Here is a 72,089-nt window from a genome sequence, read left to right as displayed (position 1 = left end):
CTGTTGTCATGAACAAATGAAGAAACATCTAGAAGCATGTTCTAGTGCCTAAATTTCGTCCAACCCAATAGAGAAAAAGAGAGTTTATTTTGTGCATAAATGTATGAAGATACTTGCCAAAAGAAAAAGAGGAAACAAATTTCCTATACAAGGAAACCATGTGGGCGGCCAACAATAGGAAAGAGAGAAGCAAAATAAAAGAGGAAACAAATCCAAGGCTTCTAGAAGGCAAGCCTTGGCCATGTGACTCATGAGGAGAAAGAGGCAATATTTGCTCATGAATATGTGATATTCTATAGAAGAGGAAACTACCTTATTGAAGGTAATCCCTCCCCTATAAATATAGGCCTCATTCTCATTGTTTTCTCATTCCACATAAGTTAGAGATTGAGAGCTTCTCTCTCTAGACATTGTGGTGGCCGATCCTCTCTCTCTCTCTAGTTATTTTCGGTTTTTGTTTTGGCACCTAGGTCCTCATTTGACATAGTGTTTTTAGCTCTTCGACTTTGAGACTTGTTCTTGACACGACGTGTTTAAAAGTGCCCATTCACTAATTCCTTTTCTCTCGAGTGATTCTTGTGATAGAAACTGTCGTGGTTGCTCGTGTTGCCGAGGAAAGAAAAGAGACGTGCTGCGAGGGGAGACGAACGTTTCAACCTTCCGAAGGCTCATCAACGTTCAAGTTTCTAAAAAGGTTAGTAAATTTATTATGCTCATAATAGTTTTTATTTACGTGTACTTGCTCTTTGTCTAGCTTAGTAAAATCGTTTTACTTGTCAAAAAGAAAATCTTTAAATTCCGCCGCTTACCCGAAGCATTAAAGTTTTTCTTAAACCCTAGATCAATTCCAACAAGAATTGTGTCTATTCATTGGATATCCAAAGGAAACCAAAGGTTTCACATTCTATAGTCCCGAGGACGACAAGACTTTCGTTAGCACGAATGCTCGTTTCCTTGAGGAGGACTTCATGAAAGATGTAAAACCTAGAAGCAAAATTGTGCTTGTAGAAAAGTTGGGTGAGGAAGCTTCTACCTCATCTGTAAGAACTGTTCTTACCCCAACTGAAACACAACCTAAGTCATCATAACCTCGTCAAGTAGTACTTAGATGTAGTGGCAGGGCTACTCAAAAGCCTGACAGGTACATGTCTTATGGAGACACTCTCGTTGCCATCTCTGACATGGATGATCCTGTTTCCTATAGCCAAGCGATGGCTTGTTCTGAATCAAACGTTTGGCTTGATGCCATGAAAGTTGAAATGCACTCGATGTATATCAACAAAGTCTGGAAACTTGGAGACCTTCCTGAATGGATTAAACCCGTATGGTGTAAGTGGATATACAAGAAGAAAAGGGGTCCGGATGGGAACGTTGAGACGTTCAAAGCACGACTTGTGGCTAAGGGTTATACCCAACAAGAAGGGATTGACTATGAAGAAACCTTCTCGTCAGCCGTGATGCTTAAATCCATCCGCATAGTTCTATCCATAGTTGCAGCTCTCGACTATGAGATCTGGCAAATGGACGTCAAGACTGCCTTCCTGAATGGCAATCTTGACGAGCGCATTTATATGGCTCAACCAGACGGTTTCATTAAAAAGGTCAAGAGACCAAGGTTTGTGAGTTGCTTAAGTCCATTTATGGATTAAAGCAAGCATCTAGGTCATGGAATATTAGATTTGATGAAACTGTGAAGAGCTTCGGCTTTGAGCAATCAATAGATGAGCCGTGTGTTTACAAGTTAATACACGAAGGTAAAGTTGTGTTTCTGGTACTATATGTCAATGATATATTACTCATAGGTAATGATGTGGGTAAGTTATTTGAGGTTAAGGTCAGGCTGGCAAAGCAATTCGATATGAAGGACCTAGGAGAAGCCGCGTACATTCTGGGGATCCAAATCTTTCGAGATCAGAAAAACCGGACTTTGTCGCTCTCTCAAGCATCTTATATTGATAAGATGATGGATCGCTACTCGATGTAAGACTCCAAGAAGGGCCAAACACCCTTTAGGCATAGAGTCTCACTCTCTAAGGACCACTCTCACAAGACTGCACAAGAGATTGAAGACATGAGGAAAATTCTTTACGCCTCAGCCATAACAAGTCTCATGTATGATATGCTTTGTGTTGGAAATTGAATAAAATTAAATAGGTGTTTTAATTAGCTCAATTTAATTTGTTCACTAAAAGACAAAATAATGTGTTGTTGATTGAGAAAGTGAGTTTGTGTGTGGGAAAGAGTCCCACATGGAACAAAATACTAAGGTGAATGAGAAAGTGACGATCTGGACTGGATGAAGTGACGAAGTCATTTCAGCTCGACTGAGCGAGGTCGACTGGACGAAGTGACGAAGTCATTTCTGCTCGACTGGGCGAGGTCGACCTCCAGGTGAGCTCGAATCCCAGGCGAGCTCGACCTCCAGGTGAGCTCGACCTCCAGGCGAGATCAACCTCCAGGCGAAATGGCACGATCCGCGGGCTTCTCGCGACGATTCTCGCCAACGGTCGCGCCTCCTCATTTAGTAGTTATTTTGGTTGCCGTTCGAACTAACGGTCACATCGCTTCGAAACGAACGATCGTTTGGCCAACGGTCGTGTCGTTTGCGACTATAACCGTAGTTCGACCGAAACAGTGCGTCTGTTCGTCGAACCTTTTCGCGAACATGTACGATTGCTTATATAATCCGACTTCGGATTCAGTAATCAACACAGGTTTTCGAACCAACTTTCTCTCTTCCCGAAACACTTATCCAGAAACACAGTTCTTGCTTATTTTCGGATTTTCACTCTGTCTTGGTGCAGTCCGAACTAGGCTTGTCGTATCCTGCGGTATTCTTGTACAGAAACCTTAAGACATTTTGGGGTACTCGAAATACTATAAGGAAAGCGTTCATATGCATGATTCAAGCCTCGAAGTCTTCAATTTCGAAGAATTATCTAACAATCTTATAGTATCTTGTGCTATGGCTACCGAGGCATCTGTTTCAAGTCTGAAAGTGATGAGCCAGGACTTCGTCAAGTTAGATCGCTTCGACGGCACTAACTTTACTCGCTGGCAAGACAAGATGCATTTCTTCCTCACCGCCATGAAGATCTTCTACGTGCTCGACCCGACGTTGGTGCCCATCCCAGAGCCGTCGGACGAAGATGATGACGAACTCAAGGCGGACCGGAAGAAGGGTCAAGAGGACGAGCTGCTGTGTCGGGGTCACATTCTGAACACATTGTCAGACCGACTCTACGATCTCTACACCGATAATCCATCGGCGGTCGAGATATGGAAGGCTCTCGAGTACAAGTTCAAGGCCGAAGAAGAAGGTACCAAAAAGTTCCTTGTCTCGAGTTACTTTGATTTCAAGATGTTTGATGACAAGCCTATACTTGCTCAAGTTCATGAATTCCAAGTTATCATCAACAAATTGAGGACTGTGAAGATAGATATTCCGGAGTCTTTCCAAGTTGGTGCAATTATTGCGAAGTTGCCCAATTCGTGGAAAGGCTATCGGAAGAAACTTCTTCACAACACCGAGGACTTCTCTCTGGAGCAAATCCAGAAACATCTTCGAATCGAGGAGGAATCGAAGATGAGAGAGAAGACGACGGATGCCGGTACTTCCAAGGCCAATGCGGTGAGCGCTAAAGGCAAGAGGAAGTGGAATGACAAGGAAGGAATTTCGGGTTCCAAAAAGGACTCGAAGAAATTCAAGCATTCCGGTTGAGCTGGGTCCAGCAACAAGCCCGTGTCCAAGGGGTCCAAAGGGGGCCGCTATGTGTGTGGCAAACCCGGTCACTATGCTCGAGATTGTCGACACCGCAAGACGAATGTGAAAGAGGTCGACGCCACTATGACCAATACTAACATAGTCGCTACGTTGAGCGAACTCATGGCGGTCAAAGGCAAGGTTCAAGGGTGGTGGTACGACACTTGTGCTACCGTTCACGTCGCCTATGATAGGGCTGCCTTCAAAACCTATTCTGAAGTCAACGATGGACAAGCGGTTCAGATGGGAAACGAGCATCGCTCTCAAGTTGTCGGCATTGGGAACGTGGATCTCAAATTCACCTCCGGGAAGACGGTCACTTTGACAAATGTTCTCCATGTTCCGGATATGTGTAGGAACCTAGTTAGTGGCGATCTCCTAGGCAAACCGGGGATCAAATCTGTGTATGAGTCGGGCAAGCTTATCTTGACCCGTAATGGTGTATTTGTTGGCAAAGGCTATTCCAGTGAAGGGATGGTCAAACTTTGTATTATTGACAATGTTATTAATGAAATTTCTCCTTCTGCTTATATGGTTGATTCTGTTTCTTTATGGCATAGTAGATTAGCACATATTGGTTTTAGCACTATGAAAAGATTAATTAAATGTGGTTTAATTTCGTGCAAATCCGATAAATTAGATAAATGTGAAATATGTGTGAAATCTAAAATGATAAAGAAACCGTTTTATAGTGTAGAGAGAAATTCTAAGTTGTTAGATCTTATACACTCTGATATATGTGAATTTAATGGCATGTTAACCCGTGGGGGAAATAGGTACTTTATTACCTTTATTGATGATTGCTCTAGATTTACATATGTGTATTTATTGAAACATAAAGATGATGCTTTCAATGCTTTTAAGGTGTATAAGGCTGAAGTAGAAAATCAATTAGGAGTTAATATTAAAGTCCTTAGAAGTGATAGGGGCGGTGAATATTTTCCTAGTGATTTTAATACTTTTTGTGAAGAAAATGGTATTGTTCATGAATGTTCCGCACCTAGAACACCACAACAAAATTGTTTAGCCGAACGTAAAAATAGGACACTTCAAGAGATGATAAATGCCATGTTAATGCATTCTGAATTACATTTTAGTTTGTGGGGTGAAGCTTTACTTTCCGCATGTCATATTTTAAACCGTATTCCTTTAAAGAAAACCCAAATATCTCCGTACGAGGTATGGAAAGGGCGAAAGCCTAATATTGGGTATTTCAAAGTGTGGGGGTGTCTAGCCTACTACAAAAACATGGATCCTAAAAGGACCAAGTTGGGTCCTCGAGGGATACGAAGTGCTTTTATTGGTTATGCTACGAATAGCAAGGCATATAGACTTCTAAACTTAGAGTCTAATGTCATAGTAGAATCTCGAGATGTGGAATTCTTTGAGAATCTTAACTCGAAAGGAAAAGAATCTCAAAATTCCACTAATGAAGAACCTCGACTAGGCGAGCTCGATCTCCAGGGAGGATCGACCTCAAGGCGAGCTCAAATCCCAGGCGAGCTCGACCAGCAGGAAGGCTCGACCTCAAGGCGAACTCGAACCTCAGGCGAGCTCGACCTCCAGGCAGGTTCGACCTCCAGGCGAGCTCGACCCTAGGTGAGCTCGACCTCCAGGTAGGCTCGATGCCTCGAGAGGAAAGTTCTTCTAGGGTAGTTGTAGAACAACCCGAACTTCGGAGAAGCAAAAGAGTCCGTAAGACTAAGGAAATAGATTCTCGCCTCATTTCTTTTTACCTAGTAAAAGGAAATAGAGAGAGTTTTGCTCGAAAAATTCCTATTATTCTTCTTATTGAAGATGATCCTAAGACTTATAATGAAGCTGTGGCTTCTCGAGACTCTGCCTTTTGGAAGGATGCTATCCAAGATGAAATGGATTCTATTATGTCAAACCACACTTGGGAGATTGTCGATCTACCCAAAGGATCGAGACCTATTGGGTGTAAGTGGGTGTTCCGAAAGAAGTACCATAGTGATGGTATTCTTAACACTTACAAGGCTAGATTAGTAGCCAAAGGATTTCGACAACGGGAAGGAATTGATTACTTTGACAAATATGCATCGGTAGCGAGGACAACAACAATTAGAGTGTTGTTTGCCTTGGCTTCTTTGTATAACCTCAATGTTCATCAAATGGAAGTCAAGACGGCATTCTTAAATGGAGATCTCGATGAGGAGATTTACATGGAGCAGCCGGAAGGTTATGTGCTTCCGGGTAATGAAAAAAGGTTTGCAAACTTGTTAAATCCTTATATGGATTAAAACAAGCACCCAAACAATGGCATCAAAAGTTTGACTCAGTCATACTTTCGAATGGTTTTGTTCCTAACGTTTGTGACAAGTGTTTGTACTCAAAGGTGCGTGGTAACCTTGTGATCTTCCTATGTCTCTATGTTGATGATATGTTGATCATTAGCAATGAGATGAAAGGAATATTAGAAACGAAGATGTTTCTATCTTCTACTTTCAAAATGAAAGATCTTGGACAAGTTGATACTATCTTGGGTATCAAGGTTCGTAGAACCAGTGGGGGTTATGAACTTAGTCAATCACACTATGTTGAAAAAGTGCTTGATAAGTTCAAACATTTAAATTTCAAAGAAGTGAACACCCCATTTGATCCAAGTGTAAAACTTGAAAAGAATGATGGAAGGGCTGTGGCTCAATTGGAATATGCTAGTGTTGTTGGTTGTCTTATGTACTTGATGCAATGTACTCGACCAGACATAGCATTCGCCGTTAGTAAAATGAGTAGATTTACTAGCAATCCAAGCGTCGAGCATTGGAAGGCCATTGGGAGAATTTTTGGATTTCTTTTGAAAACCAAAAATCTTGGACTTCAATGCGGTCAGTTTCCTGCCGTACTAGAAGGATATACTGACGCAAGTTGGATATCGAGTGTCGGAGATAAAAAATCTACGACGGGATGGGTGTTTACACTTGCCGGTGGGGCAGTTTCTTGGAAATCAAAGAAACAAACATGTATCACTCATTCGACCATGGAATCAGAGTTCGTGGCTCTTGCTTCCGCAGGTCAAGAGGCTGAATGGTTGAGGGATCTTCTTTTAGAAGTTCCATAGGCTAAAGACAAAATATCAACCGTGTCGATACATTGTGATAGTCAATCAACTTTAGCTAGAGCATACAGTGAAGTGTATAATGGAAAGTCTAGACATATTAGTTTTAGACATGACTATGTGAGGAAATTGATTAAAGATGGAATCATTTCGCTCACATATGTGAGATCAAGCTTCAATATTGCTGATCCGTTCACTAAACCTCTTGCAAGAGATTTGGTGAAATCGACCTCGAGAGGTATGGGTCTTAAACTCCTTGAGTAGCGATCTGACAATGATGGCAACCCAACCTAAGGTTAGGAAATGACTAACAATAGGTTCAATGGGTACGAACAAGTCATTGAATTGGATATTCGTAACATTATATAATAATGTTGACTGTTACAATCGGGAGGTTGAGTTTCTTAACTCTTAATGAAGTTCAGTCTTGAGGACAAGTATCTATACGTAACAGAGATACTGTAAGAACTTCACCTATGTGAATTTCGGGATGGTGCCGTCCCAAAGTGAGAGTTGGAGTTTTCTCTCATGAAAAATTCACGAGACATGATGAGCACATGGCCATTAACGGTGCTAAGCGTGTGATATAGGCGAAGAACACTAAAGGGTGTGTGTTGAGTAACACCGATTTTATCACAAGGAAAATAGGTTCAAAGCATGGCTACCTAATTTCCGATAAAGTCTTGTGTTGCTTATACTAAGGATAAGTTCAAATCAAAAGATACTTATCTGTACTAACACTCTTTGTTTCTTTTCTGGATTCTATTTTGACTTTTCTGAACAAGTGGGGGATTGTTGGAAATTGAGTAAAATTAAATAGGTGTTTTAATTAGCTCAATTTAATTTGTTCACTAAAAGACAAAATAGTGTGTTGTTGATTGAGAAAGTGAGTTTGTGTGTGGGAAAGAGTCCCACATGGAACAAAATACTAAGGTGAATGAGAAAGTGACGATCTGGACTGGACGAAGTGACAAAGTCATTTCAGCTCGACTGAGCGAGGTCGACTAGACGAAGTGACGAAGTCATTTCTGCTCGACTGGGCGAGGTCGACGTCCAGGTGAGCTCGAATCCCAGGCGAGCTCGACCTCCAGGCGAAACGGCACGATCCGCGGGCTTCTCGCGACGATTCTCGCCAACAGTCGCGCCTCCTCATTTAGTAGTTATTTTGGTTGCCGTTCGAACTAACAGTCACATCGCTTCGAAACGAACGATGGTTTAGCCAACGGTCGTGTCGTTTGCGACTATAACCGTAGTTCGACCGAAACAGTGCGTCTGTTCGTCGAACCTTTTCGCGAACAGGTACGATTGCATATATAATCCGACTTCGGATTCAGTAATCAACACAGGTTTTCGAACCAACTTTCTCTCTTCCCGAAACACTTATCCAGAAACACAGTTCTTGCTTATTTTCGGATTTTCACTCTGTCTTGGTGCAGTCCGAACTAGGCTTGTCGTATCCTGCGGTATTCTTGTACAGAAACCTTAAGACATTTTGGGGTACTCGAAATACTATAAGGAAAGCGTTCATATGCGTGATTCAAGCCTCGAAGTCTTCAATTTCGAAGAATTATCTAACACTTTGCACTAGACCTGATATCTGCTTCGCAGGTGGCGTAGTTAGCCGTTTTCAATCCAACCCTGGACCCGAGCACTGGATTGTTGTTAAGCATGTTCTTAAGTATCTTCGAAGAACTAAGAACTTTATGCTTACATATTCAGGTACTGACCTGACTATGACGGGATAAACCGACTCCGATTATCAAGCGGATAAGGATTCTAGGAAATCCACTTCGGGATCTGTGTTCATCCTAAATGATGGATCTGTTCTTTGGAGGAGTATCAAGCAATCTTGCATTGCTGACTCCACAATGGAAACAGAATATGTGGCTGCTTGTGAAGCATCTAAGGAGGCTGTATGGCTTAGAAAATTCCTTAAGTATTTGGAAGTCGTTCCAAACATCGACGAGCCCTTGACTCTTTATTGTGATAATAGTGGGGCTGTCGCTAACTCAATGGAACCTCGAAGCCATAAGCGTTCTAATAAAATTGAGAGGAAATACCATTTGATTCGAGAGGTAGTGCAGCGCGGAGACGTAGAAGTGAAGAAGATCTCAACGGTGGACAACCTAGCTGATCCATTGACCAAGGCCCTAGCGAACAAGGTCTTCGACCAGCATCGGGATGGATTAGGCATGAAAGACTGTACACATCTTCTTTGAGTCAAGTGGGAGTTTGTTGTCAATGGTGCCCACAAGAAGAGTTGTAGTCTTTACTTATGTACATTTGATGTAATAAAGTCTCACGAAGACTTATGCTTGTAATTGCTTATTTATTAATAAAAGTTGAAACGTTCATTCATTCTCTCTTGTCTGAAGCTTTATGATAAAACCTTAGTCTTTAGTCCATAAACAAACCTAACAACATATGAAGAGACAAATGTAGATTTGCATGAACAAACTCTTCATGGTTTGCTTAAAACAATATATTTTCAATCTAAGAATCAAAGGACTATTGATCTCAGTAAGATTGTTAGGAGAATCAATGATATCTGGTTATGGGACATTGAGAGTTGGAGAATTGACCAGTATTGTAATGTCTAAACGTTTGTAGACGCTCGATTTGTGAATTTGAATAAAATAGACGAGTTTTAATTCAAATTCTTGTTGCATATAAGACGTCCTTAAATTTTAAATATCTTGGAAAATAATAATATTTAAGGTTGACGAGATTTCGGAATAAGAATATTCGAGTAAACTCGATATTATTTCCGAATAAAATTATTCGGAACATACTCGGAGATTTAAAAATCTCAAGAGTAAAATAAATTCCGGGATCCCTTAAATATATTCAAGACAACGGGAAATAATAATAATTTTCTCGGTTATTTTTCAAGATTATTTTTAATTAATTAATGACAGGATTGTGAGATTTTATTTTAAAAGGACTTATGTTCAACATTTTGAAGGATGAGATTGAAAGGAAAAGAGAAAAAGGGGTTGTTTTAAGAGAGTCGTGTCAATTTTTCAGGGGACCACTTGTACACGCTTGGCGTAACGTGAGAGTGCCACGTAGCCTCTTAATCCACTCATCCTTCTCTTACACGGCCACCTCACCATTCTCTCTCTCTCTGCTTTCCCCTCTTTTTCCTCGCGTCACTCGGCCGAACTAACCACAAAGAAAAAAAAACTCGGCCACTCCTCTAAGCTCCACCGAGCCTCATCATCACCGCCATCCTCTCTCACACTTCTTCTTCCTTTCTCTTCTTCGCGCGTCACCCAGCGCCGAGCCATCGCGCGCATCTCAACCGAGCAGAGCAACCCCACCGCGAGCTCGCCGTGACCACCGCCCGAGAAAGAGACGCCGGGAAGGAGAGATAACACGCCGAGGAGTCCAAAATTCACGAGAATCTCGGTAAGAAAATCAAACCCAAAATGGATTTTGAGATCTAGGGTTCTTGGTTTTAATTTTTGGGGGTTTTGAATCCGAGTTGAATTCAGTGAAATTGGTTAGTATTATATGTTGTTTGTGTTGGTGGATCGAGTGCGCATCGGACACGAACGATCGCTCCGATTCGCCTCTTTTGAGATTATTCCACCATATAACCATATTAATGCGGAAAAATAATTAATTACGCTGATCATAAGCTAATTAAATTATGGTTATAATTAACAAGATCTAGTTATGTTTAATTAATTTAATTCACGAGAGCATATAAGTCAAGCAACCGATATAAGAGTAAACGAGTACTTACATTGATTTTCGGTTCAGCTACAGAACGCTCCAATCCAATCGCGTACTTCTTGCGTCGTCTTGATGAAAGACTCGACGATGACACCTTAGTCTTCCGAAACGTAATCTCCGAGACGAATAAAAAAGATGAGTGGGCACAGTCTTTATCTCACTAGATCACGAAACTAGGTGTTTCGAGATCTCTCTCTTATTTTACTAAGAATGGAAACGAATTTCCAAGGGGAGGGAGAGGCAGATGCACGGCCAAGGGAGGCTAGTGATGCACGAAATTTCTCTGAAATTTCTTAAAATAATTGCTTATTTTTACCTTCTCATGAACCCCTATTTATAGTAGTAAAATGAGATATTCATGGAATCTTCCAGAATATTTTATTTCCTTTTATTGTGTTCACACTAGAGGATTTAATCTAGGCCATTGGATCTCAACCAGTGAATCCTACTTTTTCTCTCATCCATCAGATCAATATCTATGGGATATTATTCTTTTATTTAAATAGAGAATAATTTATTTAGTGAGATAATAAAGGAGAATATATTATTCTCTTAAATATTCTCCTAAATACTTTCCTTTAAATAAGGAGAAAATATAGGACAATATCTTATATTTTTCTCTCTCCTTTATTTAAACAACTAAAGAGAAAATATTGGTAAATACCAATTATGTATTTTCGAATTTGATGGCACACGGCCAAGGAGATTTGCGCAAACCCTAGTGCCAAATAACCAAATTTGAATTTTCCATGTGTGCAAGGCCTAATTGCTTAAAACCCAATTAATAATTTATTTACTTGGTCCAACAATAAACAAATAATTAATAATTGTTTATTTACTTGATCAAACAATAAATAAACAATTCTACCATAAATATTTATTTAATTCTAAGAATACCCGTTTTCCAGAATTAATGATGTCAATCACAATTACAACAAATGAGATTAATAATGATAAACATTATTATACGAAAGTTCTTATCCGCCTTTATCAGAGTCGAATCGGGGACTATGGACCTAATAATAGGAGCTTAACAAATCCGATGAAAAAGACGAAATAGTCCTTTCTCTTTTGTCCATCGATTCGTCTAATCTTGGTCAAATACTCCACCTTGTAAGCCAAGACTGAACTCTCCTTTATACTAGAATTATATTTACTCATCGTGACGAGTGTCCACTGATATAGTCAGTTCGTGATCAAGATCCTCCAGGTTCAACCCGTGTCAAGAGAAGTCAATTTTTCCGTTATACTTCTCTTGATACATATCAGCCCTAAGCATTGTTGCTTCCCTAGCGAAAGATTCTTTCGAACGTTACTTACTTCGAAAGTGCTAGCAATCTATCGGTTCTGGAATCAACCCTTAGGTGAGTGAACATTAACCTTCTTTCAGGAAGGCTGGATTCCGTATCTGTAAATCACTTCCCACTCGAATCATGCTCTGAGAAAACTCCCAAGACATAAGCTGTGATTAGCATGAATAGCCTTTTAGCGAATGAGTCAAAGAGCTCAGTAACATAACCCAGTGTCCATGATCACTTCGGGATTTAGATCAAGTCTCACTGTGACCATCATAGTGACCTCGGTTAGTGTGTCGTAACGGTCCTTAAACGACACATCTACAACCAAGACCTGTCCAAGTCGTACACTTACCACAAGTGTAGAACGCTCCCACATAGTGATCAGCCTTTACCTATGTGTTCCACATATATGACTTTAGATATAGCTTTCCAGGCGTATATCAGTCATCGACCATGTTTTAGCACACCGCACGAACTCAGGTGTGCAACACGTGACTCAGTTAGATACGGAGGCTGTGGAAGATAGTTGTTATTGATTCTAATTGTTTAGAACTCAACCCACTAATCATATAATGCTAATAAAGTAATCTTATTATCGAATTTAGTAATCATTATCTTCAAGTGGGCAATATTCCCAACAGTTTGGACTCGATTGTTAATGTTTATAGCTCGAATTTATAGATTGAACTCGAATTTCCTTGGTTTGGTAGTGTTTTGGCTGAGAATCTCATGAACTAGGGTTGGTTTTGGGACTTTTGGAATTTCTGCGTGTTATCTGATGATTCTGAGATGTGCTAGGGCTCGTTAATTGATTGGGTTTTGAGTAAAAATGGTTGTTTGAGTTTTGTTTGAATTCTTGGACGAATTTGGTTGATTTAGTTGTCCTGGCCGTATGGTTTTGGGAATTGATTGGAAGTCTGATGATTATTGTTTATTTTGTTGAGGCTGTGATGATGATTTTAAGAATCTGAATGCTTGGTTGAGTGATTGCTTGACCGTGAGTTTGTTTGGTTGTGGTTTTGGCCGTGTGAGTCTCTGGCTGTGTAATTTGTTGGCTCGGTGATTCATTTTGATGTTTGGCCGTGAGCAAGAATTTTGGCTGGTTCGGTCTTATTATATTTTGGTAATTTATGAGCCTCGGTTTGATATGTTTGTGATCGTTGTTGTGTTATGATGTTTTCGGTTAGTTGGATTCGGGTTACGTTTCCTTGATTTAGTTCGGGTTTTGAGTTAAGGTCGGGATTTGGATTTCGGAGATTTATAAGAGTTGGGATTAAGATGTTGACTGGTATCAGTTTCCGCGATTGAATTACAGATCTTGACGGACGGACGGGAACCAGACAAGTCGGAGGCGACAAGACCAGTTTCTGAAGATATCAAGATAAAAGAGTTATCGAAATAAAGCTCGATTAACTCGTGAGTTTTAAATCGCTTATAGCGTTTAAATACTCTTAGATTATTTTTATGATATGTACTTTCAAGATTTAAATAAATAATTTATAATTATTTATTTAATGATGATTATGAATTTAATTTAATTATTCGTTTGGAATTCTCGGTTATTTTAATTTCGGATTATCTAATTTATTTAAGACTCATGATTACTCGTTGAACTTTATTTCGTATCGTTCTCGATACGAGTACGCGAGTCTTGAATAAACTTCCGAAAAACCGGGGAATAATAAATTATATTCTCGAATTCCGAACCAACTCTAATCCCGACAACAAACCCTATCCTCTTTAAGTAAACTTGAATCCAATAACTAACGGATATTCGACTCCGGATGCTAGTTCTTTCGACGTTTCGACAAGAGCCAAGTGCCTCGAAGAACGTGCGAAACAAGCCATCTACGGGAATCGTCGAGCTTTCTATAGAACAATTCCATGTAAGTGAGGAGACCTAAGTCAACTACTTACCAAGGGAATAACCCTGTTTGTTTGTTTCCTTGTATTTGCTGGTAAACAAGAGTAGGTAAAAGCCTAAAAATGAATAAATTCGAAAGTTAAGGCTTCGGCCACTCTTGCTTGAAAACTTAGTTCGGGTACGCCCGTTAGGTTCAAACGCTAACTTGAACCGGCCACGTTTACTCTGTGTATAGTTAGACTCTCTTCTAACTCTAGGAAGTAGGTTAGAATCGAGAGGATGGAAGAGCGATAGACTCTCGAATTCAATCGGGAGTAGAGAGTTCGAAAGTCACATTTCGAGCTTTCAGCTTAAAACACTTAACGAGCTTCAAAGGGAAACAATAAGTTCTTTCGGGGTTTATCCCGTTACGCTCTTCCGTATATAAGTTTAACGTGTACGTTGCTAGCTACAGGATACCCAAACTTTAATTAACTGTTGTCGGTGGTACCCACAAGTCAACGACTTGTGTTTGTGGCAGACCAAGGTGGTCTGTATGGCGCTGAGTACTCAAAACTGGAGCGAACCCAACATTAACGAACAGTCGCCACGAGCGAACCCGATGGTAATGGGCAGTCTCCTAGAGTGAACCCATTCAGCAATGAGCAGTCGCCTCGAGTGAACTCATTGTCTTGCCAATGGGGCACACATGCGCCGACGTCAGATGAAGATGGTACCACTAGTGGATCCCAGACAATCTTAAAACACCCAAGCTGCCGTAAGACTGCTGCTCGAGGTCTGAGGCTGGCTTATTGTCGTTATGGAGATCGTAGCAGAAGGGGATGTACGATCTTGCAGAACGACAAGTGAATAGATAGAGTGTGATATCACGCGTCAGTCATGCTCTAATGTTATGTTCTAGTTATATCTAGCAATCATTCTGCATTCTTGTGTATTTGTTTGCACGTCACATGGCATTAGTCGTTTTACTTTATAGATAGACTCCCACTGACTGAGTCAATCGACTCATAGTTTTATGACCCTTGGTAATGTAGATAAGGGAAAGGCTCGTAAGCAGGAAACGAGACTGAAGACCGAGACCGAGCACGTATTACCTTGACCTATGGGCTATGGGGTTTCTTAATCGGGGGTTAGTATCTTCTGAAAAAACGTTCCGGAACATATTTGTATAGGAGTCGCTATAAGACTCTAAGTTATAAAAGCGGAAAATTTTCCCGAATTTTCGAAAACTATTTTATTATATAATCTTATGAGATATTATGTTTAAATTATGTGAGTTATGTACATATTTGAGTTGATCAGTCGCGGTTCGTGGGTGAGCTGTCGCTCGCGGGTCGTGACAAGTACACTTCTAGAGACAAGATAAGAACAAACCATATAACCTCTTATGTCTCGAGGTCACTACGTATGAATTGCATCATGCTTACCTCAATCCTGAAATGAGACATGTCATTTCATAGCTTACGTATTCTCGTTTGAGAAAGTCAGAGTTCGGACTCACTATGTGATTCTGAACATGACCTATTGGCGAAGTACTAAGTTATGAAGATTTCATGAGTAACTTTGTGAAGATCTCATATATATGGAATTCATGTACAAGATTGCTGAAATGCAATGTATATCACCTCATGCTTTGTTCCTTGAAATGTGAATAAATGAATTGGCCAGTGTCCAAATTGAGTCATGACTCTTTTGGATGAATCAATGTGACTTGTTAGCTCCTCGTCAATACACTGTTTCTAACTTATTCACAAGCGACAAAGGAGTTGAGGAAATAACAGCTAGAAGGGTAAAATAGTAATTTTTTAAATCCCGACTAGCTGATGATATTCATGAAGGGTAAACATATATATTATTCAGTGGATCCCCTCATCACAGTTTAGTTGAATTCTTGAGTAGAAAATAAATTCATTTGAACCGATAGATTCTCAGTGTCAACTCTTTAGTGGAGTCAATAGACATTAAGCCAAACTTGGAAAACGTTTGTGAACTTTTGAGTCCAAGTATTTTAGCTCAAGCTTTGTTCATTTGGATCCATGAGGTCACTGTCACAAATCATATCGAGTAGGAATAGTTAAACTAGAAGCTAAGTCAAAACAACAACGAGACAAGTTTTACGAAAATTGTCAAAAGGGTATTTTTGTCATTGTGGACATAGGATGAAATGAATGTCAATAAATTTTATGACATTGTCATATGATGACATATTATCACTCTGCCATAACAAGTTTATTGGGCCTTGTGGATTAATTTCATTTCATAGAAGTTTACTTGAAAATTCTTAATGGGTCTTTTCTTAAGCTTTCATGAACAAATGAAGAAGCATCTAGAAGCCCATTCTAGATGTCTTGGCCGCCCAACCCAAAGAAAAAAGAGAGAGATTATTTTGTCAATTAATGTATGAAAATACTTGCCAAAAGGAAAAGAGGAAACAAATTTCCTCTATGAGGAAAGGGAGAATTCGGCCAACAAGGAAGCTAGATAAAAGAGGAAACAAATCCAAGGCTTCTAGAAGCAAGTCTTGGCCGTGTGAATGAGGAATGAATGGGCAATAAAGGATTGCTCATGAATGCTTGGAAAAAAAAGAGGAAACTACTTCTTTCCAAGGCCAACCCTTCTCCTATAAATAGGACCCTCATTCCTCTCATTTTATTCATCCCACATAAGTTAGAGATTGAGAGATTCTCTCTCTAGACCTTGTGGTGGCCGCCCCTCTCCCTCTCTCTCTCTAAGTTTTCTTTCGTTTTTGTTTTGGCACCTAGGTCCACATTTGACCTAGTGTTTTAGCTCTTCGACTTTGTGACTTGTTCTTGAGTCATTGTGTTTAAAAGTGCCCACACACTAATTTCTTTCTTTCTCGAGTGATTATTGTGATAGAAACTTTCGTGGTTGCTCGAGTTCCCGAGGAAAGAAGAGAGACGTGATGCGTGGGGAGACGAACGTTTCAACCTTCCTAAGGCTTCTCAACGTTCAAGCTTCTCAAAGGATAGTAAACAAATAATGGTCATTAATATTTTTAATTTATATGTACTTGCTCTTTGTCTAGATTAGTAAAAACGTTTTACTTGTTTTAAAGAAAATTTTTAAATTCCGCCGCTTGCTCGAAGCGTTAAATTTTTTCTTAACCCTAGATCAATTTCAACACAACCTTCACTAGTGTTCCACATATATGACTTTAGATACAACTATCCAGACGTGTATCAGCCATCGACCACGTTTTAGCTAACCGCCCGAACTCAGGTGCCCTGCACGTGACTCACTTTAGTACGGAGGCTATGGATGATAGCTGCTATTGGTTCTGATATTCAAAGCTCAACCCACTAATCATATGATACTAATAAAGTAAACCACTATTCTATTTAATAATCATTTATGATTTATTCATTATCTCTCGTGGGCAAGAATTCTTAACAGTGATACATTTACAATTTCTAGCAACGGGACACTTTACAAACAACCTTGTGGCATGAAAAGTCAAACTTTGACTTGTTTCCTCTTCGTCTATCCGTGTAAGATTGTCCTAGTAAGACAAAAAATTGTTGTCTTGAAAGCTGCTTTATATATGATAGCTTTTTGGGTGTGTTATAGTTTTGTCATCTCCAATGGCTTGATAAGAGCAACCTTATCACATGCACTACCATGCATAGTCCTAGAATAGAACATCCTTTTAGTGTATGGATGTGTAAAGTTTTGGGTGTGTTTCAATAAGGAAATAAAATTTAAAAAAAAATAGAAGAGTGAGAGAGGTAGACATGCATGGTTTCTCCAAGCCATTTAACTTCATCACAAAATTTCTAGTCTATAGAGAGAACAAAGTGAGTTAGAGTGGAGAGAAACAATTCAAAGAATGTAGAGTTCATTAGAATTCCTTCTAGAGATCAAAGTGAAGTATAATTATTTCCCTTTCTTCAAGTCCAAGAGGTTAGCAATTTCCCGTCTTAATTCATTATGATTATAGTTCCTTAGTATATTCTTGCTCTAGTTTTATTTCCATGTTCCAATCCAACTCTAGAAACTAGGACTTTACAATGCATGCATGAAATATATATATATATTTTTTTTCAAATCTGCCTTTTTATTTTATGTAACTTTGAGAATAGTTTTTTTCACTTCTAAATACTCAAATTGTTTATGTTCCTATTCTATGCGTTTTATTTTGTTCATAAAAATCCTCTAGATCCACACTGCTCGGGAGATATCCTTAGGACCCGAGACGTGATGTCATGCTATGGAGTATATTTTTTTAAACAGGCTGTTTTAATAGTTTTAATTTAAAATATTTTTGGTATATATTTATTATGTCTTTTAAATGTTCAAAAAAGAAATTTCAGAAAAGAAGTTTTAAAGAGTTCTAACGAGTACTTTCAAGTTTGTGTGTCGAAACTATTTTCTCATCCAGACAGATTTGTTCAATGAACTTCAAAATAATTCTGGGAACGTTTTACAGGTTGTAAAACTAAGTTTAATGTCAATTTAAAGGTACATATGTTATTGTTTTTTTGCAAAAAGAATCACTGAATTCCAAGTCATGAGTTATCGGTAATTAACGAAAGTGTGACTATAGGTCATTCCGAAAGAAATTTTTCCAGCATCGTTTTTACAAACTTTCAAATTATATTTTCGATATGCATCATGTTTTTCCGAGCCTTAGATCGTTCTTAGAGCTTTAATATTCTTATAGGTCTTTTACCCCCTTAAGCTTGGATTTGTAAAGGATAGATTATATAAGCTCATAAGTTGATTTCTTATAGGTTCGAGAAAGAGTCGGATTCCTAGCTCGAGTGCTAAGTATCTTGAAACCGAGAGGTGAGTTCATCTCACTACAATGGGAATTAGTTCAAAATAATATTATGTATTAATTTTATTTATTTATATGACTTTGTATGATTTATATGATTGTATGTATGTTATTTATGTATGTCTATGTCTTCTTAAGTTATCTTATGATATTTTTGAATTATGATTTACTATGTAGAAAAATACGTTCAATTTTTGTCACTTTTCTCCAAGAATTATCAAGCAAGTTTTAGACCTATTTTTATTTCATGAATTCTACCATGTAAATAATTTAATAAGTATGCAAGTGAAAACTTTAAGTAGGTGACGTATCGGCGTACACCAGAGTCGGTTCTTGCGAGCCACCTTGTAGACGTTTATGTCTCGATAAGGTAAGTCGTACATGTTCAGGGAGGCCGGAATCAATGTTTGGCCGTATTGTTTCCATAAACCTTAGTGCGCACGATACGATACGATACGGTTAATAGGGGTCTTCGAAATCATGAATCAAGATATGTATCACGTTTATAATAAACCATAATAAAGCTATATGTTTTTTAGTTTCTTTGTATAGAAAAATGTTTTGTGAGTTTTACATGAACTTCACTGAGCTTTAGCTCACATGTTTGTATATGTTTTTCTTCGTTCACATTGTAAGACATGTGCAAGGTAAATGAATTTGAGTTGGGATCGTGGTGGCGACAAGAGTAAAGGGTGGTGGATGTATACCGCTACGTACACTAAATAAAATGTTTTTCGCTGCCCAGTTATTATTATAAATGTGCTAAGTATGTTTCTTTATATTTAGAACCTCTTGAAGAAAAATAATTATTCTAATTATGTAGAAATTTTTTTGTATTTATTTATTTTATGATACCCTAGAGTTAAAGTATTTAGTTGAAAATAAATATTTGTTTCAATTCTAGTTTTAAAAAAATAATTAACAAGTATGAAAATAAATTTCAAGCTTTTATGATTAGATAACGACTTAAAAAAATTGGGTTGTTACAGGATGTTCTCGTTATTTTTGCTTCAACACAAATTTCACATTTATGATTTGAGTCAATATTAAACTTTGGAATACAATCCTGATTAATTAATTTTCTCAACGTGTCATAATTCACATGACCTAGTCTACCATGCCATAAACCAGAAGACTCAAGCATATAAGAGGAAGAATTATTCTTATTCATTTCATTTGCCTTGATGGCAATTACATGTTGGAATCGATCTAGGGTTAAGAAAAGATTTAACGCTTCGAGCAAGCGGCGGAAAATAAAAATTTTCTATTAAACAAGTAAAACGATTTTACTAACCTAGACAAAGAGCAAGCACATGTTTATATTTAAATTAAAACTATTAAATAGCATTACTCGTTTACTACCCTTTGTGAAGCTTGAACGTTAAGAAGCATTAGGAAGGTTGAAACGTTCGTCTCCCCGCGCAGCTCGTCTTTCTTCGTTCTTCGGGAACTCGAGTAACCACGAAAGTTTCTGTCACATAAATCACTCGAGATAAGAAGGAATTAGTGTGTGGGCACTTTTAAACACGACGACTCAAGAACAAGTCTAAGAGTCGAATAGCTAAAACATTAGGTCAAATGTGGACCTAGGTGCCAAAATAAAAACGAAAAGAACTAGAGAGAGAGAGGGAGAAGGGTCGGCCAAGTCTAGAGAGAGAAGTTCTCAATCTCTAAAACTTTTGGATGAGAAAACAATGAGAATAAGGTGGGGTATTTATAGGAGGAGGATTGCCTTCAAAAGGTTGTTTCCTCTTTTTTTTTTTTATAGTTTATCACATATTCATGAGCAAATATTTGCTCTCCCTCCCTTATTCCATACGTCCATGACACCTTTTAGAAGGTCTTGGATTTGTTTCCTCTTTTGTTCTTCTCTCTCCTTGGCCGAAATCCCATTTCGTTGTATAGAAAATTTGTTTCCTCTTTTTCTTTTGGCAAGTATCTTCATACATCAATGCACAAAATAAATCTCTTATTCTCTCTATGGTATGGACGGCCAAGGCATCTAGAAGGAGCTTCTAGATGTTTCTTCATTTGTTCATGACAACATAAGAAAAGCCCATTAAGAATTTTCATGTAAAATTCCATGAAATGAAATTAATCCTCAAGGCCCAAATTTCTTAACTTGACCGAGTGATATTTGTCATCATATGACAATGTCAAAAAATTTATTGACATTCATTTCGTCCTATGTCCAAAAAGACAAAATTACCTTTTAGACAATTTTCGTAAAACTTGTCTAGTTCTTGTTTTGACTTAGCTTCTAGTTTAACTATTCCTACTCGATATGATTTGTGACAGTGGCCTCATGGATCCAAATGAACAAAGCTTGAGCTAACATACTTGGACTCAAAAGTTCACAAACCTTTTCCAAGTTTACCTTAATGTCAACTGACTCCACTAACGAGTTGACACTGAGAATCTCTCGGTTCAAATGAATTTATTTTCTACTCAAGAATTAAACTTAATTGTAATGAGTGGATTGTTGTCAATGGTGCCCACAAGAAGAGTTGTAGTGTGTATTTATGTACATTTGATATCATATAGTCTTACGAAGACTCTTGCTTTTAACTGCTTATTTATTAATAAAAGTTGAAACGTTCATTCAATCTTCCTTGTCTGAAGCTTTATGATAAAACCTTAGTCTTTTAGTCCTTAAACAAACTAAACAACTTACGAAGAGACAAATGTAGATTTGCATGAACAAACTCTTCGTAGTTTGCTTAAAACGATATATTCGCAATCTAAGGGTCAAAGGACTATTGACCTCAGTACGATTGTTAGGAGAATCTATGATGTCTGGTTATGGGGCATTGAGAGTTGGAGACTCTATAGTTCTTCTAGGTATCTTCTGAAGGTACTGAATTGACCAGTGCACTTCTAGAGACAAAATAAGAACAAACCATTTAACCTCTTATGTCTCGAAGTCACTACGTATGAATTGCATCGTGCTTACCTTAATCCTGAAATGAGACATGCCATTTCACAGCTTACGTATTCTCATTTGAGAAAGTCATCGAGACTTCCGCTGACATGCTCTACAATCTCCTTGAGATGTTTGGAGGGCAAAGGCGTCAAATAAGGCAACAAGCAGTCCGACAGTTTATGAACTGTCGCATGAAGGCTAGGACTCCTGTCAGGGACCATACGATGCTGATCGTTAGTTACCTGAATGAGATGGAAATCCTAGGATCTAAGATTAACGAGGAGATCAAAATATATATGATCTTGGAAACTCTCCCCGGATCTTTTGATACCTTCAAGTGGAATAACTCCATGGATAAGCTATAGTACATTGTTACCGAGCTTGTGAAGGAGCCTCACACTGCTGAAGGTCTCACTAAGAGAAAGAGAAATCAAGGAGAGGCACGTGCTACTGAGCACAAAGCCTCCGCCTCTGGATCTAAGAAGAGACGTCAAAAGGCCGAGAAAAAGAATTGTCCTGCCTATCTCAAAGCAAAGGAACATAGTATTGTACTAATTACCGAAGCATGCTTAGTAGCTGATAATGTATCAACGTGGATTCTTGACTCCGCTACTACTAACCATATTTGATGTTCCTTGACTGGTTTCAAGAAAACCAAAAGCTTAGAGGAAGGCGACTTCTGTTTCAAATGGGGTGATGGGAGCCTGGTGTCTGCGAAGGCTGTGGGATCCGTGACGCTGTCTTCTCAAGACCGCACTTTAAACTTGAATAATGTTTATTTTGTTCCTACCTTTGGGAAGAACTTAATATCCGTTGCTCATCTTCTTGAGCAAGATTATTGTTTAAAGTTCATTAAGAATGGAATTCGTATTTCGTTTCCTGATAATTCTTTTGTCACTAATGCATGTATGAAGAATGCTCTTTTTTACATCTATCCCACTCAACCTTCTCTTTTAGACACCAAAATAGATAACGATCTTATTAGGGAGCCAAAGAGGATCAAACTTTCTGAATCCTCCCATCTAACAAAATCAACATACATATGGCACTTAAGACTTGGTCATATCAGTCTAGATAGGATTAAGAGACTTGTGAGGGACGGTCCAAGCCTCTGCAATAGGTTCACTACCTACTTGTGAATCTTGCATAGAAGGAAAAATGACTAAGCGACCTTTCTCCGATAAGGGTCGAAGAGCCACTGAGTTACTGGAACTGGTACATTCTAATGTATGTGGTCCGCTCAGCCAACAGGCACGTGGAGGATACGAATACTTTGTTACCTTCACCGATGATTACTCGCGATATGGTTTTGTCTATTTGCTCAAACACAAATCCGAGACCTTTAACGTATTTAAGGTCTTTAGGGCTTTAGTGGAAAAGCGAACTGGCAAAGTGATCAAAACCCTTCGATCTGATCGAGGTGGTGAGTATATGTCTGGAGAGTTTGATGACTTTCTTAAAGAAGAAGGTATCGCTTCTCAGCTTACCGCACCTGGCACACCTCAACAAAACGGAGTGTCAGAGAGAAGAAACCGAACTCTTATGGAGATGGTTAGATCAATGATGAGTTACTCATCATTCCCTCTTTCCTTTTGGGGATATGCCCTCGAAACAGCCGCTTATATTCTGAACCAAGTTCCATCCAAAACGGTTCCTGGTACTCCATATGAACGATGGACTGGCCGTAAAGTGAATCTTGGCCGCATCAAAATTTGGGGTTGACCCGCACACGTGCTAAGGCAAAAGACTAGCAAGTTGGCTAGTAGGTCATAATTGTGTCTGTTCGTTGGATATCCAAAGGAAACCAAAGGTTTTACTTTCTATAGTCCCGAGGACGATAAGACTTTCGTTAGCACGAATGCTCGCTTCCTTGAGGAGGACTTTATGAAGGATGCAAAACCTAGAAGCAAAATTGTGCTTGAAGAAAAGTTGGGTGAGGAAGCTTCTACCTCATTGGTAAGAACTGTTCTTACCCCAAGTGAAACACAACCTAACTCATCAGAATCTCGTCAAGTAGTACTTCGACGTAGTGGGAGGGCTACTCAAAAGCCTGACAGGTACATGTCTTATGGAGATTCTCTCGTAGCCGTCTCTGACATGGATGATCCTGTTTCCTATAGCCAAGCGATGGCCTGTTCTGAATCAAACCTTTGGCTTGACGCCATGAAAGTTGAAATGCACTCGATGTATGTCAACAAAGTCTGGAAACTTGTAGACCTTCCTGAAGGGATTAAACCCGTAGGGTGTAAGTGGATATACAAGAAGAAAAGGGGTCCTGATGGGAACGTCGAGACGTTCAAAGCACGACTTGTGGCAAAGGGTTATACCCAACAAGAAGGGATTGACTATGAAGAAACCTTCTCGCCAGTCGCGATGCTTAAATCCATCCGCATACTCCTATCCATAGCTGCAGCTCTCGACTATGAGATCTTGCAAATGGATGTCAAGACAGCCTTTCTGAATGGCAATCTTGACGAGCGCATTTACATGTCTCAACCAGACGGTTTCGTGGAAAAAGGTCAAGAGACCAAGGTTTGTGAGTTACTTAAGTCCATTTATGGACTCAAGCAAGCATCTAGGTCATGGAATATTAGATTCGATGAAACTGTGAAAAGCTTCGGTTTTGAACAATCAATAGATGAGCCTTGTGTTTACAAGTTAATACACGAAGGCAAAGTTGTGTTTCTGGTATTATATGTCGATGATATATTACTCATAGGTAACGATGTGGGTAAATTATCTGATGTTAAGGTCTGGCTAGCAAAGCAATTCGACATGAAGGATCTAGGAGAAGCCGCGTACATTCTGGGGATCCAAATCTTTCGAGATAGGAAAAACCGGACCCTGTCGCTCTCTCAAGCATCATATATTGATAAGGTGATGGATCGCTTCTCGATGTAAGACTCCAAGAAGGGCCAAACACCCTTTAGGCATGGAGTCTCACTCTCTAAGGACCAGTCTCCCAAGACTGCACAAGAGATTGAAGACATGAGGAAAATTCCTTACGCCTCTGCCGTAGGAAGCCTCATGTATGCTATGCTTTGCACTAGACCTGACATCTGTTTTTCCGTTGGCGTAGTTAGCCGTTTCCAATCCAACCCTGGACCCGAGCACTGGATTGCTGTTAAGCATGTTCTTAAGTATCTTCGAAGAACTAGGAACTTGATGCTTACATACTCAGGTACTAACCTGACTATGACGGGATATACCGACTCCGATTTTCAAGCGGATAAGGATTCCAGGAAATCCACTTCGGGATCCGTGTTCATCCTTAATGGTGGAGCTGTTGTGTGGAGGAGTATTAAGCAATCTTGCATTGCTGACTCCACAATGGAAGAAGAATATGTGGCAGCTTGTGAAGCATCCAAAGAGGCTGTATGGCTTAGAAAATTCCTTAAGTATTTGAAGTTGTTCCAAACGTCGACAAACCCATGACCCTTTATTGTGATAATAGTGGGGCTGTCGCTAACTCAAAGGAACCTCAAAGCCATAAGCGCTCTAAACATATTGAGAGGAAATACCATTTGATTCGAGAGATCGCGCAGCGCAGAGACGTGGAGGTGAAGTAGATCTCTGGGAGATCCATTCACCAAGGCCCTAGCGAATAAGGTCTTCGACCAACATTGAGAGGGATTAGGCATGAACGACTACACACATCTTCTTTGAGTCAAGTGGGAGTTTGTTGTCAATGGTGCCCACAAGAAGAGTTGTAGTGTGTATTTATGTACATTTGATGTCATATAGTCTTACGAAGACTCTTTCTTGTAACTGCTTATTTATTAATAAAAGTTGAAACGTTCATTCAATCTTCATTGTCTGAAGCTTTATGATAAAACCTTAGTCTTTTAGTCCTTAAACAAACTAAACAACTTACGAAGAGACAAATGTAGATTTGCATGAACAAACTATTCGTAGTTTGCTTAAAACGATATATTCGCAATCTAACGGTCAAAGGACTATTGACATCAGTACGATTGTTAGGAGAATCTATGATGTCTGGTTATGGGGCATTGAGAGTAGGAGACTCTATAGTTCTTCTAGGTATCTTCTGAAGGTACTGAATTGACCAGTGCACTTCTAGAGACAAAATAAGAACAAACCATTTAACCTCTTATGTCTCGAAGTCACAACGTATGAATTGCATCATGCTTCCCTTAATCCTGAAATGAGACATGCCATTTCACAGCTTACGTATTCTCATTTGAGAAAGTCAGAGTTCGGACTCACTATGTGATTCCGAACAGGGCCTATTGGTGAAGTACTAAGTTGTGAGAATGTCATGAGTAGCTTTGTGAAGTTCTCATAGATATGGAATTCATGTACAAGATCGCTGAAATGCAATGTATATCACCTCATGCTTTGTTCCTTGGAGTGTGAATAAATGAACTGGCCAGTGTCCAAATTGAGTCCTGACTCTTTTGGATGAAACAATGTGACTTGTTAGCTCCTCGTCAATACATTGTTTCTAACTTATTCACAAGCGACAAAGGAGTTGAGGAAATAACAGCTAGAAGGGTAAAATGGTAATTTTGTAAATCCCGACTAGCTGATGATATTCATGAAGGGTAAACACTGATAATATTCTGTGGAGCCTTTCCTAGATGGTTTGGGCGCCCAACATACCCAAAGAAAGAGAGAATATTTTGTGCATGAATGTATCAAGATACTTGCCAAAAGAAAAGAGGAAACAAATTTCCTATACAAGGTAATAGGAATTTCGGCCAAGTAGAGTCAAGGCAAGGCAAGGAACAAAAAAGGAAACAAATCCAAGCTTTCTAGAAGCCTGCCTTGGCCGAGTATCTCATGAAGGAAAAGAGGAAATTGGCTCATGAATATGTGATATTCTATAGAAGAGGAAACTACCTTATTGAAGGTGAGACCTCTCCTATAAATAGGAGCCTCATTCCTCACATTTCATTCATCCATAAGTTAGAGATTGAGAGCCTCTCTCTCTAGACCTTGTGGCCGACTCCTCTCTCTCTCTCTCTAGTCAATTTCATTTTTTTTGTTTTGGTACCTAGGTCCTCATTTGACCTAGTGTTTAGCTCTGCGACTTCAAGACTCGTTCTTAAGTCGTAGTGTTTAAAAGTACCCACACACTAATTCCTTTTCTCTCGAGTGATTTAGTGATAGAAACTTTCGTGGTTGCTCGAGTTGCCGAGGAAGGAAGAGAGACGTGCTGCGAGGGGAGACGAACATTGCAACCTTTTTCCAAAAGCTTCTCAACGTTCAAGCGTCTAAAAAGGTTAGTAAACTTCTATGCTCATATTAGTTTTTATTTACATGTGCTTGCTCTTTGTCAAGGTTAGTAAAAACTGTTTTACTTGAAAAATTTTAAAATTCCGCCGCTTAACGAAGCGTTAAACTTTTTCTTAAACCCTAGATCAATTCCAACATGGATCCACTGAGTATTATCTATGTTTACCCTTCATGAATATCATCAGCTAGACCGGATTTACAAAATTACCATTTTACCCTTCTAGCTGTTATTTCCTCAACTCCTTTGTCGCTTGTGAATAAGTTAGAAATAATGTATTGACGAGGAGCTAACAAGTCACATTGATTCATCCAAAAGAGTCATCACTCAATTTGGACACTGGTCAGTTCATTTATTCACATTCCAAGGAACAAAGCATGAAGTGATATACATTGCATTTCAGCAATCTTGTACATGAATTCCATATGTATGAGATCTTCACAAAGTTACTCATGACATCTTCATAACTTAGTACTTCATCAATAAGTCCTGTTCAGAATCACATAGTGAATCCGAACTCTGACTTTCTCAAATGAGAATACGTAAGCTATGAAATGACATGTCTCATTTCAGGATTGAGGTAAGCATGATGCAATTCATAAGTAGTGACTTCGAGACATAAGAGGTTAAATGGTTTGTTCTTATTCTGTCTCTAGAAGTGCACTGGTCAATTCAGTACCTTCATGAGATACCTAGAAGAACTACAGAGTCTCCAACTCTCAATGTCCCATAACCAGACATCATAGATTCTCCTAACAATCGTACTGAGATCAATAGTCCTTTGATCCTTAGATTGCGAATATATTGTTTTAAACAAACCATGAAGAGTTTGTTCATGCAAATATGCATTTTTCTCTTCATGTGTTGTTAGGTTTGTTTAAGGACTAAATACTATAGATTATCATAAAGCTTCAAACAGATAAGGAAGAATGAATGAACGTTTCAACTTTTATTAATGATTTAGCATTTACAAGCAAGAGTCTTCGTGAGACTATATTACATCAAATGTAGATAAATAGACACTACTACTCTTATTTTGGGCACCATTGACAACATTACATTCATCTTGAACATACCATTCTTAATATAACCTTTGCCCACATACATCCCATTCTTAGAGAGTACAATCTTTTGAGACTCAAAAACCATTTTAAACCCATGGTTACACAGCACGGTCCCAAAAATGAGATTCTTCCTAATATCAGGTACATGAAGAAAATTCGTGAGCTTCATCTCATTCCCAGGGGTCAGTTTCAGGAAGACGCTGCCCTTTCCTTTGATTTCAGAGGTGGCAGAGGTACCCATGAACAACTTCTCCCCGTCTTCTAGCAGCTCAAGATAGGAGAATGAGTTCTTGCCAGAGCATATGTAGCGGGTCACTCCAGTGTACAGCCACCACTCCTTAGGGTTCGAGTCCACCAAGTTCACTTCGGAGACCACAACAACGAAGAGGTCATTATGACCCTCAACAACATTGGCCTCCTTTTTCTTCTTTGGCGGCTTCCTATAATCCGCAGCACGGTGACCTTCTTTGTCATAATTGAAGCATTTACCGATAAACTTTGGTTGATACTTCTTCTTCTTGAACTTCCCTCCCTTGGCCCAAGCTTGTAGGCGGGCTTCTTCCCCTTCGAGCTCTCACTGTGTTCGACGATGTTTGCCTTCTTTGAAGAGCTCTTGAACCTCTTGCCGGAGCCACGGTTGTCCTCTTCAATTCGGAGACGAACAACCAAGTCTTCAAAACTTATCTCCTTTGGCTTGTGCTTGAGATAGTTCTTGAAATCCTTCCACCCAGAGGGTAGTTTTTCGATGACCGAGGCAACTCAGAATGACTCGCTAATGGTCTTCCCTTCAGGATGAATCTCATGGATGATAAGCTGCAGCTCTTGCACTTGACTCACCACGGTCTTCGGATCCACCATTTGAAAATCGAGGAAGTGGCCCACAATGTACTTCTTTGAGCCCGCGTCTTCAGTCTTATATTTTTAATCCAAAGAATCCCAAAGCTCTTTGGAAGAGCGTTTGGAGCTATACACATTGTATAGCGAGTCATTAAGACTATTCATCACGAAATTCCGACACAAGTAGTTGGAATCTTTCCACACGCTATAGGCCATTAGCACTTGTGGATCAGTATTTCCTCGCAAGGAGTCGGTGGATCTTCAGTCAAGAACCGCGCAAGACCGATTGTTGTCAAGTAGAACAACATCTTTTGTTGCCAACGCTTGAAGTTCAAACCCATGAACTTCTCGGGCTTCTCGGCGGGCACGTGTGCCACAGAACTGCTTTGAGCGAGACCCGCGGGTCCGTTCACGCCCATAGCCGCCATCGATCGAACAAGACCCGCGGGTCTGTTCCCGGCCATAGTCGTCACAACATTCGGGGTGTTTACCACATTCGGAGTCTCGGTGATGTTCTCACCATTGTTCATGTTTGTCTTGTTTTCCATTTTTACAAAAGAAATCAACAAAATTAATAATCTTCACAAACAAATCCGGGAAATAAAGAAACTAAACCCAATATTTTCTCCTCGCAAACTGTCTAAACAACAGATAAAAAGCTTCAAGATTGTTAGTAATATTATAATAATATTGGCGGAAAATAAAGACAATTTGCAAGAAATTAAATCGAATTGAATTTCTAGAAAATAATAAAATAAATAACAAAACAGGAAAGACCTTGACTGGTATGAACACAAGAAAGAGTGAACGGAAAAGAAAGCGTTGAGGCTCATAAGACGGTTTCTTTGAAGCTTTTTATCGCCCTCCACAGATGCTTGATTAGTTGAGTGAAAGCCTATTAAGATACAACGACAACAAGACAAGCTTAGCACCACTCGGCTTGACTTCAGCGAACTAGAACCTTAGTACTAGAAACTACCTCCGGATTACGAATAAAAACAAACAAAGAAAACAATTTCGGAGAGAGGGAGAGAGGAAGCTATGAAAGACTTGCTTGGGATGATTTTTGAATGAGAGACTTCGACCTCCTTTTATAGGAGAGGCCAAGCAAGGTTACAACCATTGTGCATCAATGCTCGGTTACAAAACGTCTCCATAAGTGCATGGTAAATGCACGGTTACAAGCCTTGAAAGATAGTCTAGCCAAGCTCAGAAACGTCCAATTAAATGGTACGGTTATAAGCATTAATCCATGCAAAATCGTCTACTTTAACAGCAATTAATAAAATGATTTTATTTCTATTTAATAAAATAAAATAAAAATCAGAAGAAAAAATTTAGGCTAAGCCCAATCAAACGGTGGCGGCGCGCTCGTGTGGTGGACTTGGGCTTCCCTACGCCATTTTCCCTTTACAAAACTGGGTCGCCCTTGAGAACCCAAACCATTTTCCACACAATTGGTATATAAGCACAAACAAAGTTCACATATCTCTTCCATGTGGGGCTCTGTATGAGCACACACATCCATAACACATTTCATTTCCTTCACAACATTGGTGTTTTTCAACCCATTTTGAGCATCAATTTCTCATTAAATATAGCATTGATTTTGGCAAATAAACATTCAGTCTTATACTCGTCGCAATGAGGAATAAGAGTACGCAGGAATTAGCCAATTCCGATGAGCGGATCACACTCAAATCTTAGCCACAAACTAGCCACGCAATTGTAAATAAGTACCATTTATTACAATATTTCCAACATTTCTAAACTACATACTCAATTATGAATTAATTGAACCTATTAACTGATATTTCAATAGACTTCTTTTGTATTATTGACAACCATAATGAAAATTTTATGTATAAAACAAATGTTAAGCTGGCATAGAAGTGCCTCTTATTTAACCCAAAAAAAAAAAGATTCAAATCAAAGAACATGCTGATTCTCCAAAGATATTGAGTAAATTTCGAAGATAGTACAATTATGCTGGCATCCAGCATAAACAGTAATGCCGATAGAATTTTACGGAATATCGTGGGTATTCCAAACATATTGACATATAATATAGCTTCATGTAACGAATCTCGAGATAAGATTATTATAATTATTATTGTTATTATCACCTTCAATTTTCCCATAGAGGAATAATAATGGTGGTGAAGAAAGAAGAGATGTTGGTGAAGAAAGAAGAGATGTTGCTCATGGTGGCTCCACCTCTGGACAGTGCGTATGTGCGATGGCTGAGTCGAGATCTTGAGAGGAGTCACGGCTTTGCTCCGAATATGTGTTGTACCGGTGGATGGAACAGTCACCGAAGATGTGGCTTTGATTAACGAAAGCAGAGTTGATGAAGAAACAAAAAAAAAATTTGGAGTCGCTTGAGCCCGACATGTTTACGAAGATCCTCGATTGTTTGGATGACCCGGCTGATCTTGTTCGTGTCGGTGCTGTCTCGCAATCCTGTCGCCTTTTTGGTGATTTTGGATCAATGTCAGGCCAAAAAGACCATGATTTTGGATCTGATTTGAGCAGGCACTATGGGGACAAAATGTCTATGCGGCGAGATTTTGATCTGAACTCATCTTCTTCACATCCTCTCGTTGTTGCTTTTACTTTGAAAGTTTTTATTTAGTTATCTTTTCTCTCTTCTCCTCTTTGCCGTTTGGGTGTTATGCTCCGGGTTATAGTTTTCATGTTTTTTTCCCTCTGGCTTTCTTCATGCCTTAGGGATACTATGTGTTTGGTGTGTTTGATAATATGCGCACAAGGAAAACTCTTAACAAACTGTTGTTTGGTCCACCTAGTATTTGATAATATTTGAATAGGAATTATTATGAAGTTTTTTGGCCAACATTTTTGTCCTTTTGCTCCCTTTCCTCTTCTGAACACCTTCTCTTGAAAACCGTCTTTTCTTATCAACAGTATTTCTTCAAAAACTTCTCTTTGCACTTTCCTCATAACAAAGTTCAACCGTATTTATGGTTTTATCCTTCCGTTTCACATAGATACATTAATCACACTATATATTATCATTAATCAATCGACTCTTGTTGTTTTTTTCAATTTTTTTCCTTGTTTTCATATGTTTTTTCTTCCCATCCTCTATCGAGGTTTATCTTAGAAACTCAACAGTTCAATTGTTTTGTTTTATTTTATCAGGTATCTTGAAATAGCATCTCTCTATGTTTATATATATATATATATATATATATATATATATATATATATATATATATATATCTTTTCAACTTTCAAAGTTGGGATCTTTGCCAATACGTTTGTTGTGCTTGTTTTCTTTTCTTTCTTAAATCTACTCTGAAAATGTGTAATTATGCTTCCTTAAATTTATTTTTGTCAGCAAAGTTCCTTTGATACTTACCTATATAATCAAAGATAAAATATGGCATATATATTTTCTTATTTTATCGGTTCAATGTAACCGCTTTTGTCCCCCCTGTGGTGATTTCGGTTTTTTTGTAACCGTCTCAAATAAAACACACTCATAAGTCACTCAAATTTCCCCCACTTTCTTTAAAAAAATCTGCAGTTTACGATTTCAATTAACTTAGTCTATTTTAAAAAATAAATAAATAAAAAAATAAAAATTTGCAATTACATAATTTTTATCTGATAACAGTTTTTTCAAGATCGTGATTGATTATGAACCCATGAAAATTATAATGATAGCAACTATACAGTTTTATCTTTACATATAAATAACAAAAAATTAGAAAAATAACCAACTTAAACGTTTGATATTGCTAAATAGCCAATGTTTGGTAAATATTAAGTAAATAGCCATAAATGATGACGTGGCTTAATATTGCAGTGGCTATTTACTTGATATTTACGTTTGTAAATATATAAAAATGGCTATTTACCTACTATTTACCAAACCTTGGCTATTTAGCAATTCTCAACGTTTAAGTTGGCTATTTTGCTAAATTACCCTATAAATAATGATCTATTTAAAAAAAATCAAAAACTTAAAACCTTCTCTACCACCCAACCTTTCCAAAATGTTGCCTCCTTCAAATACTATCAGCCAAACAGACTCTCTCTCCCATAAAGAAAAGCATAAACACATCATTCCAGAGAATCAAGATGTACAAAATCAAGTTCTATTAGCCACTGCAATAGTCGTATACATTTTAGCCCAGAAAAAATCATAATTGATAGACTCTTTGATGCAATGTCGAAAGCGTGGAATCTGCGAGAAAATTTCTCCATTCAACCCCTCGGAAATAACATATTCTGGTTCCAAATTGAATAAGATGCAGACATGAAAAAGGTTCTACGCGGAGCGCCCTGGCATTTTGACAAAAGTTTGCTCATCATAGACGTCCCTGCAAATCTCACTCCAATGCCTAAGGAAGAATACATCTGCACTCTATTTCGGGTCCAACTTTACAACCTGCCGCTCGGTAGCAGAACTACTCCAGTTGCTCGCTATATTGCTAACCAATTGGGTGGATTTCTTGATCTCGATCCCAACTCCCTACACTTCTAAAGTGCCTTCCTACGTGTTAGAGTTCTACTAGACAATCTGGATTTATGCAGTCGGCTCCTGTAATTTTATGCTTTATTCTATAAATACATGCGCATTTGGTTAACGATATGTTTTAAATGTCAGTGTTGTCAATTCACTCTCCTCTCTCTGTAAATACTAGAATTAACAATACTGTATCATCTAAAATATATCTCATGAACAACTATCATCTACCTATCCAGATTTTTAAATATACTTTCAACTCACAAATACATCTTGATTCTTCAAACATTTTATATTACAAATTAACTCCTCCCCTGTGTCCATCCCCTTATTAATAACACAAGCTGTTTCAAGGCATCTTATAATAAACCTTAATTTTGATGTCTGGATTCTTTATTTCTACTTTCGAGTTTAATATTACAGAATTTGGAAATCTCTTTGGATTGTTTTTGGAATTATTTGTATACTTTCTCAAACGTTGCCACAGGTCTTATATTTCGGATTTGGGAATATTATCATTATGTAGACTCAGTTCTCTAGGTTTTATTATATGAAAATTATATAGATAGCAGCAAAGTGAATCTAGATTCGTTAGTCAGATTTTTTCTCTTTTTTCCTCTGATTTTTTCTTTTCATTCACTCCTCATCCTTTGTCTACACATAAACTACCACTACTAATGATTGAATTTGAAGTGCAATATTAAATATCAGCTTTACTTCTCTCAAATTATATTCACTTACGGATCAAGATTACCATGACAGAGAATCTGTGTTGATATATTTTTCATCTGTACCTATAGAGATGTGAGAGCTACGCTAAGTGAAGGTGTGGTTAAGTGTACATCCACAGTACGGCAAAATCGCTGCCAAGTTCTCGATAAAACTGAAAGGAAATGCTTAAAACACCGATCTTCATCGTCGTTGCTCATCTCCTTCATGTCTCGCTGTCGCTCGTATCTTGTGAGTTTATTTTGGTTATCAATTCTTTCTTTTTCTCCTTGTCGTTTGGATGTTATCCTTTGGGTTATTGTTAATGTTTTTTCCTCTGATTTTCTTCCAGCCTTTGAGATACTATGTGCTGGATACACCAAGTGTTTGATAATATGCGCATAAGGATAATTTAACAAACTGTTTTATAATAACACACTTTGATTCAATTTTTAATGAAAATATTCCAATTCGAATAGTGATGACTATTGTTAGTCAAATTTATAATAAACCAACCAATATATCTACCCGAATAATTAAAATAAACTCTACAGCTTGATGCTAATTTTTAAATAACCTTTTACCATAATAAAGCCCACTTTTTAAACTAAAATTTAACAATCTCATGGGCTATCATAACTAAGCCCACTGTTTAACTTTAAATTTCATGCTCCATTTTATATCAAGAACATCTCCAAACGCTACGATAAAATACAATAGTACTCTCCGGCCAAATCCTAAAATATTGCAGCTACCTGTTCATATCCATTACTTACGCTATACTCAAATACCATACATATCTTTATACAGCCAATAATATTTCACATATTCCCTCACGGTAAGAATGATTAGATTATACATACATATATAAGGATCTATATAAGGATCTTTGAAAACATTAAGAAGGACCCTTACCAGATTACTTCGTGGACGTCAAATTTTCTTCTTGAATTTCAGTCTGCCCAATCCAGACGCTCATTTTATGTTAGCTTGCCGAGCGATCCTGACCCCAAACAGGATCGCTCCCAAGCAAGATGGGTACCCCCAAGTTGCGATCTCTACAAGCTCAACGTCGATGCCTCAATTCCAAAATCTTCTAACTTTGTTCGAGTTGGAGCTGTTATTCGCAACTCTTATGGACTGGTCATGGTTGCATTGGCTCAAAATCTCCTAGGCAAATTCACGGTCAAAGAAGCTGAAGCTCTCGCTCTCTGCTACGGCTTATCTTGGGATTTGAAAGTGTTTCTGTCTATCCACTTTGTGGAGTCAGATGCTAAGACGGTGGTGCAAGCTTTGGAGAGGAAATCTTCTTTCAAAAATGAGTTTGGTTCCATTTTGTCTGATGTATCTAGTTAGACAATAAACTATAGGGAAGCCAACATGGCAGCCCATGGGTTAACAACTTACGCTCTTTCTATAGACGATAAACTCGTTTGGTTAGATGATTTTCCTTCTTCGATAGAGTCTGTAATTAATCAACAACGTTTGTGATTACTAATAGATTTCTATTTTTCAAAAAAAAAAATCCCATAGAGGACACATTGACGATTCTAGGCGAATCTGAGGGTATGTTTGGTTGAAAAAGAAAAATGGAATGATAATGAGAATGGGAAAGAGAATGATAATGGAATGAGAATCAAAAGCTATTCAATTGTTTGGTTTGGTTTTTAATCAATTAAAAATAATAATGGAATAAATAGTAATTGACAAAAATACCCCTCACTTCATCTTCTCCAAAGTAAAATAAACATCCTAATCTGAGAAATAACATCGATCATTTCAAGTACCACTAAAAATAAAAATCAAAGTCAGACTAAGAGAACTAATAAAAAAAAAAAAAACTTCATCTTCCTTACCTAGATCTGAAGCTTGTTCTCTCCATACAAGGTTTAAAAAAAAATGTTTCAAAAACAGGTTGACTGATATTTTAAATACTACCACCACCTCCATCAGAAAGCAATCAAGCACAGACTTTCAAAAAACCAAAAAAATAACAAAATCAATCCAGACGAAGAACGACGCACGGGGATCCGGATCTACACCCCGAGAAGAAACTCGCCGGAGGCGACCGATCCAACACCGCCATCCCAGTCCTTGCCGCTGGTGCGTCTTCCGCTGAAAGCGTTGGAGAAGCAGAAGAGGAGGGCGGTGGCGAAGGGCGTCCAGAAGACCCTCTCGAAGCCACGGGGATCGTCATAGCCACGGCGGAGGCACAGTTCCACCGCCATTTATGGCAACACTGATTTTTTTCTTTTTTTGTTGTTCTGAATGGATGTGGCGGGTTTTAATTGTTTCAAGAAAAAAAATTATTAATGTCTAAAGCTTTGAAGGATAATTTTGGAAAATAAGTGATTCCACAGTGGAATGGTCAATTCTTCACTTATATGGTGGAATGAAAATGAAGCAATGATCATTCTATAGAATGATCGTTACAGCTTCAAAAAATGAACCAAACAAAATTATTCAATTCTTTTGGAATAGATTCCATTCCATTCCTCTGTTTTTAAGTGAACCAAACATGCCCTGAGAGGTTGAGAAGGGGAATGAGAGCTTCGGTTGTGGCTTTGGCACCGTATTAATTTATTCGCAAGCACTCTTCGGCGGCTTCGTAAGTCTGAATCATTGTTTCTGGGCTTGGTGGTTGCTGTTACACCAACCATTTATGCAAACAAGATTAGACTGACTCAAACACAAAAGGGTCCACGAATTCAAGTGTGACCACTTCTTTGGCTATTTCCTAACTTTATATCATGTTTTATCAACTTTAGTTGTGTCATCCACAAATACCTATATCTAGTTAATGGTATTTGGAGGTGGTCTGGAATTATCTACCACTACATAATACGAACTTTGCACATTCCAATTTTACACCATATTTGACATATTAGAGTCTTGATTTAAACAAATAATATTCCTATTAGAGAGCGATATTTTAGAACTAATATATATATATATATATATATATTTTAAAAGGGTTACAAAAATGCGGACTACCCTAGCTTGCTATCCATAAGCACAAGCCCATAATCGTGCTAACCGAGTTTCAAAACGTAAAAAGAGGTTCGGGCCGATTATCTAAACGTTATGATATAATAAAAGTTCTTCCAAAAGCTATATAAAACTTTCACGAGCATACAAGCTCGGTTTTCAAAAACCTGATACCCATTTCCCAAAAAGGCATTTCCTATGCCACAGGTCGTCATGAGATCTACCTTGACTAGCACTCCTGCTTCGCCTGAGCTTTTCCTTTATCTACAAGGAGAGGGATTTAAGGGGTGAGTCACACCGACTCAGTAAGCAGGATATCTAACCTAGCACTACATGAGATGCATGGTTGCAGATGATAAAATGCAGATAACAGCAGGTGATAGATTCAGAAGAATAAAGAAGTTCAATCATTCAAACAGGATAACAAAAATATCATTCAATCAACATAGACATATTCAGTTTTAGAACCCCGTTCTAAAACAATCAAACACATAATCATATAGGAATCCGGCTAATAACCGTCTTCCTAGAAACTCATCCATCTCGCTCATACCGGCGCCTTACATCAGTGGACTGGCCAATCAACACTTCAGTCCGCAGCCGTTCATGAGAGATGAGTAAACCATTCTGAGAACTTGAGCCTAGTCCTCAGAAGGCCGAAGTTTTAATGTCTGGGATCCACTAGCACATGTAGGAGGGCCTTGACGCGCGTATGGTAGAGGGGAGCAAACCCTCACCAATCCCTGGTTGGTCCAGGGTTTCATATTTCCTTCAGGACAGGTAAGCCACTCATCGACTTACCTGAAGCCACCCATCGACTTCCCATTAAAGGGCCTTCAGGAATGCCACTCGCTACATTGCCGACAAGAGTTCGTTATGTTTTACAAGAGCTGTCTACAGCCTACCTGCCTATCTTAATACAGGAGGAGATCTTATCGGGATAAAGCCCGTCGTTAACATTATTAATTTCACTGTATGGCTCTTTAAGTATTTTACAAGGAGTTGTCGACAGCTGTGAGGCTGGACCTTCTCCTAGAACAGTTCCTCTCGGGATTGAATCCGGAGGACACCGTCTTTCCTCCTCCTGTTGTCCTCTCATCAGGACGAAGGGGTAAAACCTATAACAGAAGCTCAACATAACTTTAAAGGCTTCAAGGTTCTTAACCCGCTAACCGTTTAACCCTATCATTTTATTATCTTATTAGTTAGTGGCCGAAGCCTTATTTGGTCATCTTGTCTAACTGAGGGTTTCTCTTTGTTTTAGGATTAAACGAAGAAACATAAACAATTATTCTACTAGGCACCATTCCCCTTTTTGGCGCCTCAAACTTAAATCCCACTTACCCGGAATAGTTCGTCGGAGAACTCGATGAATTCCGGAGGACACTTTGCTTTACACGCTTCCCGAGACCTTTAGCACGTCCTGGAGCGTCGAGAGAACTAGAATCCGAAGTTGAAACTTCGTTAGTTACTGGATTTGAAACTACTTGAAAAGATAAGGTTCGTTGTCGGGATTAGATTCGAGTCGGTTCGGAATTCGAGAATTTAATTCATTATTCTCCTGTTTTTCGGAAGTCAAACTTATTCAAGACTCGCGTATTTTCGTATCGAGAACAATACGAAATAAAATCCAATAACATGCTTATGAGTCTCAAATAAATTGATCCGAATAAAAAGTAACCGAGAATTCCAAAGCGAATCAAATCAAACTCTTAAACGTTATTAAATAAACAAACATAAATTATTTATTTAAATACGCGAAATACATCACATAATCAAATCCAAGAGTATTTAAACGCGAGACGCGATTAAAAGACTCACGAGTTAATCGAGCTTTAATTTCGATAACTCTTTCTTAGAATCTTCAAAACCGGCTTCGTCGCCTTCGCCTCGTCTGGTTTCCGTTCGTCCGTCTAGATCTGTAATCAAGTCATCGAATCCGATAACGAGTCAATTTCACAATTTCAAACTCGTACCAAAATTCCCAAACTTGTCAACAAACCAAATAACTTGTCACAAAATCCACATTGACTCAAACCCGAACCAAATCAAGTCGAATCCACACTAACCAAAAACCGTTCTCAACAAACCAGAAAATTCAGCATCTCATACACATCATCACAGCCTCGTAACAACATAAAATCCAGGATTCAAACCACAATATTCAACAACCACACGGCTATGTTCACATAAACACCAAAATTCGTCCAAAAATTATTTCAATTCCAACAGCGATTCTCAAACAATTCCTGGACATCAACTTGCTAAAAAAGAACGTCTCAGAATCACTAAACAACCTTCGAAAATTCAAGAACCCAAACTTAGATCTTCAAACCCTAGCTTACGGGATTTTCGGCCAAAATCAACAAACCCAGAAATCCGAATTCAAAACTTCAAATTCAGGTCATATACATCAACAATCGAGTCCAATTAACGTATGAAACCAATCAATTTCACGAAAATCCTCATTGAAATCGAAAACCCCCAAATTTTCAATTTCAAAAACCCTAAATCTCAAAAATCAATTCGGGTTTAGCTTTTCTTACCAAAATTCTTGCGAATCCGGAGTCCTCGTCGCTGTAACTCTCGTTCCCGGCGTCTCTTCCTCAGGCGGTGGTCACGGCGAGCTCGCGGCGGCGTCGCTTCGCTCGGTCGAGGCGCGCGCGATGGCTCGGCACCACGTGACGCGCGAAGGCGAGAGAGAGAGAGAAAGGGAAAGAGCGAGAGACGGTGGCGGCGTGGGTTGAGCGACCGAGAGAAATGGCTCGGTGATGGTTGTCTGGGATTTTTTTTTCGTCTGGTTCGGCTGAGAGAAACGCGAAGAAGATGAGGGAAAAAGAGAGAGAGAGATCGAAAATGAGAGTGAGAGAGAAGGAAATGAAATCCACGTGGCAAGTCCCTCTTGAGCCACATATAGACATGTGGCCCACGTCCTGATGGCCACGTATCTCTCCAGACAACCCCTCAGCAAGATTTTCTTTCAGTTTCGTCCCTCAAAACGTTGCACATAAGTCCTTTCAAAATAAAACTTCACAACTTCGTCCTTGATTAATTGAAAATAATCTCGAAAAATAACCGAGAAAATTCTCATTAATTCTCGTTACCTTGAATATATTTAAGGGATTTCAGAATTTATTTTCACTCTTGAGATTTTTAATCTCCGAGTACATTCCGAGTAATTGTATTCAGAAAATAATATCCGGTTTACTCGAATATCTTTATTCCGAAATTTCATCACCCTCAAATATTATTTCCTTCGTTCTCAAGCACTTAACTTTATTCCAACATTCAAGTGCTTTCAAAAATCTCTTTCCTTATATTCGGATTATCAAAACTCACTATTTCCTTATTGTGAATTCTTATAATTCATTCAACACGGAGAGAGAAGAAAATTTCCTTTATTTATTGATAAGAGGAAATTTTTACAGAAGCTGACGTGTACAAAAGTCGGGTCTCACAACCCCTAACCCCTTAAAGAAGTTTCGTCCTCGAAACTTAGAAAAGCGATGGGTACTTTTTCTTCATTTCTTCTTCGAGTTCCCATGTCGCTTCTTCGACATTGTGCCTTTTCCATTGCACTTTCACCAAGGGGATTACTTTGTTCCTTAAAATCTTCTCTTTCCTGTCGAGAATTGCAACTGCTGGCTCTTCATGTTGTACATTTTCTGAAACCTCGACTTCATGGACCGGAAGAACGTGAGAATAGTCCTCCACATATTTCCTTAACATTGAAACATGGAAGACATTGTGCAGATGAGACATTGACGGTGGCAGAGCTAAACGATAAGCTACCACTCCAACGCGCTCCAGGATCTCAAAAGGTCCTGTATACCTGGGGCTCGGCTTACCCTTCTTGCCGAATCTCATTACCCCGCGCATTGGTGAAACTTTCAGAAACACTTTGTCTCCGACCTGAAACTCAAGAGGTCGTCTCCGTTTATCTGCATAGCTCTTCTGACGATTCTGAGAGGCCTTCATCCTCGCTCGGATCTTCTTGATTGCTTCTGTGGTTTGCTCTAGCATCTCTGGCCCTACGAGCTTGTTCTCTCCGACTTCGTCCCAGTGGACAGGGGATCGGCATTTCCTTCCATAGAGTGCTTCATATGGCGCAATTCCAATAGTCGCTTGATAACTATTGTTATACGCAAATTCTATCAAAGGAAGGTAACGGCTCCACGAGCCCTGAAAATCTAACACACTGGCTCGGAGCATATCTTCCAGAATCTGAATGGTGCGCTCACTCTGCCCATCAGTCTGAGGGTGGAAGGCTGTACTGAACTTCAATCTTGATCCCATGCCATCGTGGAGACGTTGCCAAAACCTCGAAGTGAATCGAGTATCTCGATCTGAAACGATCGACAAAGGAACTCCATGCAGGCGCACTATCTCCTTGATAAATAGCTCAGCTAATCTATCAATTGAATAAGTGGTCCTTATGGGAAGAAAGTGGGCCGACTTCGTCAACCTGTCTACAATCACCCAGACTGCGTCATACCCTGTCGTAGTCCTGGGTAAACCCGACACGAAATCCATCGTGATATGGTCCCACTTCCACTGTGGAACTTCCAAGGGTTGCAACATCCCTGCGGGTTTCTGATGCTCAGCCTTAATCTGCTGGCATGTAAGACACTTTTGGACGAACGTCACCACATCTCTCTTCATACCCGGCCACCAATAGATCTTCTTGAGATCTTGATACATTTTTGTCGCACCTGGATGGATCGAATATGGAGTCCCATGAGCTTCTTGCAGCAACTGGCGTCGGAGATCATCATCGGTAGGCACACAGACCTTACCGTTACATCTCAACATTTCCCGATCGTCGAACTTGAATTCACCTTCTTGATTCCCTTGGGCGTCAAACATCTTTCAAGGCAAGAAATCATCCGCGTATTGTCCCTCCTTTATCTGCTCAAGAAGGGTTGGTCGCACATTAAGAGCTGCTAATCTTCCGGTGATTAGCTGCATCTCCAACCTTTCTATCTCTGACTTGAGCTGAGGAGACTGTCCAACTAGATTCGCAGCTACTGCGGCGGTCTTTCGACTAAGGGCATCAGCCACCTTATTCGCTTTTCCAGGGTGATAATGAAGCTCAAAGTCGTAATCATTCAACAATTCCATCCAACGTCCCTGCCTCATATTCAACTCTTTCTGAGTAAAGAGGTATTTGAGGGTCTTATGGTCCGTGTAAATGTCGCAGTGTACTCCATACAGATAATGCCTCCAAAGTTTGAGTGCAAAAACCACAGCTGCGAGCTCCATATCATGCGTTGGATACCTTGTCTCGTAGTCCTTGAGCTGTCGAGATGCGTAGGCGATCACCTTGCCCCGTTGCATCAGCACTGCTCCTAGGCCTTGTTTCGATGCGTCACAATAAATTGCAAAACCTTCAGTTCCTTGTGGAATTGCAAGGATTGGAGCTATCGTTAGGCGCTTCTTTAGCTCTTGAAAACTGCTTTCACACTTGTCCGTCCATTCAAACTTGGTTCCTTTTCGTGTTAATTGGGTCAGAGGCATGGCTAACTTAGAAAATCCTTCCACGAATTTCCTATAGTAGCCAGCTAAACCTAGGAAACTTCTTATCTCCGTTACTGTTTTCGGCCTATTCCAGTCCTTAACTGCTTGGATCTTCACTGGGTCGACCATAACTCCTTCCTTCGAAATGACATGACCCAAGAAGATTACCTTGTTAAGCCAAAATTCACACTTCGAGAACTTGGCATAGAGCTGTTTTTCTCGGAGTTTCTCTAGAACGATTCTTAAATGCTGCTCATGATCCTCCTGGGTCTTCGAGTATATGAGGATATCGTCTATGAAAACGATCACGAACTTATCCAAGAACGCCTCAAACACTCGGTTCATTAGATCCATAAATGCTGCAGGAGCATTCGTCAATCCAAAGGACATGACTAAGAACTCATAATGCCCATATCGCGTTCGGAACGCTGTCTTCGGAATGTCTTCACCTCGGACCTTAAGCTGATGATAGCCCGAACGTAGATCGATCTTTGAGAAGATTTGCGCTCCTGCTAATTGATCAAACAAATCGTCGATACGAGGAAGCGGGTATCTATTCTTGATAGTCACCTGGTTCAATCCTCGGTAGTCGATGCATAATCTTAGAGAACCATCTGCTTTCTTCACGAATAACACTGGCGCTCCCCACGGAGAGTGACTTGGACGGATGAAACCTTTATCCAACAACTCTTGTAACTGCGTCTTAAGCTCTTTCAACTCTGCTGGAGCCATCCGGTATGGGGTCTTCGATATCGATGCAGTTCCAGGAATCAATTCTATGTAGAATTCGATCTCCCGGTCAGGTGGTAATCCTGGTAGGTCTTCAGGAAATGCGTCTAAAAACTCCTTTACGACTGGAATATCCTTCGGCTCTACCTTCTGTTCCTTCGATACATCTCTTACGCTTGCTAGAAATCCAACACATCCACTATGTAGCATCCTCAAAGCTCTCATTGCTGACACCATTGGAAGGGCTGGTTTCCGAGATGATCCATGAAAGTAAAACGATTCACTCCCAGGAGCTTGAAACTTAACTTCCTTCTTATTGCAGTTAATCACTGCGTGATGCTTGCTTAACCAATCCATCCCGAGTATAACATCATAGTCAACCATTTCAAGTTCAATCAGATGAGCCATCAGCTCTCTACCTTGAACGTGAATTGGTACATTTTTGAACCATGACTTAGATTCGAACAAATCTCCTGCCGGACTGACGGTTATGAACGGGTAGGAAAAATTCAACTTTTCACTTCCTAACCTTTCAGCTATTCTAGATGCAATAAATGAATGCGTAGCACCTGAATCCATGAGTACATAAGCTGAAAGATTCCCCACAGAAAGCTGACCTGTAACTGCAGTAGACGTTCCTGCACGCACATCATCTTCACGAATAGTGAACACTCGAGCATTGGCTTTCGGTGGGGCCTTGGCTGGTACATCTCCTTGTCTCGGGTTTGGACAGGTCCTGGAATAATGTCCCACTTGGCCACAATTGTAACAAGTAACATTATTGGCTCGGCACTCGCTTGAATGTCGGTTCCCACACTTCGCACATTGAGGGATGTTCTGATTGTCAGGTCTGGCGCGCTTGTTATCGACGTTCTGGTCACCTTTCTGGAAGCGCTTACCTTTTCCATACGAGTTTCCGCCTCCCGACTGATTCCTCTGTTGAGGCTGATTTCCATAGTTCGTCGGATTACGGCGTCCTGACTGCTGCTGGAAACGATTCCTCTTGAACTGATTCCCTGTATTCGAACCAGCTTGTGGTGGCGGCACTATAGTAAGAGGAGTTGGAGCAGAAACTGCCACGTCTCCATGCCAAGCGTCGATCCTCAATGCCCTTTGAACCGCACTAGCGTAGGTTCTTGGCCCAGTGTCTCCGCTCTCTACCAGCTTCACGATTCCAACGTTCAAACCATGCATAAACTTCGTCTTCCGTGCTTGATCGGTCGGAACCACGGACGGAGAAAACTTTGCCAGCTCGTCGAACTTCGCAACGTATTCCGCTACTGGCATCTTCCCTTGACGCAGATTCATGAACTCTCGAATCTTGCCGGATGTGCTTGCCTCGCTCAGGTATTTCTCATGAAAGAGGTTGATGAAGTGTACCCATGTCATAGTCGTTACATCCTCTGACATGACAGTTACTTCCCACCAGCTTCGAGCCTCAGAGGTCATCTGGTAGATCGCGCAAGCTACGCGCTCCGCGTCGGACAACTGCATGTAGCTAACGATCTGTTGGATCTTCTTGATCCAATTCTCAGCCGCTACAGGGTCTGGACCTCCTTCGAACACTGGTGGCTTCTGCTTCCGGAATCGTTCGTACACTGGCTCTCCTATAACAGGGGCTACATCAGGAATACGGTAGTTCAGCTCTTCCGCTCTCGCTACCGGTAAGGCTGGAAGAGGTTCTTGAGGTTGGTTCTCGGCAGCTAGAGGAGGATCTGGTTGAACCTGCTGATCCATTCGCTCAAGCAGCAATGCCATCAAACGGTTCTGTCTCTCCGTTTGCTCATTCCTTTGCTGCGCTTCTCTAGCCTGTCGTTCCAACGATTGCTCTATCCTTGCGATACGAGCGTCAAGACTTTCCCCTTCTTCCGCCATTACTTCCAGATTCTAAAGGAATCACATAATAATAGCCAGGTCAGAAACTGAACGACGCAAAGCTCAAGATATCATACATATTCTTCAACGAATCCAAACAGGAAACACAGCACACCGACACATTGATACCCTCATACTCCTAGTAACCATAAAAAAAAGTCACACATGTAGACACTCAGACCGTAAACAAGATGCTCAGTCAACTAATAGATCTCACAGTCTACAGAAACGACTAAACCTGTGGCTATATATATATATATACACACACGCACTTCAATTTTTCAAAAATGAACATACTTGTCCTCACCAGTTGATATAATCTTTAAAACAATATATATACACTTGCTTACCCCAGAACTTGAAGTATGTAAAATTCCACTAACCCCAGCATTGTTAAGCATTGTTAACCTGTTCATGGCTTAACCAATTATTCATATAATATATATGGGCTTATAACTATTATTATTAAATTGAATGTGTTACCAAGATGTAGAGCTTCCCAAACCGTGTCTTGACGAAAGCAGTGAAAGAAGCGACGCTGGAATCGGCGACATCAAGCTGATGGAAAATCACTTTGCCATATATGTCAGACTTGTTTCAGCTTGTGAAGAGCCTCGGGTCCTATTTTTTCGTCTCTCGCCGTTAACACCACAGTGATTCACTTAGAGCCCAACTGCCGAACTATTTCCAGCCCAATCCCTATATTCGAACCTGTCACCACTGCGACTCTGTCCCTAACAAAAACACAGAAAATTAAAAAAAAAAAAAATATATATATATATATATATATATATATATATATATATATATATAAATGGAAAGAAAATGGCATGGCAATGTAATAATAGACTAGCAGTTTACTTCTCTGAAGTTGTTTCTGACGTCTTCAAAAGAGCGAAAGATTTCATTGACTACGCAGTTTTCTTAGCTTTGTTCTATAATGATCTCGTTTGACGTAACTTTGTTTTTAAAAAAGTGTTTTTAGATTCAGTATTTGTTTTTTTCAAAAACTGACATGTGTTTGATAAACTGTTTATAAAACAGTTGTTGCTGATAACAAAAATTGATTTAACGTTTGGTAAAATAAATATATTATAATAAAAAGACAAAAATAAACATGTTCTTAAAAGTTAAATAAGATTATTAATATGTTTATTTATATGCATATATATGAATAATATTTTTTTCTAAAAAAAATCAAAGAGAAAAAAAGATAATGTAACAAGATAAACTACTATTGGACTCCAACGGCTAACGACATTCCAATAAAATGCACAAATCATTTTTTAACAAGTTTCACTCTTAGATAGAAAAAAAGATGAGGCGGAGAGAAAAGTTATGTATTATACTACAAAATTCTCACAATTTACGAAGGGGGATAAAATTTAAAATATCATACAGATTACTTAGAAACACTTTGTACGATAATATTACGGTAATTTGTATAGCAAACTTAAAAACACTTTTTCCAAAAGCTAAGAATTATAGTTTTTCCATCTCATGTACAAAATCTAAAATTGCTTTTGAAATTTTTTGTAAAAACAGTTTTGCCAAACACCAGATAAGCAGTTTAGTTTTTTCTAAAAAAAAATAGGGCATTTTAATCTCAACCAAACGCAGCCAATATATCAGCATCGGCCTAGCTGCTTCATTTCTCTGTCCGCCACGTACACTTGACCATGTGTGGCTAACAAATTTCGGTTTTGTTCACCTTCGATATAGCTTAACTAGTACTACTAGCTAGACCAATATTTCAAATATCGATATAGATATTTCATACCGAAATTCTGATTTTACGGATATATCGAGTATCGATGGATATATCGACGAAAATTATATAACAATTTCAATACCGACTACCGATTATATCGATGATATATCGACTAGCTACCGACAGATATATCGACAAAAATCTTATAACAAATATATATTTTAAAACAACTACAAATCTATGTCATCAAATTCAAATTTTGAAAATACAATCAAATACTACAAAGTTCATGACAAGAAATAAACTTAAAGTAGACAGTGCAAAACATAAAATAGTTCTCAAATGCTACAAATTAAAAAAGACTACAAGTTTTGAAACTCTGAATCACTTGTAGATTGAGTGCCGAGGATGTTAAACGTATGGGATTGCATCAGCTGACCTTGACAGTATACGGACCACAACATATATGATGAATAGTATTCCATGTAGGTTTTGATGTGCATTTCGTAGTTGTACTGATCTATGCCGATGAATAGGTTTAGGATAGGAAATTGTTTGAAGAGAGAATGAATTTTGGAAGTGAGGTGTTAGCCTCAGATCCCGAGACCGACATTGAATCAAATTGGGAAGAAATTTGATCAATATCAATACTCGAAGCACCAGACATGTGAGCTGCGTATGTCGGGGGAGCGCAAAAAAAAAATCAAATGTGGATAGTTAATCTAACCTGTCACTTGTATCAGTATCACCATCACCTCGTCCAAAACCGCTAACATCACCCGGAGTACCAAATTCATGTCTATCTCCTTGGCCCCTTGGGTCACCACTACCCGACCATATCCACCCCCATAATCACTACCATATCCATATCCACCACCAGTATACTCGACACCTCCGTCATGTGAACTATCACCATAAGTGCTACCAACGTAAGTACTACCATCAACAGTATTATCACCACCAATACTACCATCATCGTGGCCAACATCGTCCCGCATAACTCGATCGACGTCAACACTTAAATTTCCAGCCTCGGTAGCTACTTTAGAATTAGGGTCACCAATATCATCATCGAGGTAGATTGGTCGAATCCAATCAAGGATTTCCTCATCTAGGTTTTCGTTACCAACCGTCGCCATCGATCTTTCGAGGATATCATATGGATCTTGTCTATCCACGCCATCATTCACAGCTTTCATATCTCTGAGTTGCAACTTTTGGTTGTAGCTACAAAATATAAGTTGATCCAAGAGTTTGTAAGCCGATTGGTTCATTTTTTTTGTTGTGGATCAATGCGAACGTACTCCAATTCCTCTTGCATGTTGACGATGATGTTGTTTGGGACAAGATGCGCACTACCAACTTTTCGCAGTGTGGGACATTCATGCCCAAAAACGTCCCACCATTCGGCTGCAAATGAAAACAAGTCATATACCGTGTAATTAACAACTTGATACTTATTCTTAAAAAAAAAACGTAGCTAGTGGCATGTTCATTCTTGCGGCTATGGCAGTTCACTCTCCAAATCCACCCTCCACATCACGGAAAAAAATAATCTACAACAAAAACAATACATGTATTCAATTCCAAACTTCAAATTCAATATTCATGTACTCAATAACAAATTTAAAATCAAACAATTGCTTACCTCTTTGCCAATCTCAGTGTAGTCTTCGCGTGGATGTAGCTTATGGAAGACTCTAGTAACCATTTTCATATATTCGCTACACATGTCAACAGTGGAGTTGTATTGAAGCTTTGGATTTACCCAATGAGCTGCTTCATGTAACGGATGATGTAGCTGCTTCTTCCACCTTTCAGTCATAATGTCTACAACCCATTATTTTCCTTGAAGGTGTGACAAACGTGCAACCATCGGCTCAAACAAATTGTACATCATTTCGAGATTGGGAACCACGTCAGTGTCGACGACATGTAGAGCTGCATACATCGACTCATAAATGGAGCAAACCATGTCAAGGGAAGTCCAAAAAAAAGCGTTCATCACCGTTTGCTGCACAACTTTACCGGCGACAGAATTCTTGAGCTTACACACTTCCCACGATTTTGATATGAACATGTTTCGCAGCTGGACTCTGTTGATATGAACATGTTTCGCAAATCGTGTCTTCCCGGGGCGAATAAGCTCAGTAGGGCAGAATTCTCTCATCGTTACTAACACGTTTAAGTGTGGTTGTAAATGAACTTTGTGATGTTACGAGCTTTCGCAATTGGTTTCACAATAATAAGACGTTTGTCAATGTTCTCGAACGTGAGGTCGATACAATGTGCAGCGCATGGCGTCCAATACACTTGGTACTTCTTCATCAACTATTTCCCAGCTTTAACGTAAGCTGAGCCGTTATCAGTTACAACTTGCACGACGTTGTGCACTCCAATATCGTCTATGACGTCCTTCAACACTCCATACATATACGTGGAATCTTTGATCTTATTATATGCATCGATAAACTTCAAGAATATTGTACGTCCAACGGAGTATACCATGATGTTGAGAATACTCAACTCCATGGTTCCAGTCCAACCGTCGGACATAATGATACATCCATATTGTTCCCACGTGGATCGTTATGCATCCACGTACTTCTTGAAGTCCTCAACCTCCATCGGCAAGTACACGGAGGATATCTCATAAGGCAATGGAATAGGCACACCGGGACCTGTACATGAATAACAAATTTTTTTATATTTAAACTTCTATAACATAACTAGTTCTATATTTAAGCATTTAAATTTTATATACGAACTCTTCTTCTTCTTCTGCCTCTTTGGGGTGCTTTCTAGACATTTCTCGGATCTGGGGATCGTTACCGCTCAAGTGGTATTTCATTTGAGTTATCCCGCCACCTTTCATTTTCCAGTCACAAAAGTGGCACGTGAACCCATTCGTACTCCCTTGGATGGGTGAGCAATACTTTCTTGTCCCTTCATTGGTCATTTATGTAAATAAAAAATTCACGATCATAATATCACAATCATAATTTTCAATTCGCAACTTAACAATCGCAATCGAAACACTCACAAGTTTTGATTCGCTTTTTCTAAAATCACAATTTATCAATCCTAATTTCTATATCACAATTTTCCGTCCACAATCATAGATTCCAATTCACACGTCAAAAATATCCTAATTTCTACACTAACTAATTTCGACACGTCGAAAATATCCTAATTTCTACACTAACCTCAATAAAATGATGATTCTTGAAATTTTCAACATGCCGAAAAAATTGTCGATCCGCCCTCAAAATGGGTGGTGAGTCGCCGGAAAATTGAAAAAGTCGCCGAAACTTAAAGAAAAAAAACTTGGGGATGGGAAAGATAATCAAATACTTATCTCAAATATACAAAAAATTCAACAAAACTAGAGTTAAATCAGTGTAAAAATGAAAAACAAACTAAAAACATCAAAACCATATTTTCGAACTCACCATGCGTTCAACGTTGTGATATCGGTGGTTATCGTCGTTATTGCATAATATTTCTTCCACGGTCCGCGATTTCCCACATAGAAGAAGGCAAAACGAAGAAGATCACCGATATCCTATAAAAACTTCAACTAGAGCGGCGATTTTGAAATAGTAAGCACTGAGCGATTTTTTTCTTATTTTGTCCAATATTTTGCTATTTAAAACTAAGTAAAATATCGCAATAAATTGAAAAATTGTCGATATATCAGAATATTAAAACAATATTTTGTAAAACAGTAACGTTTATTGATGATATTTTACACAAACTTAAAAAATCGATATATCGGTGACATATAAAGAGATATCGCCGATATTTTGAACTTTCAGTTAGACTTCAATTTAAAAATTTAAAAGACGATTATGTACGTGTGTGGGAATTTGACATACGGTTCGCTAGAGATGACATGTAGTATTGCTACTTTTGTAGAATAAGAAAAAGGCAACAAAAGAACACTAAAAAATCTCCAACAATAGTGACATTCGTATCGCGCGTTTCCAACAATAATCCTAGTCAAAGACTGGAGAAATAAAGTCACAAACTACGTTGGATTTGGGTAGATTATGCACGGTATTGTTAAGCATCCCTTAATTTTTTTTTATAGTTTCTAATTATTACTTTTTAATCAAATTTTTAAGTCAATTGGTAATTTATCCATTACTCGCCTTCCCATCATCCCTTGAGATCATGGAATAACATTTTTTGCTTTTATAAGAGTGTACCATTACCATCCAAATATGTAAAACTAATTTGCTTATTGACCGGGAAATCTTCAAGGCGTACAGTCCTCGTAGAGATCAAAAGATACGTTGCACAAAATCAAGTGCATGAAAATATCTCTCGAGTCGATGGAAATATCTTATTATCAAAGCTGTCTGTCTATCTGACCTGATGTGCCACCAAAAATAGTAAATTGTAATAACCTTGCAGAAAAGAACAAAGACATAAAATGCTAGGTTTAGGTTATAGTCAACGTCAACAATGCATTGTTCCATAAGATACATATGCGATTTCAATTATTCCACTTTTCTGGGCTTCACAGTCGTATGAAATCTACAGCAAGAAAATGATGGTTCATCTCATAATTTAAAGCTCCGACCCGAGCTTCGCGCAGAAATAACACGTGGGCGTGTGATAATAAATAGGGCCGTGATTTAAAGGCCTTACTTTTCATGAACAAGAGGACTGTAAATAGGGAACCACATACTGCGAGTCACGTACTCTACTGTCTCATCCTGCAGCCCCACCCCCCCAAAAAAAAAATGGCAGTCTCACGGAAGTCAGAATCTATCGTTCAACATATATCATCATTATCACTATCATTATCATGTAATGAGTCTTTGAACGTAAGACTATTAGTTCTGAAGCTCATGTCTGTAAAATTTAGTGTGTTCTGATAGACTAATTTATTTATTTTCGTTTATATTTATGTATACAAATAAGTCTCATTAAGAATTGGAAGAGTTATGGAATTAGTTTTTTTTAGTCAGTAGAGTAGTGTGATCGGAGAAATTTGTTCACCTCTTAATGTGTAAACCAATTTGATCAGCTACTTATGTTTGGAACTGCTCCCGGTCGTTTCATATTCAATGGTTTAAGAGATCCTTTTTACACGCTTTTTCTATCACTACTAAAGTGCCTAACCTTGCTAAACTAATAATCGAGAAACTATGTGTTTTAACTGTGGAATTGGAGAGAAGAGATCTTACTTTGGACATGTGTTGGAGTTCTCTGGGCCCAGTATCGCCGTGTCCTTCGGCTAACTCTTCCGCAACAGCTGCCCGCATAACAGCAGCTCCAACCTCAGCTGTGATGTGCCTGATACTGCACTCATAAGACAAATAATAGCATATCACCAACATATTCAATTTCTTTTTGGTTTTTTGAGCTAACTCGATTGAAGTCCATTTGCAGATCATTACTAAATGAAATAGACGCGTTTTAAAATTAGATAGAACTCCAATTTTTTTAATTTTTTTTCCTTCTAAAATTTGAACGCAATGTATTTCAATTAACCACGGCTAATTAAAAATTTACACGGTATGAGAGGTAGGCTTTCACCGGTGACAAAATAATCGTTTTTTTTAATGCTTCAATGTATCAAAAAATGGTGATTGTCACCAGTTATGCATTTTATATATTTATCTAATCTATGTAACTGCAGATATTAACTAGTAAATATTGAGAGTTGGATTTGGATTGGGTGGTGTAAATAACATATTTTTACCTCTTAATTGATGGATACAAGATGCCCTTCTGGATTTCTTCGTCTGTCATGTACGAGGCAAGGCTGCACAGAAGAAAGCAGCATGAGACGCCAAAAAAAGATGACCTTAAAAGAGTTGTATGATATAAATCAAATACCATTCAGCAGCTGCCTGTAACATGCCGTCCGATATGAAATGAGCACCCGAGAGAAGTGTTCCCAAACCAATCCTGAACCAGTTAAAGAGAAAATTCATATAAAATGTCTCATTGTGATTTGCTCCAACACACAAAGGAACACTAACCCGGGAAAGAGGTACATGTTGTTTGCTTGATTAACATAGCCTACTTTACCGTTGCCTGGCAGAACATACTGTCAGAATATTTTAAATAAATATAGAATAAATTAGTAGTAATTAGTTTATTTGCTAAATCAATTAGTTATGCTTAGCCAGCCAATCCTATTTATAGCATTTATGGCAAATCTGTAACCCTAGCACTATATATACTAAGTCTGCTAATGAGAAATTCATTCCGCTAAATTATTTTTGCTCTCACATACAGATTATAAATTTGTATCATACAATTAATGAGAAACAATATGCTGAAAACGAATGAGCAGATGTACCAAGATCAACATTTTCGAAAGGGCTTCCACTGGCGAAGACTATGTTTTCCCCAGCGTGCTTAAAGGCCTCAGCGGCTGAGCACTCGGCTGATCCATGGGATACCGGTTAGTAAGAAATAAATACGAATAAATATGTGAAGGTCGTCTCAGAAGCAAACCATTATTCGTGGGATTTGACATAGCAAAAATAGCAGATTTAGCCGAATCTGATTCTTTCATAGCCTTGAGCACCTGTGTTACGTGTAAACAGAGATTACATGCAATTGCCAAACATGAAAGAACATATTGAATTCCCATGATGAACTTTTAATTAAAGTGAGGGTTTTGATGATGCGGATAAACGTATTCTCTAGGAAAATATTAATATGAACCAAGTAATGGGAGCTGCAATGCGGTTTGGTATTGGCACGAAAGCTGCTAGCAAGAAAAAGTGGCAGAGTCAAACTCGTCTCATATTATCAGACTGATAACTAAACGCCACTTTGACTATTATACGTGGACTCTTAAGTGTATCAACTGAATAATCAAAATTTGCACTATGTTAAGCATATAAAAACCAGTTAAATGCTTTCAGTCTAATGGAATATAGTTTCCAAGAAAAAAAATATAATTAGACAGACTGAAGCTGAACACAATTGAGAAGACACCTACCTCCTCATTGAAAATTCCACCAACTCCGGACAAACCAAGTAGCACATGTGGTTTAATTTTTTTAACCTGAAAAATATTGGCTCATAACCTGTCGGTGATATTCATGGTAATAACTGAAATTTCAAGAAGCAGCGATTTCTGCAAGATTTACCACTTCAAGAAGAGACGCTCCTTCCCTTAGCCCATCGATCTCTCCAATGTCTTTAGCAAATGCTGCAGCTGCTGGATCAAGATTACTCCTCTGTGTTGTTACAAGACCCTGTGTCCAATAACGAGGAACACTTTAAACGGTCCTTCTACGAATTCCGTGGCATATGTAATCACATTATTAGCTCAAAAAGTATCTTACAAAACTACTGAAGAAAAACACAAGTATATTAAATTTACTCTACTTAAAAATTAAATAAGACAACGGAGAATCAGAACGAATAGAGTTGACGTGCATGGGAAAGGAACCATACATCTTTGTCAATCAAATAGAATGGCTTTTTTGCTGCTTTTAGATCATTCCCACACATTCGTGCAGCAGCCTGTATCGCTGTGCTAAGAACTCCAAGCCCGGCACTGAAACATGAGAGAATCAAGAGGATATAAGGCTCAGTAGAGAAACTGATATCCAAAAAGAAACATGCAATTCCGTTGCCAAGTGATACAGTACCTCCCAGCTCCGACCACAACTATCTTCTGGTTTACAAAGTCAGACAATGGCCGACCTTGTGCTCTAACAGTTCCCAATAGTCCTGCAAGTGCAACCCCCGCAGTTCCCTACAAAAAGTGAAGAATAGCCGACTATTAGAGACATGCACTTTTATCTGAGCACATTAGAGATACACTGACCCAACCACTTACTTGTATGTCATCGTTGAACATACAAAACTTTTTGCGATAACGGTGTAGTGTTTCAAAAGCCCACTTCATTTGGAAGTCTTCAAACTGATATAGTTTAACAAACATCAGGTCACCCAAAAATGTAGAAACAGAACATCGAAATTAAGGCATGGTTCAGAAAGAAATATACTTGCACAATGGCCTTTGGCCAACGTGTGTAAACAGCTTCCATGAGCTCATCGACAATGGATAGGTACTCTTCACCTTCCAACCTAGGTTGCCTTACTCCAAGATCTATCAAACTAAAATCACATGAGCGAGCATTCTAATATATTTTTTAAATTATTTTCTTCTTCTTGTGAGTAACTAAAAGCAAGTAAATTTCATTTACAAAGGCGATCTTCAAGGAGCTTCTGATTGTTCGTTCCGACATCAAGCATGATCGGGAGTACCTGTTAGAATTTAACAACAGCAAGTAAAAGAGAGAGCTGAACTACAAGGATTCTAGAAAGAAAAAAATGCTACGGAAACAGTAAATATTACACTTTGTTAAGAAACTGTGAACCTAGTTTCAAAATTCCTCATGCATAATGACAATGATAAATTTCTTAGTGGAAATTGAATTCAACGTGCACATTCTTCTCATGAAAGTATCCACATGGTCTGAACAGAAAGACAGAGGACAAGCACGTACTCTCTGTGGGTTAAATCCAGCTGCAGCAACATACATGTCCAGTTTCCCAATAGGAATTCCAATCCCCTGAACCCCAAGATCACCGAGACCAAGGATACGACTACCATCAGTCAGAACTATCATGTCCACCTGTAAGATAATGGGGCAAATGAAATCCACGGTGAAAAAAATTACACTTTATAAGAAAAAGCTAACAGAAAAGTGTATTAAATATGTCATACATGTTGAGCTGGCCAATTATAGATCATTGACATCATTTCTCCTTTATCCTTTGCACTGAAGTACATTCCACGGGGTCGTCTAAACAAACCTGAGTAGTTTTGACATACTAATCCTACAGTAGGAGTGTATATGATTGGAGCAAAATCTTTGATGTTATCAATGAGGACCTAGAGGGGAAGGCAGTCAGAATACACAGAATAAAAATCAAAACTAAATGTTCTGGATAGCTATAAAGAATCTAGAACATACCCGGTAATACAACGTCTCATTCCTGTCGTGCAGCCTATTCAAGATCCTCCATTTAGCCAATGAAACAACACTGAATGGTTGGCCCACGGTATTCTTCTCAAGCGAATGATATGATTCCACTGGCAACATGGAGCAATTAAGGTAATTAAACAGGTAAGATTCCATCACGAGGGTAAAATCAGTGTAAATTATAGAGAAATACCAGCCCATCACAACATACAATCAGTGAAACAATATAAGCGAAGCAATTCAGTTGTAATAATTATGAGGTGCGAGTAACATACTCTGTAAACTCTGCTGCTTTACAAAATGATTTAGCTTTTTAAAACCTTGGATTTTAATATTTACTTCTATCTGATTTTACTAAAATAATCTTAAACCATGCAATTATTTTATTAAAACCATTTTTCTTATCACTTTTACGATTTAGATTTGAACTAATCAAGTTAAAATCCGTTGTTCTTCAAATTATTAATTAAAGCTAGCTATTGCATTATATCTACTTAAGTGCAAACATGTAAATTTTATAAGAACAGAGTGGATAATAACTGAATCGGTCGTATTGTTGCTCAAACGATATGACACGAGGTGGAAGGAGTCCACGAAGCCCAAGCCGATCTCTTTCGGTCAAAGGAAATCCAGTGTCCTGCTCAAAATGATTTAAGGGGAAAAAAAAAATCAATACCCGCAAATCACACGTTTGACTAGTAAATAAATATCAGCAACTATCAAAAGCAATTCACAGAGTACTTGACCATATCTTTGAACACTATCACTTCAAAATATTGATGATTTCAATTATTGTTCAGTACATTTCCCTTCCTACTTTATTTTAATTCGCTGACAGCACATTTCTTGATCAATTAACACCATGTTACAAAACACAATTAAGCACAAAATGAACACTCTTCCGTGAAACTAGAAACAAAAACACTATCATCGGACTATAAATCTACAAAATCAAGATTTACATGACGCTTCACAATTACATATCACCATTTTCATTTTTCTTCATCGACAAGATAGTAAAAAGAAGATTATGAAAAAAAAAACCTTGTTGAACCATGGATCGTGAAGAATATCAGCGCCACGCTTGTGCACTATGGAAGGGCCGGGAATCTCTGTCGAGAACCGCCTCGATCGGCGCAAACTCGCGGCGGCGATTCGGGCTATCTTCCACATTATTCTCAATCAAACAAAAAAAAAATCGTCTCACCGGAATCGAATCACACCAAACAGATCAAATCTACTCAGAGAAACAGCTCTGATTTTATTCTCTCTCACGCAGAGATCAAATGGTATGTGAACTAGTCAGCCACAATGAATGAGAGTGACGACTTGGAAAGTCAATTTTATACCACACTCGATTTAATTATTTATTTATTTATTTTTGGATGTGACTGTTTGCAGACTACAGACTGCAGAATTTTAAGAGATGAAGAACTCGTAGTGCGGAGCTGCCCGAACTTACGGTCAGGCGTGGAATAAGGGAACAGAACGACGTCGGATGGTCATGCATAGAGAAAGTGAGCTGCCCGAAAAGGTAAATCGGGCAGCGAGGGATAAAGAAAGAGAAGACCTCGCAACTGTTTCGGAGAACCGGGTGATTGGATTGGTTGAAAATCGCACGAGTCACAAATTGCCACGTAGTGCGGTAATTAATCCCGTGGATGCAAGATCACTGAAATAAACGAGTCTGTACGAATCGTACATTGCCACGTAGGTGTTGTAATTAATTCGGTGGTTGCAAGACCATTGAAATATATTGACGATATCGTATCGCTAATGATAAAATGTTAGATCTGGGATTTGATTTCCAGTCTTCTAACGGCGGAAATTATACCGACAGTTCGAACTAATTGTACAATTACCACTTAAACTTGGTAATCTAAAAACTGTTATGTGTGTTTTTGTCATTTCATTTGTTTCTTCATGTCTTTTGCCATTTTAATCAAAATACTTTCTTCTCATTTTCCAATCGATCTCTTTCTCACTCTGATACTTGTCGATTTTTAATTCTTCAATACCTTGATTCGCTTTGTCGAGAATTTGTAATTCTTCGATTCTCTTCATATTTTTCTTCTTAGATTATTAATTCTCTTCGTATTTTTTTCTTCTCTAATTATCTTTGTATTTTTCTCCGGCTTATCTAAAAACTGTCCAATTCTTAATATATAGATCAATTGCTTGTTATGTTTACCTTATTTTATTAAAAAAAAAATAGAATAGATGATTATTTTAAGAAGTTTGTAACTTACTAGGTCATCGTAAGCATCACGTTTTGAATATATAGTTAACGTTTAAAAACATATTAAAAAATAGTCAAACAGATGTGGTGACACTTGAATAATCTATTTGAATTTTTTATTTTGTCCTTCATTTAAATAATTTTTTTTCTAACAGTAATCTGTCACTCTTTTTCTCTCATGCAGTTTTTTTTCTCTTATCAAAATTTCAAAAATTCATATCTTTCTCATATGAACTCGAAATTGAGTTATTCCAAATCATATGGATTCGTGGCGAGGAGAGTTTCAAAATTAGACCCATTGTGTTGAATGAAAAATCGTGTCTACTACTATAGAATTCCGCTACAGTCTACCATTTATACATTTTCCGTTCACCACGAGAGGTGGTTTTTGATCCCATTTTCAAGACCAAGACATAAATAACTTCAAGGTCGTCATTATCATCGTCATTTCTTCTCAGTGATACTCCAAGCTTTTTCTATGAAAAACTAAAAATTTATGTAATTTTTTTATGGAAATTTCTGGAAATTTTTTGGAAATAAATGGAAATTAGATGAAGATTAGTCTGTGTTTTGGGGTTTACAGAGAAAAACTAAGAAACAAAATTTGTGAACATTTTATTTTTAATTAAGAAAGTAAGTTGAAATTTTTCTAGAAATTCGGAGCCCATAACACTTGTCATTAATTGTCGAATTTTTTAAATTTATATTTACATTTTTTTTTGTTAATTATAGCATGTTTAATATGAGGATATTTAAGTCAAATATAATTTTCATTGCCTATTTTCCTAAACGTTCACAAACGTTGGTTATATCACAATTTTATAATAATTATTTTTTGCTACAAATCTACAAACACTCTTATTTTAATATTGTTGTCCTTCTAAAACGAATTCACCAATAAGTGACGTTTCTGAGTAGTTCAATTTTTTTTATATTCTTTTTAAATAGATCACCAGCCCGTAGTAAATTAAATTAACTAAAAAGATAATTTAATTTACTGCGTGTTGGTGGGTTATTTTTTTAATAAAATGAAACTTGAACTACAATCTTAAAAGAAGTCTATGAAATGACTAGTTGTAACAAATTCTTCTGATATTCTTTATTTTATAATTTGTACTAAGTATATAAATGTGATATTAATGTGTGTTTATTGTTTATGGACTATAGTGTAACAAATATAAAATTGTTAAAATTATTAAAATAATAAAGAATGGAAGATCATGTTTTTTTGTGTTAAATATGACGTATTAGGGTGGAGATGAAATATTGTTTAATATGATAAATACTATATTAGAAGTGTGAGAAATAATATTTGTGGAGTTTTGGGTTACGCTCTATCATCGCAAAGCGCTGACGCGAAGCGCCAACCTGCAGTCAAGCGTGCGCGCCCTTTGATGTTCCGAGCACCTGACAGGCGTTCCGTGCTACCTTGCCTCCACCAAATCTGAATTTTGTGGCTCCTTTCAGTCCTTCAAACAACAATAAATACCCCTATCTTTAGAGGAAAAAAAGTACACAATTCTAAACACAAATATTCTTTAAGAATAACGACATCCCCACCTCACTCATATCAATTCGACTAATGTTAAGTGTCGCGCGCCATAGGCACCGCCTCTGCGCCCTTCTAGCTTATTTTCTTCTACTTCTTATTTTCAGATCTCCTTGAAGAACGTTCTTGAGCAAAGAGAGGGAACTCGTGACTTTCGAGTTTCTACAAACCCGGATCGGACGTGGCCACTTGGTTTGGGCTTAGGTTGATCCGCACGAAGTCTTCAACATTGTTCAACTTACAGCGACAACATTATTAGCGCTAAAAAGATAGGGCTCGAAAAACATTCACGAGCTTCCAACACAATCTTTTCCAACTTAGAAAAATAGAGACTTTCAGCATAACCCTTTGATTGTGGTGTCTGGAACCCAGACTCCTAACACATCAGATGTAGGTGCACATTCCCGTGCCGAAGGCTCCCAATATAATATGCCCTGACTGGTGTAGAAAAATCAAGACTTTCCTCAAGATGAGATCATAGCTCCGATCCCGAAGTAAGACATGCGGGACTCTCACATTATTGAGCCTGAGGAAAGATTTTGTCGAATGACGTACCACCGCATGATAAAAAAGGACAGAGCTATTGTTGATGTTGGACGTCGTTCTCAAGATAACAAAAGAAGGATTCGGCCAAATACAAGGAAGTTGGACCCAAGCCCACGTGTTTTTGATAACAGGTCCAGGAACGGCGCCAGCCCGATAGAAGATTCAATTATCAGCTCGAGATAACCGCTCCCCGAAGACTCACAAGTATGAAACCAGTCAGCCCGGACGATCCGTAACCGCTCCTCATACGAATAAGTCTTCAAATGATAGGTGTCCTGAAACGTAATAGTGAGCTCCAAGTGATATATGACGTGTCACCCGTAACCCGGAGCTCGCGACCTCACCTCTAGTACTATAAATATAAGATAATTAGGTATATGTCAGACACGTTACTTTTCCCATTTTTACTCTACGATCTTGCAATCTTTGTCTCCCAATTCAAATTACTGTATTACTTTGAGCGATTACAATAAACAACCCTGAGCTTACTTTACATTAAGTTTTTCTTGCCTTTACTTATTATTAAATTCATCTAGTTTTCATGTTTTGGTCTTGCAACGGAGAATTAAGGCCCATTTACAAATCTAAATCGACCCTTCTAATTGTCCAAGTTGTTGTGACTGCTTTGGTGTGATTTCTCACATCAACAGTTTGGCGGCGTCTGTGAGAATCCTATCAATTTTCCTTACACCTCAAGCCCAAATTCTTACAACACCTCATGTCTCATCTTTCCAACCTCATGGCATCGTCGTCTCCAACAACTCCCACGTCGGGCTTGGAACAGATCCCATAACTGAAGTCAATGCTGCAGTCCCTAATCGAGAGGGCCGCGGTCCAGGAACAATCGTACCAGACCCCACGTCTGGCTTGGAACAGATCCCAGAACTAAAGTCAATGTTGCATGCCCTAATCGAGAGGGTCGCGGTCCAGGAACAATCGTACCAGACCGTGATGCGAGAAGTTTCAACACTTTCATCCAAGCACAGAGCATTGGAATCCCGTTGCGACGCGGTAGGTCGCCCGTCAGCGGAATCCAATCCGAATGCTGCAGGATCTAGCAGACCGGGAAGGAATTTCCCACCTGGAATTTAGTTGGATTTCTCGGGATTCGAAGTGACTCCTAACCTTAACAGGGGGAAACTCCAATTGAACTTCCACCTCCGCCTCGCAAAATCCCGCAGCACATGAGGACCCCTGGGAACGAGCCTGCCCGGGCCCAATCCCCGATGCTACGACCCCGTTGAGAATGCGCGAGTTCAGCCAAATACATGCCTCGTAGATCAGAACGCTCTATGAGTCAACCCAACTCGCCCATGAACGCGGGATGTCAAATCCTGCCCAATCGAACCAGGGCAGTTCGAAACTCGTTTTGGCCCGACTTCGAGCCCGCCAGAGCTCGCGAACTGACCCCGCTTGAGGCACGATACGACCGTGATGAAATTGCTTTGTTACGAAAAACCGTGGTCAAAACTAACGCAGGGTTGCGGGCTGTGAGAACGCGAGTTTACAACGTCACGAGCTCAGCTCCCGAAATCGATCGCCTAATCGAAGAAACTCATTGTACCTCATTCACCGAGCGGATTACGAGCGTTCGAATCAGGGATGCAAGGAAACTCGGACTCCTCTTTTATGAGGGAAAGAATGTCCCCAAGGCACACATGATCGCGTTCAAAATCACCGTCAGACGGGCTTACCTGAACGACGACGAAAGAGACGCTGGTCACTGCCACCTCTTTGCAGAACATCTGACCAGGCTTGCCCTGGAATGTCTCAAAGTTAGAAGAAGGATCCATCGAATATTTTGACCAATTGTCGATGGTCTTCTTGAAGCATTACTCCATGTATGTGGAAGCCGGTGCTTTGGATGCCGACCTATGGTCGCTTCAACAAGTGGCCCAAGAGCCACTGAGAATCTTCATGACTAGATTCAAAGACGTCATGTCAAAAATCAGTGGCGTCAGTAGTGCGGGAACGATTGTGGCCCTAAAAAACGCCCTCTAGCATGAATCACAGTTCCGTGAGGAACTAATCATGAACCAGCCCACCACAATAGAAGATGCTATGCATCGGGAAATGAAATGGGCTGTCGCCGAGGAGGAAAAGGCGGCCATGGTAAGAAAGTTCGCGATCGCGAAGACGACACTGAACACAGCAAATCCTTCAAACCAGAACCCTTGCCCATTCGCGCCTAAAAAGTGCCACAATGGGCCCAGACAACCACAAGGGAATCAACCCCAAAGCCAAGGGGGGAAGGCCGAGGTTCCCCCAATAGTTCGCATATGCTGTTGCAATGGGAAGCAAAAAACCATAATCTACCCCGAGGACCAACACATGGACATGAGACGTGTCCGCCTACTGTAACCACCACAAAAATTGGGGACACAAAATGGAAGATTGCAGAGTGATACGTGACTACCTCGCCGCCAAGTTTTCCTGTGGCGAGTTAGGAAACGTGAGCTTGAGCGAGTTTCTCCCTCCACGAGGTGGGCGATCACCTAGAAAGCGTGAACGGGGGAGTAAGGATCATCTTCCCCGGCAGAAGCCCCGAAGAAAAGAGTCGACTGCATAATAGGAGGATCTCGGCTCTGGAGAGAGTAAGTGAATTCTATAAAAGGCTCACCAACGTCGGGCCATCGCAGGGACTACTGCCAAATGTCCCACAAACAGGCCTGACGACCTGATCGAGTTCAGGAAAAGCGAGTCTTGGTCGTTAGACGGCCCCCATGATGACGTGCTTGTCCTGACCTTGGACGTATCAAACTGCACAATCTCTTGGATTCTCATCGACAATGGAAGCTCCGTCGACGTCATCTATCTAAGTACCCTCCAAAATATGGATATAAACGAATCCGAAGTCGAAAAAGGTTCGGTGGAACTCACCGGATTCGACAGGAAGTCAAATTCAGCGATCGGATCTATAAGACTGGCCGTCTACGCGGGCGATGAAAATAAACTCGTGGAATTTGTCATGTTGAATTGCCCTTCGGCATTCAACATGAACTTGGGGAGGCCATGGATTCACTCCATGAGAGCCGTCCCATCAACGTACCACCAGTGCATTCATTTCCCGACTTCGAAAGGGGTAAGGGAAATCAAAGGGAATCAATCGGTAGCGCGATCGTGCTACCTAAGCGGGTACAAACTAGGACACTAGCCCGATCAATAGCAATTAATTGTTGTCAATGAACCCAGTGCACCGATTGAGTAGGACGAAGGAGATAACGAGCCCGAGACTCAAGATCACCCACGTCTCAAACTTACCACCCCGATCCATGTCGACGGGTCAGACCCGGAACGAGTGGTAGGGATAGGTTCAGAACTGAAGGGCGAAATAAGGCGTCAGCTCATTCGTTTCCTAAAAGCGAATAAGTCAACCTTCGCCTGGACCACCTAAGACATGCCAGAGATTGATGTTAGCGTCACATCCCACCAAATGAATGTTGACCCGAGTTTCAAACCGGTGAAACAGAAGAGACGCAAGTTCGGCCCGGACAGGGCCAAAGCAGTCAATGATGAGGTAGAATGGCTCCTAAAGGCAGGATCAATCTGGGAAATCAAATACCCAGACTGGTTAGCCAACACAGTCATTGTAAAAAAAAGAATGGGAAATGAAGAGTGTGGGTAGATTTCACAGATCTCAACAAAGCATGCCCGAAAGACAGATTTCCCCTTCCGTACATCGATCGGTTGGTCGAAGCAACCGCTGGACACAAGATGTTATCCTTCATGGATACATTCTCCGGATATAATCAGATCTTGATGCACCCCGATGATCAAGATATAACCGCCTTCATCACCGATAGATGAATCTATTGTTACAAGGTGATGCCATTTGGTTTGAAAAACATGGGCGCCACTAACCAAAGACTCGTGAACAAGATGTTCGAGGAGAAACTGGGTAAGACCATAGAGGTCTACAGAGACGATATGTTGGTGAAGTCCATCCGCGACACCAACCACGTAGTGCACCTCGAGGAATGTTTCAAGGTACTAAACCAATATCAGATGAAGCAAATGTTGTCAATGGTGCCCACAAGAAGAGTTGTAGTCTTTATTTTGTACATTTGATGTAATAAAGTCTCATAAAGACTCTTGCTTGTAATTGCTTATTCATTAATAAAAAGTTGAAACGTTCATTCAATCTTCCTTGTGTGAAGCTTTATGATAAAACATTAGTCTTTAGTCCATAAACAAACTAAACAACTTATGAAGAGACAAATGTAGATTTGCATGAACAAACTCTTCGTAGTTTGCTTAAAACGATATATTCGCAATCTAAGGGTCAAAGGACTATTGACCTCAGTATGATTGTTAGAAGAATCTATGATGTCTGGTTATGAGGCATTGAGAGTTGGAGACTCTATAGTTCTTCTAGGTATCTTCCGAAGGTACTGAATTGACCAGTGCACTTCTAGAGACAAGATAAGAACAAACCATTTAACCTCTTATGTCTCGAAGTCATTACGTATGAATTGCATCGTGCTTACCTTAATCCTGAAATGAGACATGCCATTTCACACCTTACGTATTCTCATTTGAGAAAGTCAGAGTTCGGACTCACTATGTGATTCCGAACAAGGCCTATTGGTGAAGTACTAAGTTGTGAGAATGTCATGAGTAACTTTGTGAAGTTCTCATAGATATGGAATTCATGTACAAGATTGCTGAAATGCAATGTATATCACCTCATGCTTTGTTCCTTGGAGTGTGAATAAATGAACTGGCCAGTGTCCAAATTGAGTCCTGACTCTTTTGGATGAAACAACGTGACTTGTTAGCTCCTCGTCAATGCATTGTTTCTAACTTATTCACAAGCGACAAAGGAGTTGAGGAAATAACAGCTAGAAGGGTAAAATGGTAATTTTGTAAATCCCGACTAGCTGATGATATTCATGAAGGGTAAACACTGACATTATTCTGTGGATCCACTCATTACAATTAGGTTGAATTCTTGAGTAGAAAATAAATTCATTTGAACCGAGAGATTTTCAGTGTCAACTCTTTAGTGGAGTCAGTTGACATTAAGCTAAACTTGGAAAAGGTTTGTGAACTTTTGAGTCCAAGTATTTTAGCTCAAGCTTTGTTCATTTGGATCCATGAGGTCACTGTCACGAATCACATCGATTAGGAATAGTTAAACTGGAAGCTAAGTCAAAACAAGAACGAAAATTGTCAAAAGGGTATTTTTGTCTTTTGAGACATAGGATGAAATGAATGTCAATAAATTTTTTGACAAGGTCATTTAATGACATGTTTCACTCGGCCAATATTAGTCTTATTGGGCCTTGTGGATTAATTTCATTTCATAAGAATTTTATTGAAAATTCTTAATGGGCCTTTTTCATGTTGTCATGAACAAATGGAAAAGCTTCTAGAAGCCTTTTCTAGATGGTTATAGGCGCCCAATACCCAAGAGAAAGAGAGATTATTTTGTGCATAAATGTATGAAGATACTTGCCAAAAGAAAAAGGGGAAACAAATTGCTTCTAGAAGCAATAGATATTTTCGGCCAAGGCTAGAGGGAAACAAATGAGGAAACAAATCCAAGCCTTTAATGGCATGAGTTGGGCGTCCAACATGGGTAAAGAGGAAACTAGTTTTTTGCTCATGAATATGTGATATTCTATAGAAGAGGAAACTACCATATTGAAGGTAATCCCTCTCCTATAAATAGGCATGAGTTGGGCGTCCAACATGGGTAAAGAGGAAACTAGTTTATGGCTCATGAATATGTGATATTCTATAGAAGAGGAAACTACCATATTGAAGGTAATCCCTCTCCTATAAATAGAACCCTCATTCCTCTCATTCTATTCATTCCACATAAGTTAGAGATTGAGAGCCTCTCTCTCTAGACCTTGTGGCCGCCCCTCTCCTCTCTCTCTCTAGTCAATTTTGTTTTATTGTTTTGGCACCTAGGTCCTCATTTGACCTAGAGTTTAGCTCTGCGACTTCAAGACTCGTTCATAAGTCGTAGTGTTTAAAAGTGCCCACTCACTGATTCCTTTTATTTCAAGTGATTTAGTGATAGAAACTTTCGTGGTTGCTCGAGTTGCCGAGGAAAGAAAGAGAGACGTGCTGCGAGGGAGACGAACGTTATCAACCTTCAGAAGGCTCATCAACATTCAAGCTTCTAAAGAGGTTAGTAAATTTATTATGCTCATATTAGTTTTATTTATATGTACTTGCTCTTTGTCTAGGTTAGTAAAAACTGTTTTTACTTGAAAAGAAATTTTTTAAAATTCCGCCGCTTAACGAAGCGTTAAACTTTTTCTTAAACCCTAGATCAATTCCAACAGCAAAATCCTGCGAAGTGTTTGTTCGGGTATTGTCAGGAAAATTCGTGGGCTACCTAGTAACCCATCGAGGCATTGAGGCAAACCCCGACCAGATCTTAAAAACGCGAGCGCCACTAACAAAAGACTCGTGAACAAGATGTTCGAGGAGAAACTGGGTAAGACCATGGATGTCTACAGAGACGATATATTGGTGAAGTCCATCCGCGACACCAACCACGTAGTGCCCCTCGAGGAATGTTTTAAGGTACTAAACCAATATTAGATGAAACTAAATCCTGCGAAGTGTTCGTTCGGGTATCGTTAGGAAAATTACTGGGCTATCTAGTAACCCAGCGAGGCATCGAGGCAAACCCCGACCAGATCTTAGCAATCACATGAATGCCCTCACCTAGGAATAAGCGGGAAGTACAACTATTAACCGAGAGAGTGGCAGCGCTGAACCAGTTCATCTCGAAATCAACAGACAAGTGTCTCCCATTCTTCAAGTGCATCAAGAAAAACACTGGGAAAGACTTCAAATGGGACGACACTTGTGAAAAAGCCTTTCATCAACTGAAAGAATATTTGACTTCTACTCTTGTGCTGGCCAAGCCCGTGGATGGAGAACCCTTATACCTTTATGTCATTGTATCGGCCGCCGCTGTAAGTGGCTAACTGGTAAGGGGGGAAGTAGGAAGCCAGAAACCTATCTTCTACACTAGTAAAACATTCGAAGACACGGAAACCCGATACCCCGCCATCGAAAAACTGACATTGGCTATGGTGGTATCGGCAAGGAAGTTACGATACTTCCAGTCGCACCCCATAGTAGTAATGACCACACAACCATTGCGGACTGTCCTCCATAGTCTAAACCAGTCCGGGAGGCTGACCAAATGGGCGATCAAGCTATTAGAATACGACATAGAATATTGGATGAGAACTTGCGCGAAGTCGCAAGTCCTCTCTGACTTTCTCGTCGAGCTCCCAACCAACCAAGAGGAAACCTGAGGCCAGACAGAGTTTGGACACTTAACGTGGACGGGTATCCTCGAAACAAGGTGACGAAATCGAAATCCAGCTTGTTTCACCCACAAAAGAAGTCTTGGAACAATCCTTTTGACTAGGATTCGCTGCCTCAAACAACGACGCTGAATACGAAGTCCTAATCGCCGGATTACGCCTCGCAAAAGGCATCGGAGCAAGGAACGTAAAAGCATTATGCGACTCCCAGCTCGTAGCCAACCAGTTCAGCGGTGAGTTCGACGCGCATGAAGAATGCATGACGAACTACGTCACTATCGTCTGGGATCTAGCTGACCAGTTTGACAAGTTTGAACTCATCAAAATTCCCAGAGGAGATAACACAGCCGCTGACGGCTTGGCCTCACTCGCCTCCACATCAGACCCCGGCATGGAAAGGGTTATCCCGTGGAAGCGATAGAATCACCCAACATACCTATAGAAGTTAATTTCATATCACTAGAAGAAAGATATTGGGAACACCAATCGCGAGGTACATCCAACATGAAGAACTACCACTCGATAAGCAAGAAACTCGCAAACTGAAATCCATCAGCGCGAGATATTGCCTCATAAATGGGAAGCTCTATAAAAGGAGTACATCCAGACCATACATGAAATTCCTAGGGCGGGACGAAGCAGACCGGGTCCTTAGTGAAATCCACGACGGTGAATGTGGAAATCACACGGGAGGTCGATCCCTCGCTCTTAAAGTCAAAAGGCAAGGATATTTTTGGTCCACAATGCTAGCCGACAGCTCGCAATGGGCTATGAAGTGCGATAAATTCCAGAGACACGCACCCATACTCCGACAACCCATGGAAGTGCTATCTTCCGGATCCGCACCGTATCCCTTCATGAAATGGTCAATGGATATAATAAGACCTATGCCTCTAGCCCTGGGTGGGAAGAGGTTCTTACTTATTCTCACCGATTATTTTTCTAAGTGGCAAGTCCACCCCGCGCTATCCGCAAGGGAATAGACATGCGGAGGCCGCAAACAAAACCATCATTAACAACCTCAAGAAGCGGCTCGAAGAGAAAAAAGGACGGTGGGTAGACGAGCTCCACAGAGCACTATGAGCATATAAAACAAGTCCCCGTCGAGCCACCGGTGAATCCCTCTTTTCCCTGGTATACGGCATGGAAGCCATGATACCAGCCGAAATAGAAGTGCCAAGTCTAAGGAGAGAATCAGCCTGGAAAAACGAACCACCGAATGATGAAATGCTCCGAGACGAGCTGGATTTCATCGAAGAAAGGCGCGAACTGGCATTAATCCGCATCCAAGGGTACCAACAGGCTGTGGCCCGGTACTATAATTTGAAAGTTAGGGAAAGTCGATTCTCAGAATGAGAACTTGTCCTTAGGCGCGTGTTTCAATACATGGCCGAACCTAACTCCGGTAAACTTAGCACGAATTGGGAAGGGCGATACAGGGTAACTTGCATGGTCAGACCTGGAGTCTACGAGCTAGAAACAACGAACGGCATCCCAGTGTTGCGCTCTTGGAACGCCCAACATTTAAGGAAGTACTTCTTCAAATTGGCAGCCCATCGAACTACGTTCTGACTTGATCCCACTAGGTGGGTACGTAGGCAGCCTGCAAGGGCACAGTTTCCCATTCCTCAACCCACCTTGTTCTTGTCAAAACTCGCCTAAGTCCATTTCACTTTGTCTTCTTGAGGCTCCGAAGTAAAATCCGAGAGACCTCCACGCGCTAAAGCTGAGCTCATACGTCCGTACTCTTGTAAGATGAACCTTTCGCATAGATAAAGTTGAGCTCCGCAGTTCGCATCATCAGACAAAGGGACTTAGGGATCTTCAAGCCGAATCCATGCATTTGCACACATCGAAGCCGGGTCTTGTCCCGCAAAGAGTTTTGACCAAGATAAGAAATTACGCTTAAACGAGCTCGACACAGACAAATAACCAAAAAAATTATTAACGTCGTGCTGCCCCACCCGGGAAAAACAGCACGATGTACCACCTCCAACGGTTTAGTTTGAGAGAAATAACAATAGTAACTAAGGGTCGGAAACCATATTGGCCCACCCGGGCAAAACAGTATGCCGAGACAATTTAAAAGGCTTAATAAATTTGCTGAATAAAAAAATGCATGTTGAAGAAAAACGATAGCGTGCTCTATGTTTGAGTAGTGGTTTGATCAGGCTGACTCGAGGTCCCGGCTCGCTCCCCTGCGGCGACATCAGGCTCGGCCCCAGCTGAAGAAGTTCCTACATCAGGAGAAAGATTCCCCCCTACGAGACCGACGTTAGACCCAAACTCGTTCACGCCCTCGGGAATCATTTGTTCGACATCCAACGTGCCCACCTCCGAGTACGAAGTGAAGGTCACGTCGGACAGGTTAAGCAGGGGAACAGCGTCTAGGCTCTTAGTAACAGCCATCTCAAGGTCCTTCAGGTCTGCCTCGGCATCCCTCAGCTCGTCCTCGACCGTCGATGCCCTTTTTACCAGCAACTTGAGGAGGGAGACGTTGGCGCAACACTCCGTCATATTGAGCTTGGCCGCCTTTGCCTATTCCTTGGCCGCATAATGGGCCTTCATGGCCCTGATGAGGCGTTGATACTTCACGGAGGTCGCCCTTCTCCCCTCGTGGAATCGCTTCTCCACCTCATCGCCAAAAGACCACTTAAGCTCGTCGTGGAGCGACGTCAGCCGATCATGCTCACCTTGCAGCGTGGTGAGCTCCTCAACGTTAACCTCCATCTGGTTGCAAGCCCGAAAGTAGTCAAGCTTTGCTGCCTTGACCGTCTCATGTTCGCCCGCAAGTTCGAGCTTGAGTTCCCCTTCCCTCTCGACGTGGGCACTGACTACCTTCTTGAGAACCTCGATCTTCGCCTCCATTTGAGCCAGTTGCATGGTGGGGACCTCAGCCTTATCAAGCAGCTCCTGAACGAACATCTCCTTCTCCATATTCTTCAGCTCATGCTTCCGCTGGAGAAGGTTTAGCTCGGCTGCCGCCTGGTCAAATAAAGAAGGTATTGCTCAAACTCATTCATAAAATATCAGAAAGTTTAGTATCACCTACCTTAGCAATCGCGACGTGGGCTCGGTAGTATTGGTCGAACTCAACTAGCTCTTTGATCGGGGCCAGCCTAACCCCAGGCCTGTTGATATACAGAAGGAGAGCAATCGAAGTCATCGAGTCCTCGTACAAAGGCTTGGAACCTCTAAAGTTGAACTTGATCTACACCGGATTGGACCCGGGCTTAGATGACTGGGCTCCGTCTTTCCCAGAGTGTGGCTTCTTCTGCAAGCTCCCGCCTTGCTGGTCTTTCAAAGACCTCTTCTTGCCGTTGTCGCTGCGAGCCTCGGATCCCGAAGCCCGAGCCTCCTTCTCCGAGTCTCCCTTTAACTTCCCTCCCTTTGGGAAGGGCTGAGAAGCCCCCTTGTCCTTAGAAGGGATTCCCCCTTCTCCTTCTTCCTCTTCTTCCTCCTCCTAATCATCATCCCCGATCCTATTCTTCGCCTTGTGAGCTAGCTCAGGCAGCGAAGGCTCGGCCGATTCGGACTCGGAGTGGGAGACCACATGAGTGATCACCACGTCAAAGACATCAGAGTCCGCCTGAGATGTGGGCTGATTGGCCGAATGAGCAGTCACCACTATCTCATTCCCTATCTCAGAAGCCACCTTCCGAGCAGCCTCCTGCTCAGCAGCCTTCTTCGTAGTGGCCTCCCTTGCTGCCGCTTCCTTCCTCACTCTCCAACCGTCAGCACACACCTTCATCTCTTCCTTGCTGAGACCCACTTGTCCTGGATCTTGATCTTTCCTCGCTTCTCCTAAACCTGCTTGTCCTGGATCTTCATCTTGGCGTCCGAGTCCCGGGCCTCCTTGTCTTGGATCTGGGTTATTTCACTCATTCATTAATGGCTACTATCATGCCAAAATACTTATGTCTTGGGAATTAATGATATGATCTAAGCGGAAAGTGATTCACATATACCGAATCCAGCCTTCCTGAAAGAAGGTCACTGTTCACTCACCTAAGGGTTGACTCCAGAACCGATTGATTGTGCACACTTTTGTAGTAAGTATGTACGAAAGAATCTTTCGTTAGGGAAGCAACAATGCTTAGGACTCATATGTATCAAGAACGATATAACGATGAACTTGGAGGATTGAGATCATGTACTATCTATACCAGTGGACGCTCTTACGATGAGTAAAATATCATTCTAGTAATAAGAAGAGTGTAGTCTTGGATTATTTTGTGGAGTATCCCTATTATTGACGAATTGATTAAATTAGAGAAATGACTGTTTCGTCTATTTAATCGGATTTGTAGGAGCTTCTATTACTAGGTCCATAGTCCCCGATTCGGCTCTGATAAAGATGGATAAGAACTCTCTAGTAATAATGAATATTTATTATTATTACAATCTCATAGCTGTAAAAGGTATTAGCAGCATTCATTCAGAAATTAGTCTATTTATTGTGGAATTAATTATTTATTGTTTTGATCAAATAAATAATTAATTGAGTTTTAAGTTGGGCCTTGTGCACACTGTAAAATTCAAAATTTCTAAGCCCAATACCAGTACATGTGGGCGCCTACTTTGGGTAGAAATTACCCGATACTTTCCCATTAATTAATTAAATAAGAGAGAGAATATTATTTAAAATGAAATAAGATATTGTCCTTTATTCTCTCTTATATTTAAATTCCTAATATTTAGGAGAGAATATTTGGAGATGTTCTCTCCATTAAATAAGGAAATAAGATATTTCCTTCATTATTCTCAAATATCTAGATTCCTTAAATATAGGAGAAAAAAATAAGGAAATAAAATATTATAGATAATTAGCCTGT

At 39.7% G+C, this 72,089-nt stretch overlaps 2 protein-coding genes and 1 long non-coding RNA gene across 3 annotated transcripts; 1 reads left to right on the top strand and 2 right to left on the bottom strand.

Moving 5' to 3' along the window:
- Positions 1-36,849: 36,849 nt before the first annotated feature.
- On the bottom strand, positions 36,850-39,529 carry LOC149401515 (uncharacterized). The gene is made up of 4 exons (XR_016296491.1): positions 39,359-39,529; positions 38,634-38,731; positions 38,157-38,252; positions 36,850-37,076 (listed from the first exon to the last, which is right to left on the bottom strand). It is a non-coding gene; the product is annotated as an uncharacterized LOC149401515 (long non-coding RNA).
- Positions 39,530-50,969: 11,440 nt separating this feature from the next.
- Positions 50,970-57,019, bottom strand: NAD-ME2 (NAD-dependent malic enzyme 2). The gene is made up of 19 exons (XM_089611488.1): positions 56,664-57,019; positions 56,160-56,256; positions 55,611-55,729; positions 55,361-55,528; positions 55,140-55,268; positions 54,837-54,897; positions 54,636-54,739; positions 54,467-54,550; positions 54,276-54,382; positions 54,079-54,181; positions 53,769-53,876; positions 53,618-53,683; positions 53,125-53,197; positions 52,967-53,053; positions 52,644-52,698; positions 52,498-52,569; positions 52,361-52,423; positions 51,843-51,957; positions 50,970-51,368 (listed from the first exon to the last, which is right to left on the bottom strand). Exons 1-19 carry the CDS (start codon positions 56,790-56,792, stop codon positions 51,297-51,299), a joined length of 1,812 nt encoding a protein of 603 aa, XP_089467614.1. The 5' UTR covers positions 56,793-57,019; the 3' UTR covers positions 50,970-51,296.
- A 5,320-nt stretch (positions 57,020-62,339) lies between these two features.
- On the top strand, positions 62,340-63,760 carry LOC149401513 (uncharacterized). The gene is made up of 4 exons (XM_089610760.1): positions 62,340-62,436; positions 62,593-63,062; positions 63,162-63,264; positions 63,588-63,760. The coding sequence occupies exons 1-4, from the start codon at positions 62,340-62,342 to the stop codon at positions 63,758-63,760; spliced, it is 843 nt and encodes a 280-aa protein (XP_089466886.1).
- The last annotated feature ends 8,329 nt before the right edge of the window (positions 63,761-72,089 follow it).

This window comes from Urtica dioica, chromosome 4 (genome assembly GCF_054948205.1).
Source record: "Urtica dioica subsp. dioica isolate 48M chromosome 4, U.dioica_male_clone48M_v1_H2, whole genome shotgun sequence".
NCBI lineage: Eukaryota > Viridiplantae > Streptophyta > Magnoliopsida > Rosales > Urticaceae > Urtica > Urtica dioica.
Note: the sequence above shows the minus strand (reverse complement) of the source record. Positions and strands in the feature narration are given on the sequence as shown.

Bases quoted from the DNA above. Each gene is read 5' to 3' on its own strand.
- NAD-ME2 (XM_089611488.1), bottom strand. From the start codon at position 56,792: ATGTGGAAGATAGCCCGAATCGCCGCCGCGAGTTTGCGCCGATCGAGG. The intron at 54,740-54,836 runs GTAAATGAAATT...TTAGTTTGATAG, and splicing joins GCTCCTTGAAGATCGCCTTT to ATCTTGGAGTAAGGCAACCT. The intron at 53,684-53,768 runs GTAAATCTTGCA...AATATTTTTCAG, and splicing joins GAGCGTCTCTTCTTGAAGTG to GTTAAAAAAATTAAACCACA.
- LOC149401513 (XM_089610760.1), top strand. From the start codon at position 62,340: ATGGAAGATTGCAGAGTGATACGTGACTACCTCGCCGCCAAGTTTTCC. The intron at 63,063-63,161 runs GTAGCGCGATCG...CCGATTGAGTAG, and splicing joins AAATCAAAGGGAATCAATCG to GACGAAGGAGATAACGAGCC. The intron at 63,265-63,587 runs GTTCAGAACTGA...TAGATTTCACAG, and splicing joins GGAACGAGTGGTAGGGATAG to ATCTCAACAAAGCATGCCCG.